The following is a 72,089-nucleotide window of genomic DNA, read 5'->3' on the forward strand; positions in this document are numbered from 1 at the left end:
TCAAATGGATACATCCATCGATATTGAACAGGGCTAGCAATGTGAGCCTCATAGGCTAGGTGCACATGCATATGCGCCATAGAATCAAAAACTTGGGGGGAATATTCTTTGAAGAAGATACTTGACTCTGTGAGAGCTTGACACACATGAACTGGAAGTAATTCTCGAAAAAAAATATTGGGATTAGCATATGCATAAGCACATGACAATCGTGGCTTTTCATTCCGAACATCTTCAATTTGTTAATATCAACACATCTCAACATTTGTGAGGCATAACCATCATGAAACTTACTTCAAATCTTTGAGCCAATTATACGTTGATCCGTGTCACGAATAGAGATCCATTGAATAGTAGATCTATTATTTGTAATGTATGATAAATTGTTTATTTTTTATTTTTGAAAAAAAGTACTTCTAAATACCAAAAATTTCACTAATTTTCGAGTAAAATAAAATATAAAAAATTTGAGGCACTTTATTTAAAATAAAAATAAAAGAAATTTGAGGCACTTTATTTTTAAATGATTATTACCACGTTTTCTTCTAACAATGGATCATAGATTCTACAAAGAACATACGTTTGGGTTTGGCATCTCAAAAAATTCCAAAACTCCAATGGAATCAAGTAATAATTATTGATTTAGCAAAAAAAATAAGTGATTAGGAAGATGAACACGTGTCGGAGAAGCCACCTGATCCATTATCTATCGAAACAAGAAAAAAAATGCAATAAATTTGGGAGCTGTGTGTGGCGCAGCACAATCCGACAACTTTCGATTTTCTCCCCGTCCGGTTCCGTTTCTCGTTCTCGAATTGAGAAATTCGATCCGATTTCTTCACGCCCATCAAAATTTGTCGCCAAATGTTATATATTTCATCGTAGGCCGCCACACTGTGTGGCCATGTTTTGTGCACCAACTTCTCCCTGTGTCATGTGATTCTTGGCAATTTTTTCATCACATACACATACAGTGATCGCGTAGTGTGTTTTAATTTTTTATGTCTGATAAAGATCGATCAAAGGATGATGATGGAAACGACGGAGGAGGCGGAGGAATTGGGGGAGGCGGCGGTGGCGACGATGAGGATGGTGAGGAAAGGAAAATTTCCAAAGGGTGTAGGAGGGGCAAAAGGGTCACTTTGTTTCGGCTGAGAAAGGGCAAGAAGATCATGGGAGAGAGGAGGAAGGAGGGTGTTTATGTAAATTCGGGATGTTGGTGGAGGAGGAGGAGGAGGAGGAGGAGCAAGATCCCCGGGTGTTTCTCGTGCTTGAAGGAACCAGGGACACTGGATTCCTCAAGTGAGTCACCTACCAGTGATCCTAACAGTTCCGAGTTTACATTTGATTTGTTGAGGGATCTTATTGAGAAGAATGACTTTTACTCTAAAGAATGCAATACCCATTTGGATTGAGGTGTTTATATGAAAGAAAGTTTTGAGGAATATGTAAACAGAGTGATCAATTTTGGTTCTTGGCCGGACGCAATTGAGTGGAACTATCTCTTTTTCTTTTAATCTAATGTTTCTCCTCTCGTGATTTGTTATCGGTAGAGAAATCAAGTGTGTATACGAAGTTTACAAGAATCTAGATTGTTTTATTGACATTTCGGATAAAGAAATCAAGATTAGAGGATCAAACCCTTCATCTTATTCTTTATCGAATTCGATATATTTTTTTATGATTATATACAACTTCATTGTGTTTGATGGAATTGGAAAGGATATTTTAATTTCATATGGTATGATGGATTCTTAGTTATCTCGATGGTATATGTTACTGAATTTGAAACATTTTATGCTCCCTCGTTGGTATCACAAAGAATTGTGGAATGATCAATATTTTCGGGAAGTTGTTCCTTGAAGTATATCAACATTTTATATTTGGGCTTTGCTCTTTGGCCTTATAAACTAAAACAATGGTGGAGGGGTTAGAGCTTATTCTAGGAATATATATATATATATATATATATATACAGTGAAGAGGCAAATTCAGTGTGAAATGAATTGAGGAAATGACATCTTTTATGTCAAGATGAATTGTAAGGCGCCTGCTTTCTTCAGACATTCTTGGAAAATGGTGAAGGAGGCCATACATTGCAATAAAGATTGCTAATGATGCTCTGAGGGCTCGTATGGACCTAATGCTTGGAATTGCATTGACTTGCAAGGTGCCTTGTAATTTCTAGTGCAATGGGAATGTCTACCAAATTTTGACACGACTCCGTGTTATGTGGTGCCATTCGTTGTTTGATTGCAATTTCATGCAGAGTGCTGCTAAAGAATAGCAAATCCCTTGATTGGATTTTGTCAGGTGCAGAATTCACTGTGCTTGGTAAAATTTTCTGCGAATCTTTTCATTTATGATACTGTGTAATTTGTTTTCAATGATAATTCCTCTGATTATCTTTCATTTGTATTAAAGTATGCTCTGTCGAAGAAATGTCGGGATTCAAGGGAATTAGCTTATTGACATTTGATGTCATTTGTTGAATTTTATCCATCAATCATTAATCTACTGACCGCTGTGTCTCAAAACTCTCCGTGACCTAGCAAGCGCATCTTTATCACAGTGAGTGGTGAGTAGATGGTTAATCTGATTTCGCAGAAATGTTTTCAGCTGCTCAGAGCCTTAGATGAACTGTTCCATCTAACCATGGCGAGAACAATTCTTCTTCTCGGCTACACAATGGCTCATTTTATTGGCCAAAATCACTAGCAGGGTCAGACCTATGGATTCGGGAGCGGGAGGCGGGGGAGGAAAAGTCCGGGTATCTCAAGTACTTTGGAGGGAGTCAAAACTAGAAACTTCAGAAAATCACACACCGTTCTTCACTCCTCCCACTGGGCTTATACCTCTCTCGAGAGTATTGTTGAAAGTTACACAATCTTTGTTGTCATTTACGTCAAAGATTAGGGATTGAAGGTCGAGAAGTCCCAGATTCTGAAGCTTTTCGTTATTTAGGATCTATTATCCAAAAGATTAGGTATATTAAAGAGGATATAGACTATAAGACTAAAGGAGGATGACATCAAAAGTCTCGTGCGATAGAAGGATGTCTGCGAGATTGAAAGAAAATTATTATAAGACTATTGTTCAACAAACTATGCTTTATGGCTTGAAGTGTTGGGCCATTATAGGACTACTTTGGGCCATTAGAGGACTACTTAGGCATAAGATGGTGGTAATAGAAATGCGTATGCTAAGATTGATGTATGACAAAATGTGCAAAAATAAAATTAGGAATGAAAAGATTATTAGCTATTTAGGTGTAGTTCTAGTAGATGATAAGATTAGGGAGAGACCGTCTAACATGATTTGGTCATGTGAAGAAGAGACCAAACACGACCTCAATCCGAAATACCTTAGATTGACTTACTGATAGAAGGAACAGAAGAAGGGGCATGTCATTGAAAACTTGCATAAAGATAGTTAAGGATGATGTGTTAGATTTTGGTTGAATAGATGACTTATGAGAAAATCGCTCAGTTTGGTAAACTAATATTCATGTATCTGACCTCACAACTAGCGAGAATGTGATGATAATGATGATGTATTAATAAACGTAAATTATTAAAATCGATAAATAACTAGAATACATAAATTTAATTAAATAACATAATATAAATACAACGTCAAACATTTTAATAACTATATTCATCTTACAAATGATCAATTAAAACATTTCGTGGAGCAAAGTGAGTTTTTTTGTCTTTTTGTTTTTTTATATAGAGTAAGAAATTCTTGAAATCTGATATTCTCATCGATAACCGTTTTTTCATCTGGAGTTGGCACTTATCTCGTATCTTAAATGGGTGCATTGAGGCCATGTTCATCTTCGATAATTTTTGTGAAGTATAATAAATGTTTCATTATATCATGTAAATGATGTTTCTTCAAAGCACAGGGGATGCCACAATCACATATCGTAATTGAAGAACGTCAAATACACGCTCCACGTCTTTTCTTTAGGACTCTTATTTTGTTACAAAATATTTCTTTTCCGAACCGCGTGAATCATGGATAGTTTGCACAATAGTTGCCCATTTTGGATAAATAACATCACCCGATTAATATCCCATATTATATTATTTTCTCAAATTGTTTGATGAGAGTTAGGATCAATACCTTTTGCAAGGTTGGAAAAGATATTGGACCCCTCCAAAACATTTATATCATTGTTGGATCCGGGCATACCAAAATATGCATGTCATATCCAAATATCGTAATCAGCCACCGTTCTAAAATGATTGTTGGAGAATATAAAATATGTGTGAGAGAAATTAGGATAATTCGACCATATTATATAATGGTTATCTATATTATGACTGTTGGATGAATTATATTCATATTTACATTATGACTCTTGGATTAGATTGTCTTATTTAGATTTTGACATTTGGATGTATTATATTTCAATCTACTTTATGACTATTGGATTAAATTTCATTATCTACATTATGATAGTTGAAGGAATTATATTTTGATCTACCTTATGACACATGGATTATATTGTCTTATCTCGATTATGACTGTTGGACTATCGGATGAGGTTATAATCTTATCTAGAAATTGACCGTTTAGATGATATTACATATAATCTAGATCGTTGGATGAGATTACAATCTTATCTATTTTCGGCTATAAACAAACTATCTTCCGCTGATAATAATCATATCACCTAAAATCTTCAATTCGGTAATCTCTCTAGCTCCAAGCAAGTCAAGGGAGTGTAATGTTAGAAGTGCATCTTTCCATGTTGAAGAAGGTAGACTCGTGACATATGTATCTCAGCATATCAAAAATTCCTATCATAGGTATCAACCAATCCGATGATCAGTTTGGAATCTTGTCGAAGAAGCTTACAACGCCACCAAATCAAATACCATACAAGTACGCTGAAACGTCCACTATTCGTTTTTCTTTAAAAATATACTAGATATTTTTTTCTATAAATTTCTTCTATTCGGCCGAAACTACCCATATATATGTATAAATATATTTTAAAATACTTTGCACCATTTAAAATAAATCAACCGTTTATTATTTAAAAATTAAAAAGAAAGTAATTCAAATATAAAGTCGTAAAACGTCAACCAAACTTAAATTTAACAATTTCAGAAATAACTTAACTCTAACATTCTCTTAAAAACCTCTCAAATCATCATAAATCTTAAAAGTACGTAAATCTTTAGCATAAGTCATAAACTTAAGTTAGTTGCGGAAAACTAGCTTTGGTCCTCGGATTGTGTGCACCTTCAGTCTAACAAGATCAACCATCAAGTCCCTCATTAACATCATCATCATGCTCACCTGCATCGATCACACCTAGTGAGTCTATTGACTCAACAAACCTTAACCATGATAACAAGTAATACATATACAATCACATGCAACCGTTAAAATACTTTTACTTAAAATAGCTTTTCATGAACATGCATAAACTTAAACATTTATCCTTTCATCATATACATTTTTCATTTTCATCATACATATATACGTTTTCTTTTATTGAATTCGAATCGTTAATTGTGACTTTTTATCAGCTGAAGGTCGATGGATCCATCTACGTGTAACCACAAGTACTAGGCGGTGGGGACATCAGCGACACTCTCACCCGTCAACTGGAGCCTTGACCTATCGTATCATCATATCATGTCGATGGAAATACGATCGTCGGGTTCTCTCTAGGGTCTTCTCCCGTAAACGAGCTATCTCTGATGCCTTTTCCCTCAAGATATCTTCAATCATATCATCGTATCATCGTATTAGTCACAATCGCTTCACCTCCTTCAACGTTTCATATTTTCATCACTTATAAAAATTCATGTATATATATAAATCATTTTTCTTTTAAACCAACCATTTCATCATATAGTTTCATAAACATATAAAATAAACATTTTAGCATGTATTACAACATTCAGGCATTGCCAGGACGTCTAACATTTTTCAGGTGTAAAATGATCATTTTAACCCTAGACTTAGAATTTCTCGGTTTTGACTTTTCCTTACTTTCATTAAATTTAGACCATAACAAATAATTATTTAAGCTTAAATTAAATTTCTAACATTTTTATTTAGCTTAAATTCGAGGCTTTCGATTTAATTTCCTATTTATTAATTCGTAAAGCATTTAATTCTCAAATTAATTCAAACTTTAATATTTTAATCCCAAAATTTTATCATGAACTTTTCATACCTAAACTACCCTCGTTAACCATGATCGATCGTAGTGGACTATGGTTAGAATCCTTAACCATTTAACTCAAAAACTGAACCCTAGTTTATTTCCCCTCGAGCCATCTCGCGATTTCTTCGTACAACACCCAAGCCACCTCAAGCCAACCCCTGACCTGACCACCTAGGGACCCTATGAACCATCCCTGAGCCACTTAACCTGCCCCTAGCCCATGCTGCAGCCTCCCGCCTGAGACGAGAGCCACACGATTCCTTCCTTGTGCGCCTAGGACTCTACACTCGACGAGGACCCTTCCACCCTCACCCTCACCCTCCTAACCCTCACTGGACAACCCTCAGACCTAGCCTGGACCCCCTGTCCAATGCCGTGATCCCCATCGCACAGCTGATTCTCTCGGCTTGCATGGGAAGAGTCCCATCATGCATGGACTCTTCCTTAGCCGCTGTGCATGAGTCCTAGCATGGCTAGGACCCTTCCTCAAACCTAACCACGTCCAGCCTGAGCCCTGGTCAAGCCATGTTCGAGCCGCACGCTTGCTTTCCCCCTAACCGAAACCCTTATGCACAATTCTTGTAAATTTCGTTCAAGCTTGGCTCGCATACGTCCAGCCCTTGTGCAGCCTCGCCTATGCCCTTAAACCCTTTGAAGTTCATCCCTTTTTTATTTTCCTAGGATGGCAGCCCTTTTTTGCATCATATACATGAGTTTTATATCATCAAAGCATTAGTTATATGCATGTATGTCCATAAAAACGAAATTAAATCTTGTGCCACATATTTTTCATGCAAATACAATCAAATATACATAATATGGTGTGAAAGATGTTGAAAGAAAGTTAAGGCATGCCCTTGCGTTATTACGCATGAAAACAATTTGGCGATGCGAAGAATGGCGACGTAGAAACCCTAGGCTGAATTCCTTTAAAAAACCGTGGCTTTTCTTGTACAAATCCTCGTGTGTGCGCGTCTGTGATGAAGGAGGAGTCCTTGTGTGTGGTGTGATGTGTGCATGTGTTTGTGGGGTTTTGGTTTATATAAAATTCCTAGTATAAGCTTAGGCCCGTTAACATGGCATATTAGGTCCATTAAGCTCATTAAGTAATTTTTTAAATATTTTATCTAGGAAAGTTCGTGAAAATATTAGCCGAGTTCTCAAACATTTCATATTTTCGTTTAAATTCGAATACCGTTTAAAAATACGACTCGACGTATAAAAAAATCTCAAAACACCCTATTTTCGAAAATATTATATAGCATATACCTTATTTAAATAATTAAAAATAAGTTTTTTATAAAAATATTTTTCTTTTTTCAGCCTTTGGTATCCGTTCTTCGATCGCGTCTCGAATAAGTTTTAGAACATAGTTGCATGCATTCGTGTCGAAATGTGCATTTTAAACATGTAAGCATGCACCTTATATTTAATTCATGCAATTAAAATCCTTTAATTAAATATTTTCTATTTTTCTTAGATTCGCATGTAGTTAGATTACGTTATCGCATTTTGAACCTTACATATGCAATAAAAGATCAGTGCAGTGTCGCATGAGATCTATACTTAAAGAAGTTGGAAGATTAAGGAGATGCATTCACCAAATCGAAACTCTCAAAGCGATTGGCACATCTGAAGAAGTTATTGTAAGTATTTCTTATTCAAAAATTATTGATGTTACAAGACTAAGTTTTTATATGATTTGTGTATTTTCACGCATTTGAATCAAGCAAAGGATCTTTTCGTGCAATATCCTAATTTTAGTAAATGATTCAAATTTGATCATGTAAGAATGTTATGAAAGATATTGAGAAATTCTTGGGCGAAAACAATCCATCGAGCGGTATATGAAAAACATGTCACAAATTTAGATTTCATCACAGTCAGATACTAAGATATCGGAAAATCCAATAAATAAACATTAATGTGTTTGAAGAAGAGCCACATAGTCACACAAATTAGGGCAGATTGTGAATTTCTCTGCCTAGCATAGACACATGAACTTATCTCATTGTGGTGGTACTTCCATTTCCGCCATCCCTACCAAGTAGATATGTCTCTATTACAGAAAGCTACGAAGTTCCAGCAAAACCGAATAGACCGAAAAAACCGAAATTTCATTAAATTAATAATTTATATTTATATAATATACTTTTTGATATGATATTTAGTGAATGAAGAATCGTTTTGAATAACTTTTAGTTGATTGTTGTTTATTTGATTCATTTAGATTTTATATTTAAATATTTTACTAAGAAATTATTAATTAAATAATTGTAACAAAATCGAATTAACCGATCGAAATAACTGAACCGTTTTGGTAGAAAACGAATTGAATCGAATCGAAAAAAATTATTCAAATATTAGATTATATATTCCTAAATCAAATCGAACCAACCGAGTTATGTTTTGGAGTAATGGGCTTATAAAATGAATTTTAACAATAGTATATTCCTCAAGGGATCAGGTCGATTTTCCTATCCGCCTTGAGGCTAGGGATGACGACCTATATATAAAAAAAATCACTCTATTCTATTACTACTATAAATATATGAATTTGAATTGTGAATTTACATCTATGTTCTTAAGTTCATTAAATAATATTTATTAATGCATGTCACTTTGTTTTTTTTCATCTCTTAATTAATAGAATTGAAACTAAATTGAAAAAAAAATAAATTTTAACTTATATTTTTTGTGATGAAATTTGAATTCCATTTATTAAAAAAACATATATATTTAATGAAATTTAAAATGATAATAATAAATATAAGTTTTTTGTTGTTTTTTTCCTAACTATTAATGACTTCTAAAATAAATCGAAAAAAAAAAAGAAATTTAGTAATCATTTTTTATAATGAAAATTTTAGCTACCATTTTTTAGAGAGAAATTTAAATTTATCTTCTATTTTTTGGAATGAAATTTTTACTATATATTTTTTATTAACTAATGGAATCTAAACTAACTAACTAAACTGAAGAAAAACAAAATTTAGCCTCTATTTTTTGTGATGAAATTTTAACTCCATTTTTTTAAAAAACCTATAACTTTAACGAAATTCAAAATGATTTATATAGAAAAACTGTCGCCAAACTGTCGCCAAACTTTGCGACAGATGTTATTAAAACCGTCGCTAATAGCGACGGTTATCTTTCTAACTGTCGCTAAATGTCTATATAATCGACCGACCACTTCTTGCTCATTTCTTCACTAAGATTTCTTGTCTCGCTTCTATATTGCCGTGTTTGTTGTCTTCTCCGACGACCCGTCTTCTCGTTTTTGAGGTATCAAACTCGAGATTTCGTATTTATAATCTTATTATATATCTTGTTCAGATTACTATTTTTTATATCTCGATGTCAATTAATGATAGTTTTTATATATCTTGTTCAGATTACTATTTTGTCAACTATTATTCTTATTATTGTTTGAATTATATGAATGTGTTTAAATGTTAACTAGATTCTGCTGAATTTGCAAACGCTTCTTCGGAAGAAGAATAAGCGGACTGTAGAAGGTAAAGCAAGCGTCAGATGAGCTGATTTCTTTCTGTCAGTTATTTTGTGTCCACTAAATGCTCGATGAAGTGCCTCAGATAATGATCTCCTTCCATAATTGAATTGAACCCATCACTATTAATGGGTGCTTAACGTTGAACCTTTCCTGTTTCCTATGATTTTGCAGGGTGGTGTTTCAGGAGCAGAGTGGCGAGCCAGAATGAAGTTCAAAGTTGTCTGCAGGAAAGTTTTCGATTATGTTCGATATGATCTCAAGGAAATAGCATATCCTTCCTCTTTACCCGATCCACCTCACCTTCAAGAAACGTCCTGAACTGACATGGAAAGAGCGATACCTCGTTAGTTTCCTCGTCAAATATTCTTCGTAATTTATGCCTTCTTGGACATCTTGGTGTGCTTCTAGTAATCTTTATTTTATGACCTATTCTGTTTAATATGTTAAACAGAAATCATGACATGATTATTCGTGCATGAAAAGGTAACTTATTCCATATTCAATTGCTGAAATAGGTGCTGAAGGAAGCATCACGACTATATGCGGCAAGTTGGGTCAGGGATATTGGTCCAGAACTCAGACCAAATGATTACAAAACAAAAGAAAAGGACGGAGAGACGTTCAATGGTGAAAAGGGTGCTCCAAAAGAGAGAGAACCATCAACTTTGGAGGATCTTGGTAAGGAACAGTCCAACTCATTGATTGTTTATGAAATGTAAAGATTAGATGCTTTGAGGTCTCATCAGTTCATGATGGAAAACTTGACGCACACCACTAACATGATGAATAACTTTTAAATATAAATTTGCACTTTAGGGTACGAATCAGATAGCTCATCTCTTTTAGCACTATCAGAGCAATATGTGTCTAGACATTTGAGAATCATACTAGTTTAGACAGGGGACATGCAATTTTTCATGTCTATAATCCTTGCTTCATTGGCTTGTCGAGACTCGATATGAATTTTAACGATGTTTTTGTACCAAACTATCATTATTTGTCCTTATGTAACTAGAGAAAATCTAAAACCTTCCCTAAAACATATATTTTACGTTAAATAGAGATTACTAGGTTTATCACTTGACAAAATATTTAGAAAATCAACGCGCGTAACAAGTGGCGAATCCCAAATATAATCCAAAATCTTCAATCCGAGTCATAGAAACAATGAAGGCGGCAGCCCGTTACTCTCACAGTGTCAGAAAACAAGCCATGGTGCATTGTTCCTCGAACAGGGATGCGGTAGTGCCTTGGATTCTAAGGATTGATCGTTCACAACAGTAACTCAAATTCTCTATTTGACAAGTGGAAATCTCTAAGAACATTTAGGGCGAGGTTATTCAACAAATTTAGCCTAGGAGCACCTCTTTATGTATGCAGATGCTTAAATATATGTAAATGAAATTCAGCAACAACACATCACAAATCCGGGGAGTTTAGGTTGATATTTTATTTTCATACCACTCATTGACGAACATTTTAAGATGCTACAATCATAAAGTATGTAAAATCACATTCGCATGGACTATAGAAATCTTTAGATATTTATTTATGTACGTGCATGAGTATCAAGAAACACTTTTTCCATTGAAACCACATATATTCAAAATAAGACATGTTCAAATTTTTTAACATTATCAGTCAATAGTTGGCTTGGTAGACATCTCCTCAGACAAATACATATGCTTTCGGAAGAAGGGATACTTATCAAGATTCATTCTAGTGGCGAATACACGAGTTGAAGTTTCAGCAAACTCTTCTACCAACTGAATTGTTTTGGTGTATCTCGAAGATGTACATTTTTTTGTCTTCCCATTTTTCCCATTACAAGTTCGTACATTTAACACATAACTGTTATTTTAGTTACAAGTAATGTGATGATGGTCTCCTTTTTTATGGACATCAAGTATTAACATGTTTACTGTAATTACAACCTACAGCTGTGGCTGCCAGGGGAGGAATGGAGACATTAAAGCCAGCATTGCAGCGGGTTTACATGACAAGAGCTTCTGCTTATAGAGATGCTCTTAGAAGTTTTATTGAAGGTTATCAAGAAGGTATACAACAAGTTATGGAGAAAAAGGAAGAGGGTAAATCTCAACAAGTAGAAGATGCTCCAAAAACACCAACCTGACACCCTTTAACAATCGATGCATGTTACCAAGCTCTTTTCTTCAGATCAAATAAACACACAGGGGCGTAGCTTCACTAGGGGCTAGGGTGGGCTTTACCCCAACCTAGTCTCAGGATTAATATGTATATATATTTATATATTTTAGGAATTTTAGTCACTGACCAAAATTTTTATACATGGATTTCTATGAGCTTTAAATAATCTAGTATTGGAACTTATTCGGTATCTACGTGGTTATCTTAATTTATATATTTACTCATTCTAATTCTACATTATATATATATATATATATATATATATATATATTTGTGTTGTTCTGATTATAAATATGTATTTATATTAATATATTAAATAAACTAAAAATATATAAATACTAAATAATATAAAATTAAGTGATAATTATTAGAGTATAAAATTGTATAACTAAATTATTTGAATAACTAATGTCATATGTACATACAATTTTTTATTTACTTTACTATGAATTTATTTTAAAAGTTCATTATTATAAATGATATTTATCATGTATCTTGATATATTAAATTCTTACTATGATTTTAAAAATTTATCTAGTTCATATTATACAAAATATAACAAAAAAATTTAAAAAATACATTAAATAATATTTACATTTTCAATGTCCATCTCACCATATTTTAAAATCTTAGCTACGCCCCTGTAAACACAAAAATTCGTGGATCTTTAATGTTCTTCGTTTATTAATAAATATTTTAGTTGTTGCTTGAGGTGAGTCTAATGAGTTTTGATTCTTGCCTGAACGAACCACCATCCAAGTGGTCTAAACCATATCACCTACCGAAAAAAGTATAACCAGATGAACAATGTTGCTTAATTTACACTTCATGGTCCAGAAAAAATCTAGCTAAACCTCATTGACATTAGAAATTTTAAGTTTTGCATTCGGAAGACAAATAAGTTTGTTATGAAGAAATTTACAGATTTTCTTTTCCAGATTTATGTCTATATTGGTTTTATCTCTACCAGATAATGTGCTGATCAATACTTAAGATCCACCTTAGACAACTATGTTTCGCTTAGGACATCTCCAACGTTGGCGCAACGTTCCCTTCTCTAACAGAGCACTATATTTTGCACTAAAATAGTGCCCCCTTATCTGGTGCAATCATTTTATTTTATTTTTCAAATACAATTTTTTTTAATAATTGTAAATAATGTGTAGATAATGATTTAATACTTATTTTATTTGTTTAATAATTAAATATTTAAACATAAAAAATTAATTATAATTAGTCATTTAATTTTATAAATAAATGTTAAATTATTGATTTTATTTTAATATTTATTTATATTAATTATAAATAATTAAAGAATGCTTTGAATTATTGATTTATAAATAATATAACAGTCTAATACAAATGCAAATAATTAATATAACAATACAATTCATAACTAAATTGAAACACATAATTGAAATACAAATGTAAATTGAAACATATAATTCAAATAAAAATACAACAATTGAAAAGAAATCATATTTAGAAGATAAACAAACTAGATCATCAATAATCTAGTAAATTAGATACATATCCTCCAAAATCACCCAATTATTTTCCAAATGGTCAACATCTTGTTGTCTTTTGCTTTTTTATGTAATTTTTGCTCGTTCAATTCAAACTATTTCATGCATTTCTGGATCATCATTAATTTCAAATCTATGTACAAACCTATATTATCCTCTTGAAGTGCAGCCAATAAAACTTCTTGTTGTAGAGTTTCAATTTTGTTTTGCTGATTTTTTGTGTCAGCATTTTAATATCATAATTTTGTCGAAGTTCAGTGGATCTCTTTTTTAGTATATTCATAAGATCGTGATGTCACCTGTATTTTTATCACTGCTTAAATTAATTGAAAAGGAATGTAATCCAGAAGAGCCTGATATTGGTCTGAGTTTCTGAACTTGACGAATCCAAGTTTGTGATATGGATTTTAGGCATCGGGCTTGATGGATTGATGTCACTAGTTTTTTTATTTAAAAAAATTAATTATATTTTTCACAACAAATTTGATATATGAATGAATTTTTATTATTACAAGCGCAGCTTCTAGAAATCAAAAAATAAACACCCCAGAATTTCATTAACGGATTATTATATCCAAATGTAAAACTACTTTTATTTTCTAAAAACCTGTTAAGAAGTATAGCTTCATAGAATATTTTACAAATGAGGATTAAGCTTAAGATTAAGATATAATTATTATATTAATTTTTAAAAGATACAAGCTACAGTCTTTTTCAGCTTTGATTGTTAGTTAATCGGCAGTTAACGACACAGTAATTGTTCGGGGCTTCCCTAACTGTAAATTTACTGTTAATGGAAATGTATTTTTCTGACACTGTTAAAAAGGTAACTCTATTATATATATATATGTGTGTGTGTGTGTGTGTGTGTGTGTGTGTTGTGTGTGTATCCCGTAACTGGTACATTTACACGAGTTCTCCTTCGTGCAGTGTGTTTGGTGATATATTTACTTCTACTTTTAGAAGTAGAAGTATTTTTTTGAAAGTAGAAGTATTTTTTTTGTCGTAAGTAAGCTTTATCTCAACTTTAGATTCGGTATGATATATAATTTCTTCTTTCCTAGCTTTTAAGCAATCTGGGCTTATTTTTGGCCATCAGGTGAGGAGGCGTCGATCAAGATTTCGAAAGGCGGAATTTTGAGGGATTTGAGCTCAGATACTACACTTTATTGGGATTGAATTTAAGTGGGCGCAATGGGGTTTTTGGGATTTTCAATTCGGGGGGCTTGAATTTGTTTTGGGCTTCACCGTTTTTTGATTTCTTCTTATAGCTTGAGCTTTGTTTCTTGGCATCTGCGAGCTTCGGATAAAGTTGTACGTTTCTGATTCGAATTATTTATTGCATAATTCTATGTTTAGTAACTTTGATGAATATTTATTGTTATCTGCTTTTTTAATTGATGTTCTGTTCTAGCTTTTCAGAATATTTATTGTCTCTCGCCTTTTGAATCGTGGAATTCTTATTAATTTAACCAGCACATGGAAGGTAAGTGTCTAATAAGCAGGCAGAACCAGTATAATTTACTCAAGAAATTCAAGATACTAGGCTTGAAGTTCGAATATATTTTCGGTTGAAAGTGAAATCCTTCTCCGGGCATGTATTTCCTGTAGTTTGGTCTTAAATTTATATTTTAATGATAGTGACGACTGTGATTTTAATGAATAAGGGTAAAAAGACTGTTATGTCGTAGTTTGAACTGTGTAGTGAAGCTGGGACGGATCCGGAAATTCGGAACAGGATGTAACACCCAACAAGAGAATGGGTGGTAATTATATAGATTTTTGGAACGAAACTTATAATTCTGGAAATAAAATTTCCAAAAAAAGATATGTTAGAGGGTTCTGCTCCTATTGGATTGGCCCTTGTGGTGAAAACTGCTCCAACTGGTAATCCTGGAAAAAGAAAGTCTCAGTGGTTCGCCCTCTGCAGTGGTGTAGTAATAACTAATTAGATAGCTTGTTCTTTTTCCTTGATTATCATATTATTGTAATGGTATTTTATATTTTGTACTAATGGATACTAGAACTCCCTCAATCATCTGTTATTTGATGGAGGTTTTTGGAAAATGCAACCTTTATGGTTTTTCTTAGAACGGTATCGTAGAAAACTCTATTGGGGACCTGATCTAAATGCAGCATACCCTGCTGTTGTTTTTGACGCAAAATATTAATCGTGTGTTTTTTGCATCAAAGACACAATTTGATTAGTCTTCTCACGATTTTTTCGCACTTTATTAGATTTGAGATAGAATGTCATCTTCAAAACATGGCCAATCTTCAATAAATTCTGCACGACCAAGGGATGGTGCAAGGATAATTGCACAGACATCTATAGATGCAAAGCTCCAAGCAAACTTTGAGGAATCTGGCAGTTCATTTGACTACTCGAGTTCTGTGCTTGTTAAAAATTCTGGCAATGAAGAGCAAACGTCTAAGTCTGACAAAGTGACTACCGCTTATCTCCATCAAATACAGAAAAGTAAGCGAATCCAGCCGGTTGGATGTCTATTGGCCTTGGATGAGAAAACGTTCCAAGTGATTGCCTATAGTGAGAATGCTCCCGAAATGCTAACAATGGGCAGCCATGCAGTTCCAAATGTCGGTGATCACCCGGTTCTTGAAATGGGGATTGATATCAGAACAATTTTTACAGGTCCTAGTGCTTCGGCCTTGCAGAAGGCATTAGGATTTGGAGAGGTTTCTTTATTAAACCCAGTCTTGGTTCATTGTAAAACATCGGGAAAGCCTTTTTATGCCATAATCCATAGAGTTACAGGTAGTTTAGTTATCGACTTTGAGCCTGTGAAGCCTCATGACGTTCCTATGACTGCCGCTGGAGCTTTACAATCGTATAAGCTTGCAGCCAAAGCCATTACTCGCTTGCAGTCCTTACCGAGTGGGAGCTTGGATAGGCTATGCGATACCATGGCACAAGAAGTATTTGAACTCACTGGTTATGACAGGGTAATGATATATAAGTTTCATGATGATGATCATGGAGAAGTGATCACTGAGGTAAAAAACCCGGGCCTTGAACCATATCTCGGCTTGCATTATCCGGCAACTGATATCCCACAAGCTGCCCGTTTCTTGTTCATGAAGAACAAGATGAGAATGATCTGCGATTGTCGAGCAAATAATGTAAATGTGATTCAAGATGAGAAACTTTCTTTTGATCTTACTTTGTGCGGCTCGACCCTTAGAGCCCCTCACGGTTGCCATTCACAATACATGGAAAACATGAACTCCATTGCATCCCTAGTAATGTCGGTTGTAGTACACGAGGGAGATGAAGAAGGCCCAGATTCTTCTTTGCCGCAAAAGAGAAAAAGGCTTTGGGGATTGGTGGTTTGCCACAATACTACTCCAAGGTTTGTTCCCTTCCCTCTCCGATACGCATGTGAATTTCTCGCTCAGGTCTTTGCTATACATGTTAACAAGGAATTAGAATTGGAAAATCAAATGGTCGAGAAGAATATTTTGAGGACTCAGACGCTATTGTGTGACATGCTGTTGCGAGATGCGCCCTTAGGTATTGTGTCCCAAAGTCCTAATGTAATGGATCTTGTGAAATGTGATGGGGCCGTGTTACTATACAAGGATAAGAATCATAAATTAGGATCGACTCCAACTGACTTTCAGCTTCAAGATATAGTTTCATGGCTCGAAGAATACCACAGGGACTCAACAGGTTTGAGTATGGATAGCTTGTATGATGCTGGTTTTGCTAGAGCTCTAGCTCTTGGGAACGCTATCTGTGGAATGGCAGCTGTAAAGTTAAATGACAAGGATTGGCTTTTCTGGTTCAGAGCGCACACTGCTGCCGAAATTCGGTGGGGTGGAGCGAAGCACGAATCTGGTGACAAAGACGATGGGTCAAAGTTGCATCCTAGGTCGTCATTTAATGCGTTCTTGGAAGTTATGAAGATGCGGAGTTTACCTTGGAAAGACTATGAGATGGATGCAATCCACTCGTTGCAGCTTATTATAAGAAATTCGTGTAAAGATTCCGAGGCAATTGATACAGACTCAAAGGCAATTCATACAAGGCTCACTGACCTGAGAATCGATGGAATACAGGAGCTTGAAGCAGTGACTTCTGAGATGGTACGCCTGATTGAAACTGCCTCCGTTCCTATCTTGGCGGTTAATATAGATGGGCAGGTGACTGGATGGAATAGGAAAATTGCCGATTTAACTCGTCTACCTGTCGATAAAGCAATTGGTCGGCATTTGCTCGAACTTGTTGAAGAAGGTTCTGCAGATACAGTGAGTAAGATGTTGGGATTGGCACTTGAAGGTATGAATTCAAGAAACTGATACATGATTCTTTCCATATGATATGTAAACACACGATAAATCATAATAAATGCCGGCTTTGTCATATTTTTTCTCCATCTTTCCCTGATATAGACCCTTTTATGTGTGTCAAATTGGTAACTGGTAAAATTTAAACTATTTTCCTTTTCTACCAGGAAGAGAAGAACGTAACGTGCAATTCGAGATTAAGTCATATGGATCAAATAGTGAATCCTACTCAATCACCTTAGTTGTCAATGCTTGCTCGAGCAGGGATGTCCGGGAGAATGTCGTGGGAGTGTGTTTTATTGCTCATGATATAACCGCACAGAAGGATATAACAGACAAGTTTACAAGAATAGAAGGAGATTATAGATCCATCGTGCAAAACCCGAATCCATTGATCCCGCCAATATTTGGTACTGACGAATTTGGGTGGTGTTCGGAATGGAATCCTGCTATGGTAAAAGTATCGGGATGGACTAGAGACGATGTGATCAATAAAATGCTCATGGGAGAGGTCTTCGGGACACAAAACTCTTGTTGCCGTGTCAAGAATCAAGAAACCTATGTAAATCTGGGTATTGTACTCAACAGTGCTGTGAGTGGTCAAGAAATTGAAAAATTACCGTTTGGTTTTTTCTCTAGGAGTGGAAAGTACGTGGATTGCCTTTTATGTGTGAGCAAAAAGTTGGATCGAGAGGGTGCCGTTACCGGAGTGTTTTGCTTCCTGCAGCTTGCTAGTCAAGAGCTCCAACAAGCGCTTCATGTTCAACGGTTATCAGAGCGAACTGCATTGAAAAGATCGAGAGTCTTGGCTTATATTCGAAGAGAGGCGAAAAATCCACTTTCTGGGATTATATTTTCACAGAAGTTGATGGAAGGAACCGAACTAGATGAAGAGCAGAAAAAACTTTTGCAGACAAGTGTTTTCTGTCAAAGTCAGCTTGACAAAGTTCTTGACGACACAGATCTTGATCAGATGATTGGAGGGTAAATTAAAATAATTATTTAATCTTCATATGCGTTGTTTTACTTGGGGGATTCCTTGTTCGATAGACGCATTTCACGGAGTTTTTTTCCATCACTTGTTAGGTACTTGGATCTTGAAATGGTGGAGTTTAAGCTACACGAGGTCTTGATCACTTCTATAAGTCAAGTTATGTTAAAGAGCCACGAAAAGGGCGTCACAATTGTCGATAATTTGACTCCAGATATCTCGAATGAAACACTATTTGGGGACAGTGTAAGGCTTCAACAAATCTTGACTTCTTTCTTGCTGACATCTATTACTTTTACACCGAGCCATGGCCAGCTTGGCGTTGCCGCCACTTTGTCAAAAGATTCTATCGGAGAATCTGTACAGCTCGGCCATTTGGAATTCAGGTATATGCTCACAACAAGCTAGAATCTTATAATGAAAGTCAAAACTTTTGTTTCTCAGACTCATTGTGATGATTTGCCTTTGCCTCATTGAATGATAAGACTACATGTTGGGATTGACCTTGTGGTGTAGGATAACGCATAGTGGCGAAGGAGTGCCTCAAGAATTACTGAGCCAAATGTTCGGTGACGATGCAGATGCAACTGAAGAGGGGATTAGCCTTTTTAGCAGTAGAAAACTGTTGAAGCTTATGAATGGGGATGTTCAGTATCTTAGGGAGGCGCGGCGAGCCACTTTCATCGTCTCTGTTGAGCTTGCAATCTCGAATACATCTCGCTTCTGACGAAACTTAGTTATCCTTTGACGTTGTAGAGTGAAATCTAATCGCGCTGTTTTTAAAAAATTTATTCAAACCTATGTTGTAAATATGTAACATACGTTTGAAGCCACCCTGCTGACTCTTCGTTTTTTAAAGTAGATGAGAAGTGCTGGTTTATTTTTCTGCTGTTCTAACCTTAAAACATTTAGGTAAATAATTTTGCTCTCTTTATCAATATAATTATTTTATATTGAGGTAAAGGTAATATTACAATTTTGATTTTTTTTTTGTTTTTTTTACTATTTTGATTGTCTATGTTGTCAAATTTAATTTTTGACAATTTTAATAAGTTAATCAACATCATATTAGTGCTACATCATCGTCATATCATAAAAAAAACTAAAATCAAAAGAAAAGATAAGCAAACAAATTAAGATAGTCAGGTAAAGAATCTGATAGACTTAAATTAATTGTGGCAATGAAAATCAAAACATCAGATCTTTCGATTAAAAACAGCAGACAAATGAAAAGCAGAACTTAGCATTTTGATAAACTAGAAGCAGTACTCAGTTTTAACTGAATAGAAAATCAGAAGAAGTACTAAGTTTATCAAACGGATATAGAATCAGAAGCAGATAGGACTTAACGGGACTTAACGTCTTAACGAAATCAGCCTTAAATATTACCGTTACTTTACCTAGTACAAGTATTAATTGTAGCATTAATTACTGCACGAAGTCATTTAATACGCTTTACCGATTTTAGTATAAAACAGGACTGATTGTTCTGTTGCTTTTCTGCAGTAACCCATTTCGGTAATAAAGCTGATTATATCATAAGACAGGAGACAATCTCTGATTATAGACGTTGGACTCAAGTTACCTATATATATGGAACAAACTCATACAGAAGAAAGAGAGCTGAATCATTTTCAATCCTATCTATCCAACGTTTTCGAGCAAATCGCGAATCGTTAAATATCTTCTAGCTCAACTATTAGAAAAGCAGCAGACGCTTCATAGTATATATCCAATCTGATTGAGGTTATCTTGTGCTACTGTTTCTTACACTCTCTAAAATCACTCAAATATTTATATCTTATTGAGAAGAGTTTGTAATCTGGAAAAGAGTCTTTTCCAGAACATCACTGTATCGTATTTCAATTGTGTTGAGAAGCTAAGAGTTTCAGTAGGCAAAAGGTAAGCCCTGCTGAAGTGAGTGTGTACAAGTGTTGTACTGTAATATCCAAAGTCTTTTAGTGATACCTTCTGGAAACAGAAGAAGGAGAGATGTAGAAGATTTTATCTTCGAACATCCATAAACAACTACTGTCTACTGCCTCCTGTTATTTACTGTTTTCACTTACTCCATCGGATTGTTTCTGCACTCATTATTGTAATCTGCTGGAAGTATACACAACAAGACAAGCCATTATCTCTAGCAGGATTTTTGCATCTCCTTTACGTAAAAAAAGGGTTAGAGAAAAAGGAGTTGAGTTTATTCACCCCCCCTCTAAACTCTACATCGATCCCCAACAATTGGTATCAGAGCAGGTTAGTCTTGTTCGAGAAAATCTACAACAGATGGCACACTTCAGCAAGGTCCCTATGTTCTCTAAAGAAGACTTTGACGATTGGAAGATTAGAATGCAAGCTCACCTTGCAGCGCAGGATGATGACATGTGGTATGTCATCACAGATGGTCCACTGAAGATATTAAAGCCTAACACAGCTGTTGCTGTTACCGATGGTGCACCACAGATGGTTGAAAAACCAAGAAGAGAATGGACTAGCGAAGATAAGAAGAAGGCCAATCTTGATAATGTTGCAAAGGAAATACTGTATAAAACTCTTGATAAGAACACCTTTAGCAAGATCAAAATGTGTTCTACTGCAAAAGAAATCTGGGAGAAGCTCATTCAGATATGTGAAGGAAATGAGCAGACAAAAGAAAATAAACTGTCTGTAGCAATGCAGAAGTTTGAGAATTTAAAAATGAAAGCTGGTGAAACTCTAAATGAGTTTGATGAACGTTTCAGCAGCTTGGTCAATGAGCTGGCTGCTCTGGGTAAAGAGCATAGCAACAGAGAAATAGCACTCAAGGTGATGAGAGCTTTACCCAGAGAATGGGATGTGAAGACTATGGCCATGAGAGTCTCTAAAGACTTGAACAAGTTGGAGTTACACGACTTGTTTGCTGATTTAAAGGCCTATGAGTTTGAACTAGAAGTGAGAAGCGGAGAAGAGTCCTCATTAAATCAACCTACCAAGGCTCTTGCTGCTACAGTTACTGCTGCTACTCCTACTGCAGTTATTCCAAGTGCATCACCTACTATTGCTGTTGAAAGTACCTCTGACAGAACTGCTGAACAACTTAGCAACGATGCAATGCTTTTATTTGTGAAGAAATTCTCAAGATTCATGAAGAAGAATCACAGAGCCTACCAGAATCCTAATCGGAATTTTAGAAAGGAATCATCATCTGGTGATATGGCGTGCTTTAACTGCGGAAAGATTGGGCACTTCATTGCTGATTGTCCGAAGCCCAAGAAAGATGATCAAAAGAAGAAGGACCACAAGCGAAATGATAAGAAGTCCAGAAGAGATCGTAAAGCTATGGTCGCTGAGGAAAGCAAGTCCAAGTGGGCGGAATCTAGCTCTGAATCTTCTAAAACAGAAAGTCAATCCAGTGACAGCGATGCAGAAGAGACTAAATGTCTCATGGCAGATACTAAATCAACCTCGACATCTGGAGAGGTATTTGACTTTGACTCTAATGAATTCACACGAACTGATTTGGTTAATGCACTGCATGATATGGTGGAAGAGTACTCGAGACTTTCTCGATCATTCAAGGAAGTTAAGACTGAAAATCAAAACTTAAAAGATCAGATCAGCAAGTTTACTTGCTTGCAAGAAAACAGCTGTAATGATCTAAAAGTTGAGATAAATAAGTTGAAAACCAAGAATGATAGAGTAAATGCAGAATACAGACTATGAGATCTGAGAATCAAAAGCTTTCACTACCTGGTAAATGCATGGAACAAGTCTTCTATTTCTTTGGAGAAGATGCATGAGTTACAAAGACTATCTGGAGACAAGAGTGGTCTCGGTTTCAGTAATAATGAATGCACTTCTGAAATGAGTACTAAGCCAGAACTGGATAAAGGCAAAGGAAAATTCATTCACTTTGTTAAGTCCAGTGTGGTATATGAACCAGAAGTACCAACTATTAGAGTTGAAAAGCCTGTAAATCAGACGAACAGAAGGAACCATTATGGTCTGGGCTATGTCAAACCTAATAGCAGAATTCACCAGAGTGCTGGATCCAGTAGAGGATTCAACTCAGGAGAACAACCCTCTATGAAGGTTAGAAACTACCAGCACTATAATTGTAGACCTGTTCAGAACAGATACAGACCAGACAACAAAAACAGAAGGGAAGAACAACATTCTAAAATGCATACTGTTAGAAATAATAGACCTCCTATTGCACACACCCCTGAGGATACTCGAAGTACAAAATCTCCAAAGATTGTACAAGTGTGGATTCCTAAGGGACTGATAAGGCTTGGACCCAAATAGACTGGGTACCAATTACTAAAATTTGTGTTTACATGAAGATAAGAAGAAAACCAAGATCAGCAGCTCCATATGATATCTGGACAGTGGATGTGCCAGACATATGACTGGACAGAAGAATCTACTATCAGAAATAATGAGTTGTAGTGGACCAAAAATAACCTTTGGGGACAACTCAAAAGGTAAAACCTTGGGTAAGGGTAAGATTATCCATGGTAACATTATCATAAATGATGTGCTCTTAGTTGAAAATCTTTGTTATAACCTTATCAGTATCAGTCAACTGTGTGACAATGGTTATTTAGTAGCTTTTCAGAAGCACACTTGCACAGTTAAAGATGCTAATGACTCTATGGTATTAACTGGGAAGAAGGAAGGCAACACCTACAGAGTATCATGGAATATAAATCATGTTAATGTTCCCACATGTTTAGTTGCATCTCTGAGTGATAAACAATGGTTATGGCACAAAAGATTAAATTATCTAAATTTCAAGTCGATTAGTAATCTCAAGAAACAGAATTTAGTTAATGGTTTACCTGACATTAGCTTTGTTAAGAATCATGTTTGCACTGCATGTCAACTTGGTAAACAAGTAAGATCTAGCTTCAAGAATAAAGGTAGTAAATCAACTTCAAGATGTTTGGAATTATTGCATATGGATTTATTCGGTCCAATCCATATCATGAGCTTAGGGGAATGAAGTATACTCTTGTTGTTGTTGATGAATTTTCTAGATTTTTTTGGGTAATATTTCTTGCAGGAAAAGATCAAACCAGTAGCCTTCTGATCAAGCTTCTGAAAAAGATTCAAAATGAAAAATCAGTTTCCATCATCAAAATCAGAAGTGATCGGGGTACTGAGTTTACTAACAAAGTTCTTGAGTCATACTTGGATGAACAGGGAATACATCATGAATATTCAGCTGCCAGAACGCCTCAACAAAATGGAGTCGCTGAGATGAGAAACAGAACACTTAAAGAAGCAGCTAGAACAATGCTAGCAGATGCAGACATCTCTCAGCGCTTCTGGGCAGAAGCAATCAATGCAGCTTGCTATACTCAAAATAGGACTATGATCAACAAAAGACATAATCAGACTCCATATGAAATATGGAAAGGGAGTAAGCCTGATGTATCTTATTTTCATGTATTTGATTGCAGATGCTTTGTGCACAATAATGGTAAAAATTACTTGTCCGCATTTGATTCAAAATCAGATGCTGGACTATTTCTTGGATATTCAGTAGTAAGCAAAGCATTTAGGATTTTCAATAACAAAACTCTCAATGTTGAAGAATCTATTCATGTTATATTCGATGAAGATAGTAGTGCTCCTGAAATTTCTAACACATCAAATCTGAGCAACAGATTAGACAGGATTCATCTGGAATTGGACAGTGAAGATGACACAGAACCAAGAGTTAAGGATACTCAAAATCCAGAATCAGACATCCCTGTGGTGGAACCAGTAGAACAGACACAGGATGTGCCAGAACCAGTAAGTTGATATTTCAGAACCTATTACTGCTTTGACTGAACATGATCCAAACTCTTTAAATCAGGAAGAAATTTTTTTAAACCCTTTTATTTGGAGAAAATCTCACCCTCCATCCTTGGTTATTGGAAATCCAGCAGCCCCATTGAGAACTAGAAGACAAATGCTTAATGAATATATGCATGATGCTTTCATTTCTCAGGATAAACCAAAGAAAATTGAAGAAGCTCTTCTGGATCCCAGCTGGATTGAAGCAATGCAAGAAGAGCTAAATCAATTTAAAAGAAATGAAGTATGGTTTCTTGTACCTAGGCCAACTCATCAAGCAGTCATTGGTACTCGATGGGTATTCAAAAACAAACTAAATGAAGAAGGCAATGTAGTCAGAAATAAAGCAAGACTGGTGGCTCAGGGTTTCAGACAAGAAGAATGAATAGATTATGATGAGACCTTTGCACCAGTAGCACGGCTTGAAGCTATCAGAATATTTTTAGCTTTTGCTGCCTTCAAAAATATTAAAGTCTATCAGATAGATGTGAAGAGTGCTTTTCTAAACGGACTACTGCAAGAAGAGGTTTACGTCGAACAGCCACCAGGTTTTATCGATCACTTCTCACCTCACCATGTCTTTAAATTACATAAAGCACTATATGGTTTGAAACAGGCACCTAGAGCATGGTATGACACTCTTTCGCAATTTCTAGTTAATCATGACTTTACCATCGGTACGGTTGATAAAACTTTATTCACATTCACCAAAAATAAGCATATTCTCTTAGTTCAGATTTATGTTGATGATATCATCTTTGGGTCAACTAACCCCAAACTGTGTGAAAAGTTTGCTAAGATAATGCAAGATCAGTTCGAAATGAGCATGATGGGAGAATTAACATTCTTCCTAGGATTGCAGATCAAGCAACTGGAAGCAGGAATCTTTATAAATCAGGCTAAGTACACTAAAGAACTACTGAAGAAGTATGCCATGGAAACATGCTCTGCTGCTTCTACTCCAATGAGCTAATCTACTAAACTTGGTAAAGATGAAAGTGGAATTTCAGTAGAGGTAACTCAGTATCGTGGTCTTATTGGCTCATTGTTATATCTTACTGCCAACAGACTAGATATTATGTTTGCTGTCTGTGTTTGTGCAAGATTTCAGACTAACCCTAAGCAATCACACTATATTGTTGCGAAACGTATTCTGAAATATTTAAAAGGTACTTAAAATGTCGGCTTATGGTATCCTAAGGACTCATATTTCAATCTTATTGGATATTCAGATGCTGACTATGCAGGTTGTAAACTGGACAGAAAAAGCACCATTGGTCTTTGTCAATTTCTTGATGATAGGTTTATCTCCTGGTTTAGTAAAAAGCAGACTTCCATAGCTACGTCTACTGCAGAAGCAGAATACCTGGCTGCTGGAAGCTGCTGTTCTCAATTGCTTTGGATACAGCAACAACTAAAGGACTATGGAGTTCAAGCTTCTGAATCACCCATATTCTGTGATAATACCAGTGCTATAGTTATCACGCATAATCCAGTACTACATTCCAAAACGAAGCACATAGATATCAGACATCATTTTATCAGAGACTATGTGCAGAAGAAGAACATTCGTCTGAAATATGTCCCTACTGATCAGCAAGCAGCAGATATCTTTACTAAACATCTGCCTAAGAATAAGTTTTCTTACTTTCGAAATATATTGGGATTAATTGATTTAACTTGATCTTATTAATGTTATTATCTGGTTAATTTTTTATCGACTTTGTGTTAAATCTGTTCTTTTTGCAGAAGAATAAAAAGACAACTTGCATTAACTACTGATATTTCATTAATCGAAACCATGTTAAATTGGACAGTTTACCATCTACAGAATTCTGCCACTCAGAAATCCGGTTATTCAACTCATGACTCCTTATCTTTTTCAAGGACTCTGTGCTGGAAATTTTCTCAAGCAGATGCCACTCCTTCCAAAGCATCATCTGGAGCAGAACTCTGTCAGTAGTAAGCTCAGAGACGTGATCAACTTCAAACTCCCGTTTGTACTTTCTTGCTCTTGCCCTTTGAGCAGTAGTAGAAGTCAAACCATTCTGATACACACTCTGTATCTCCTGCACTTCGAACCATACTGACATAACTTTTATCCAGACATATTCTTCTATGGTTCTCTTCAAAGCTTCCAGATGTGGAAATGACTCTTGTGTTACCAAGACATGAGTGCTGCTACAGGCATCTAAATTACTTGAGTCCGACATATCGAATTACTGCTTTCTTAACACTTGTTGTCATATTATTTATAGGCAGGTTGCATTTAATGATGAATAAGCTGAAGAGACGGCGATTTGACTACACGATTACCAAGATTGATCTATTTTCTCAGAAATCGTATCATTGCATTTATTTATTGCATGAATTTAGGGGGGAACTTTATTGTGACTATGATTAATTTTCTGATTATGTGTAAGAAGCAGAAAGGATGTTTGTCTTTTTCGTAAAACAAGTGTCTACTGGTTTTTGTATCAATCTGCTGAAAATATTTCAGCATCTTATGACTTTCAGTAGATATTATCATAAAACGACAAACCCTCTCCTGGTCTTTTTCAGTAACCATCTGGACAGCCCGCTCTTTTACTTTTTCAAATTTTGAAATAATTAGTGTCTCTCTGACACGCTCTGCATAACTTTTCAAATACTCAACCGTAAAAATATTGACACGTGTCCTTGTGTTTACCTTGACGGCTGTACATTGTTGAAAACTTACCTATTCTTATTTTATCTTTACCTTTACTATTCCAGACTACTTGCAATCTCGCTACTGCTTTCTCTCGTACTTCTCTCTACTGCAGCATCTACCTAATTGTCTCGACTTACAGAAATGCCCGAAGCATATACCCTCAACGCCTATCAAGTTAACTTTACTTCAGTTCTCAATATCAAAGATGAGAATCTCGTCAAAATGTTCCAAACCATTGACAAATCAGGACTCAGGAAATTTCTGGAAGCACCTGCTGTAATTTACAAAACTGCACTTCTAGACTTCTACGCCAAGGCAATTGTTCACGAAGGAAAAATCATTCTCAAGGAAATGCATCTATCTCCATTGACGCCGCACTATTGGGATCAACCTTTTTCCTTCTATGGCTCAAGTATCTCTGAACTTTCTGATGTTTCTAAGCAGGAGATGTCAACTGCTCTCAGCATTTTCTCAGCTTCCGGAGAGGAACTTTCTCCATCTTGCTTCAAGAAACTTCTGAAAATGGAATATCAAGTGATTGATGATATTGTCGCAAAGGCACTGTTGGTCAAGGCCGGTACGTTTGATAAGCTGACCAAGGAGAAAGTTCAACTGATGGTTGCTATCACTTCAGGAATTAAGATGGATTGGAGTCGATTTCTGTTTCGAATGATGAAGGAGATTATCACAAGGAAGAGTTCTGGATTTGCGGTTCAGATCAGCACAATGCTTAGAGATGCTGGTTTTGCGTTTACAACTGAAAAGGATGTTGTTTATGTAACAATGATTGATGCTGACAACGTACTCACGTTAAGACCAAAGCCAACTGTGGCTGAATTTGTTGCATTGAAAAGGAAATTGGGGATGCTGAGGTTAAAGGACCTCTTACGAAGCTTAAGAGGAAGAGAGTGGTTATTATAACTGATTCTGATAAAACTGATTCTGAGGAGTTTGATGCTCCTGTTTTAGAATCTCTACCTGCTACTCCTGGCAAGAAGAAGAAGCCTCGCACTGTTCTCCGCATCAAGAGAACAGCTGATATTGCTGACGTGGACGCTGTCCCATTGCGACAAGTGTTTCTAGAAGCCACTTCATCTGTACCAGAAGTTGTCGATCAACCAGCAACAACTTCTACCGCTACAAAATCCATCACTGCACCAACATTTAGACCCACTTCTGGGGTTGTTATTCGAGAATATGCTTCAGGATCTTCTGCTTTCCGACCGATATTGCCTATTTCATCCTCTGATAAGGGCAAAGGGAAGCTGATTGAAGAACCAAAATTTCATGGAGCCAAGTCATCCGTTTTGACTGGTATTGATCTTCACATGTCAGAGATCGAAGATTTTGCTAAGAGAGCCATAAAATTCTTTGATGAATGGCATAAAGTTTGAGTTTTTCATCTGTTCTCCTACTTCAAGACGTTAGGTTCTTTGACGAAGCTACATCTTTGAGCAACTGAAATGTCAAAAGCTGGAATTGGTTTTGAAAAATCTCGAATCAAATTTTGATCCAATGATCCCCACTGCTGCTCAAGACAGACAGGTTATCTACACTTTGACTGAGCGATTGAGACAGATGAGTGAGCAAATTCTTGCTCAAGAACAGGATTTTGGAGAGCCAACTCAATATCATGAAGGTTTTGTTCCCGATTTTTCTCAAAATCAGACAGTTGAGGATCGGACCCCAGCTTCACCAGAAGCTCAAGTTCCTAGTATTCCTGCAACGACGAAGAAGCCTACTTCATCCTTATCTCTTCTATCGGTTCATGAACTGGCTTCAGTGGAAGAAGTCATTCAATCAATTGTTCCTACATCTTCTGCTGCACCAGCAGCAGATCAAGATGTTGATTTGGTTCAGGCGCCTTCTCCTCCAGCAGATCAAACAATGACAGAATCAGATGCTGCTCCATCTCAATTATTGCCAAATCTGGAGAACTTTTCTGCTGAATACCAAGCAGAAATGGAAGCTCTTTTGAACCAGCAATCTGAACATGTTTCTGAACAGCCACTGGAAACCTCTGAAGATGTTCAACCTGAAGGGAACACAGTCCCTGATCCTACTAATGCTAAAGAGACTGTTCCTTCTGGTACTAAGAACACCACTGTAGAACAACACATTCCTACTGCTCCAGAAGTAAGCATTGCTGAACCTGGCCCCTTTGCTGATCCAACAGATGTTATCCCTTCTTCTGCTCAGCCCGCAGTTCCAACCTCTACTGCATTGGTATTATCTACTCATGAACAAACTGCTCGTGATGATCGTCTTGCTGAGATAAGGCACCGTATGCTTGAAAGGACTCCGTCACCAGAACTAGAACCATTCAATATCGAAAGTGAGATAGATATTCTACAGAAGAATCTCAACAATCTCTCTGATATAGTCAGGGAACTATCTCGTGAACATGCCGCAGAAGTCAGTGGTTCTAAGTTCTTTCGAGAACGTATAACAAAGGAAATATTCAACACGGCAGAATCTGTGAGCAAGATGCACGCTGAGACTATTGTTTTCAGACAAACCATTTCCAAAGGTTACGGTACCATCGTGCTCGGTAACACTAATATTCTTCAACGACTCACTGATCATGATGCACTTTTAAATTTGTGCTCCTTAATTATCTTAATCTAATCGTTATCTGTTTTATATTGCTTTTCTGATATTGTCTAGGTTTTGGCATCACCACAAAGGGGAAAATTAATAGACCTAAATTAATTGTGGCGATGAAAATCAAACCAGCAGATCTTTCGATTAAAAACATCAGACAAATGAAAAGCAGAACTTAGCATTTTGATAAACCAGAAGCAGTACTCAATTTTAACTGAATAGAAAATCAGAAGAAGTACTAAGTTTATCAAACGGGTATAGAATCAGAAGCAGAAGATAGGACTTAACGGGACTTAACGTCTTAACGAAATCAGCCTTAAATATTACCGTTACTTTACCTAGTACAAGTATTAATTGTAGCATTAATTACTGTACGAAGTCATTTAATACGCTTTACCGATTTTAGTATAAAACAGGACTGATTGTTCTGTTGCTTTTCTGCAGGAACCCATTCCGGTAATAAAGCTGATTATATCAGAAGACAGGAGACAATCTCTGATTACAGACGTTGGACTCAAGTTACCTATATATATGGAACAAACTCATATAGAAGAAAGAGAGCTGAATCATTTTCAATCCTATCTATCCATCGTTTTCGAGCAAATCGCGAATCGTTAAATATCTTCTAGCTCAACTATTAGAAAAGCAGCACACGCTTCATAGTATATATCCAATCTGATTGAGATTATCTTGTGCTACTGTTTCTTACACTCTCTAAAATCACTCAAATATTTATATCTTGTTTAGAAGAGTTTGTAATCTGGAAAAGAGTCTTTTCCAGAACATCATTATATCGTATTTCAATTGTGTTGAGAAGCTAAGAGTTTCAGTAGGCAAAAGGTAAGCCCTGCTGAAGTGAGTGTGTACAAGTGTTGTACTGTAATATCCAAAGTCTTTTAGTGATACCTTCTAGAAACAGAAGAAGGAGAGACGTAGAAGATTTTATCTTCGAACATCCATAAACAACTACTGTCTACTGCCTCCTGTTATTTACTGTTTTCACTTACTCCATCGGATTGTTTCTGCACTCATTATTGTAATCTGCTGAAAGTATACACAACAAGACAAGCCATTATCTCTAGCAGGATTTTAGCATCTCCTTTACGTAAAAAAAGGGTTAGAGAAAAAGGAGTTGAGTTTATTCACCCCCCTCTAAACTCTACATCGATCCCCAACAGAATCATATTGGTGTGTCCTATTTTGCATCTCTCGACGTTTTTAATGATGTTTGTGACAAAGCTGACAACTCGCAAAACTTGAAGTCGGTCAAACGATAAACATGACATTATTTTAGCGAAAACTTGAGGGCACATTTTGCATGCAAAATTAGAAGAATATAGTAAAGTCGATATGATTTTTGTTGGAGGAAGGGATGAGTGAGCTACAAACAAAGAAAATACACAGAAACTCGATATCATATCACGAATTAATTTAATGAGATGGATCTTAAATTCGAACCGACACATGAAAAATATTATTTTTATGTTAAAAATATTACTTTTCGTTTTAGATATAGATTGAATTAACTCATCTTATGTGTCATGCCCTGATCCCGGGCCTGCGTCTGCGTAACGCACAATAGGCTCCTATAGCAACTACTTCATATTCGTTCTCGCTTAACGAAAATGATTAACTCAAGTTACTATAGAAGTCTTTTGTAGCGCATTATAAACTCATTTTAAATCTTTAATTTTTACCATGTGGAACAAGATATATCACAATCACCACTCCATCAGAACGCGACGTCCTCGTCGCGATCTAACCCCTCGATCCACCAGTGCCGAGAATCTATATGTGTCTCCTACATGTTCAAGAGATGGCTCTCGTCATGTAGCACTTTGTCCTGCAGGTTCAAGAGGTGGCCCTCATGCACGTAGCACTTTCCTCCGCATATCACTTATTTCCATGTGGACCTAAAACGAGTTGTAACAACCAGTAGAATTATGGTCATTTAACCTCATTGGAGGACAATGATAGCCATTAAAATCGAGTGATTTAATCAGCATTTTGACCACCTTTGCAAACGATGGAATTATGATTATTTAACCACATTGAAGGACAATGATGGCCATTAAAGCTAGCTAACTCGTAAGCCTCAATCATGCCTATAAATATATTAGCATATGGCATTCAGAAATAACACTACAAATCACTCCAAGTTGCTGCCAATTTCCGAACCAATACTTGTCCAAATTCGAAGCCTTGCAGGCAACCAAATTCGAAGCCTTGTAGTAGCTGTTTTCGAAGCAATAATCGAGCAGCCTTCTTTCTCGCAGTCTCGATCAAAATTCGGTTCCAACTCGAGTAACCTTCCTCCTCGCAGTCCTAAAGATTAATACACTGTAAGTGGGCTTATATATGTGTTTTAAAATAATAATGTTTCTGCTTTTGAAAACTCGATCGTACACTACTCGTTTCATGTCTTTTGATTTCATATATGTTAGTTCCGCATGATTTCTCTATTATTCCATGAAATTTTGAAAATGCACTGTTATGATTCGAATTAAAAGTGGTAAGGAAATTTTCGAAACATGATAAGATAAGATAGGATAAGACCATGATGCGGTGTGTTACAATAACCGATATATGGCCTCGTCTCTTAAAGGAGTAACAATTAAGGACTGATCAGTATATCATTAATATAAAGATGAAAAACAGTACCTTGTTTTGATATGTTTTGATGCCTTGTTTCGACTTTTGTTTGTCTCGTGTCTAGATTCATGTTGCGATATGTTCTGCGACATTACACCTTTGAACTCATATTATATGTATATTTCGATATTTTGGTGTACGGTTGGTCCTCACATGCTGAGTGTTTCCCCAAACACTCACCCCCTTATTTTCCTCCTCGGATAAGAATGAAAAGGAACTCAAAGAGGAAGAACATACATAATCTTGGACGGATGAAAAAGGAGACATTTAGAAGTGCTACTATTGTTTGATTTTGTAGTCCATATGATGATAAGTTTTAGCTTATGTTGTATTTGATTATGATTTGTACTTTGGGATATAAGAACAATTTTCGCCATGAAATAATATACTGATTTTTGGTTAAATTATGTACTATGTGGCTTGTTACTTTTGAATTTTATTCGAAAACAACACCAATGCCGCACTCCCAGATTCGGGACGTGACATTATGGATATTTATATACAAGATCGTTTTATAAAAGACCTACTCAAAAAATTAAATTATAACAAAAATATAGTAGCCATAAAAAAACAACACAAATAATTTATCGAGATTCGAATATTAAATAATTTTATATTCTCTTTTCTGCAGCCATAGCAGTGCCAGCTAGAGAATCCTATACCTGCCAAATGACTTTAATGGGTGAGAGCACAAGGACTGGATAAACATTCAACATTGGTCCTCGTATAAAAATTTATACGTATATTATAATATATTAATTAGTTATTTAAATATATATTTTTTTTGAAGGAAAAAGACTTTTATATTTAAAATATATCGAATTGACGCATGAACTTCAACTAAAATAAATCCCGCTGAGTCCATACAGGGAGAAGCGGGTATGATATTTTGGTTTATCATTTCTTTGGGCATGTAATAAAATGCTTCTTCTCGTGCTCAACTAGGATTTGCATTGTCTATGAGATATTTGTTTATACAGTCGTTTTTTTTCTCTCAGTATTTATATATCGATCTCGTGCGACCTTAATTATTATTTTTAAAATTGTTAGTTGTCTCACATCGGTTGGATAATACACCTATGAGTTATATATATGGACTTGGGTATCCTTCCTCTTTGAGCTAGTTTTTGGGGTTGAGTTAGTTAAGAGTTCTCATCTTAACATGGTATCAGAGCTCGGATTCCACCGTTATGTGTTGCACTGCCTATAGTTGGACCATACGTTCTTCTCATAATTAGGTCATTTGTAAACTTCACGTTCCAAATGTTCATTTCTAGGCGTGAGGGGGTCGGTTGTATAATATACATGAGAGTTGTATATATAGACTTGGATAATCCTCCTCTTTTATGCTAATTTTTGGGGTTGAGTTAAGTTCAAATTTCATTATTAACAAAATTTAAATAACCATATTAGATACATTATATATAGAATGAAATTTATATCTCATGAAATTTTTTTATATATTACACAATTCTTATATGGGTTAATTGGGATTCAGTACATGAAATGAATAAAGTTTGGTTTTAGTACCTGGAGAGAGAAAATTTATTTAAAAATATCAAGAATACCCTCATGCCTCATTTGATTTTAATTGATCTCCGCGCTTTCACAAAATGGTATCAGAGTTTGGTTAATTTATTTCAAACACATGATTTATTTTTACAAGAGAAACTAAAATGTTTGAGAAGGAGAATTTCGAAAAATTATGAATCCGAACTTATGTTCGAAGGAAATAATTGACAAGATTTATTCCAAGATTTTGGAATATACACAAGTTTATCTAACTATTGTTAGATATCAGAAACAGAATGGGAAGCATCTGCACCCTCAGGTAAACTATCAGGTAAACTTATGATTAAGGCAAATAAGTTTCTGGAGATAGTACCAGACTCCTCTAAACTTTCTTTAGATCTTAGAGAAATCCAGAAAACAGTACAAAATTATGGTAACATGCTATATTTTGTACCTCAACGAGTTGAAGAAATCCTTAAAAACCAGGAAGAAATTCTTGGAATATTAAAGGATATTCAAACAAGAATTCAGAAACTAGAACAATAACCAAGTTCTAGTAAAAGAACTTCAGGAGGATGGTTACCACCATCATTTGGTACTGAACCCTTGTTACACCAACAAGGAAAGGCCAGAGTGATGTCAAAACCATTGACTGAAGAAGAAAAGATGATCAATCTAATTAAATCTGTCTCAGAAAAGAAATATATCTGATGACAACTTTGGAAAGGATTGGTCTGGAGGATCTACAAGAGCATGTGGAATCTTTCGCAAATCTCAAAGTTGTAGATCTGAAAATGAACACAGCATGAGGTGAAATACCTGCTATAACCTGGTCATTTTCTCAGGAACCACCAAGGGAAAGTGTGGGATCTCAGAATGTAAACATGAGAGAATCTCAATCTGATTTCCATACTGGTGGAGGTTCACACCCAGCGGGAACAAGGTCAAGGAGAAATCAAATTCTCTTGCACCAAACACCCTATGGGAAGACTGTTTTAGATCCTATACATCCTTACGGGGCATGCTTAACCTTGATATATTAGATTTCAAAAACAGAGAAGATCTCATAGATGATTGGACATCTGCTATGAGAATTGCAGCAGGAACACTTGATCTCAACAAAGAAGGATTCATTAAACTTCTAGAAATGAGTCTTATGGGATCAGAGAAAATTGCTTGGGACATGACTTCATTAGAAATGAAGGAATCAGTCCTGGCCGGAGAATCTCTAAGCGAGATAGCCGGAAAAATGGCTACCCTATTTAAAGCACAATTTATAGGGTTAGACTATTTTAATAGTCAAGATACAGAGAAGAGGAAGAAATTTACTCAGGCTCTGTATAGTCTTGAATTACACGATATATGTTTAGTGGATGAATACATTATGTTATTCACTAAATATCGATGGAATTCAGGAGTCGAAAAAGATATAGCCATGCAGCTTTTCTTCGCAAAAATGCCAAGTCCCTGGAGAGAAATGCTCATAAGGAAATACGTACCTGGCGATCCAGATACGTTGGCAAGAAGAGCCTCTTTCCTCAAAGGAAAGTTGGCAGAATGGTGCCATATGGCAGCATTACAAAAGAATTACAAACGCTTAAGGTGTATCAACAAAAGAACTCCTTTGTGTTGTAAAGAAAATGATCTTCCAACGATTATTGGAAGCAAACCACAGAAGCATAAGAGGAAAAGTTTTAGGACTCATCCTTATGTACGAAGTGGAAGAAGTTCTTGGAAACCAAGAACTATATGGTCTAGACAGAAAGCCATATCTTATAAATCTGGACAAAGAAGCGGACCATCAAGGAGTAGGATATCATCCCAAGCATCGAATACATCTCGAAGCACATGAAGAACACCTTTGAAGAAAACTTTTAGAAGAGCTCATACTAGAGCTAATGAAAGTTTCAAGGATTGTAATTGCTGGACATGTGGAGCAAGAGGTCATATCTCAACCAATTGTCCAGAGAATGAAAAAAGAGGTATTAAACGTTTCGATCCAACCCCGGATATTGAAGAAGCAGTTTATTACCAAGATCTTATTCAGGTATACAGATTCGAGAACATTGCCTCGGATGAAAGTATATATGAAGAAGAAGATGTCTTAAGTCAGGGAGAATCTGATGGAACAGAATCGGAATCTGACTGAGGACGAGGTGTTTCGACACGAAACACATGAAGATTTGTCTGGGTTTTTCAGCCAGACAACAATCTCTCACAATATGGTCCAAAGGATCATGAGAGAAAATTCTAGCTTACAGAGATATCAAGGATTCTCTGCAGGACAAGTAGAAAAGTTCTTAGGAAGTATTGGCCTAAGAAACAGAAAGCATCATCTCATCTATAAAGTTTCCAGAAGGGAAATGACAATCCCAATGGAACTTACGGGAAATAGAATGGAGATGCAGTTAATACATTCTGAAGAAGGAATTACAAAAACTCAAGATAGAAGTAGCAAGAACTATGTCCTGGATTCATATTGGAGTAATCCAGATTATGATAAAGGCTACTTTCAAATAAGGGATAGATTCGCCTATTGATATCGCTATATGCGACAAAAGAATGGGGAATCTTCAAGATTCAGTACTGGGTACAATCTCAGGAAATCTCTGTGCAGGAAAGATTGTAGGAGTAATCTATCCAAGGATAGCCTACAACCTGGCAGATCGAGATTTCAGCCGAGCCTTGACATTACTTCAGAATTTCAAGGAAAAAAGGCTGATGAAAGAAGGTAATAGACCGTATTCTATTACTTACCATATTTCATATGCTCTATCTAATACACATCATTCTGAGTTGTTCATTAGAAACGAGTTCATTGAAATACCCGAGATATTCGAAAAATTTGCTCAGGTAATTTATCCAGAGCGAGTTGAGTTTCCTTTAATACAGGAAACAGTTATCCAAATACAAGACAAACCGATTCTACAAAGGAATCAAAGTCTTAAATTGGAATCAAGAAAACTATCTTTTCAGGGAGATAGGATTACAAGTTACAGGTGGGAAAAAATATCTGTTATAGAAACCCAACAGGAGCCGAAAAGTTTTTCTACAATAGGAAAACTTAGATGCCCAGAAGGGTGGAAGAAAATAGAAATAGTATTTTATATTACAAAGCAAAGGAATCAATTTCCTTATATTCAATATACTATTTGGAACAACCTGTGATAGGAACTTACCAAGGACTGATTAATATCGGAGAATTGGAAGTTCATATTCAAGGAATTCCAGGGAAAGAATCAGATCGACTGATTCTTGGACTAGAGTTTCTCGAGGAACACAAATCTTGGAAACGTCTAGAGTATGGAATGGAGTTTATGGCAGATGATAAAATGTGGAAAATACAATGACCACAAGCCCATTCTCCATATACATTCCAATTGGAATGTTGTATGAACAATATAAGGCAGAATCTTTTGCTGCTTATATTGATTCAGGTGCTGGAATCTGTACAGCAAAACGAGGAGTTTTTCCAAATAATTTGAAAGAAGAATTACCCAAGATTGCTGGAAGAGATTTTTCCATAAGAATCTTAATCTTATGTAAAGGAATTAAGATGACTGAAATCATGATTGGCGGTGCTGGGCAAACACCTTGGTACAAGGTGAAAACACCACCAATTTATTTTCATGATACAGGATTTGACATATTGTTAAGAAATAATTTCCTACAAATGTTCAAGTCTTATACTCAAGAAAATGAGACTAGACGATTAGTGTTCACAACACCCTGTGATCACAAAATCATAGTCCAGAGACTAGACGATTAGTGTTCATAACACCCTGTGATCACAAAATCATAGTCCAGAGACTACGAGAGGCATTTTACAGAAAATTGCCGATCCAGTTTCGCAACAAGCGTGGTGATTCAGGACAACTTCTGAACCCAAAAATAAAGGATTCTAGACGGTTTGGAGAAACAATGCTTCAGTTAAGAGCAGATCAAGTACTCCAACCAGAAGATATAGAATGTCTTAAGATAACTCTACAAATGAATGAAGTAGAGTTCGAATCTAAGGTATCATTGGAAGATGTCAAGAAAAGGATCAAAGAAAATTACAATGTAGATCCCTTGGCATGGTGGGACAGAAATCAACTCAAAGCTTGCCTTAAAATTAAGGAAGACAAAGAGTATGAATGTGTCCGTTGTAAGCCTATCCCAATGAATATTATTGATCAAAGGGATATGCAGATTATAATCAAGGAACATCTGGACCTTGGTTTAATCAAAGCAGGTATGTCACCATATAGCAGTCCAGGATTCCTGGTAAGAAATCATGGTGAGATAAAACGAGGAAAACCCAGATTGGTTATTAATTATCAAGAAATTAATAAGATTCTGGTGTTTGATGGGTATTTTATACATAGTAGAGAACACTTGATTAGTTGCATTCGCAATGCCAAGATATTCTCTAAGTTTGACTGTAAGTCCGGATTCTATCAAATTCGGATGCAGGAAGAAAGCAAGAAATTCACATCTTTCTCCACATCTCAAGGACATTATATTTGGGAAGTATTACCAATGAGATTGGCTAATTCACCCCAGATATTTCAAAGAAAAATGGATAATATTTTTAAAGATTATTTTAAATTTATGTTTGTTTATATTGACGATGTTTTAATAGCATCTAGAAATATGGATGAACATGTCAAACACTTGGAGATTTTCTCTAATATTTGTAAAAAAGAAGGACTGGTTTTATCCGAAAAGAAAGCAGTCATTGCAGCAAGTAAGATTGAATTCCTCGAAATTGAAATCAATGAGTTAGGAATAATTCTGCAAGACCACATAGTCGAAAAGGTGCAGAATTTTCCAGAAAGTCTCAAAGATAAGAAACAACTTCAAAGTTTTTTAGGAGTTTTTAATTTTGCTGGGATGTTTATAAAAAATCTAGCAAAACACAGAATGGTGTTCAGTCCACTATTGAAAAAAGATGCAAGATTTATATGGACAAAAGAACACACAGAAGAACTTGTCTATTTAAAGGAGATTTGTAAGAATCTTCCAAAAATGGCTATTCCTCAAGACGAAGATTATCTGGTATTATATACTGATGCCAGTGATCATTGGTGGGCTTCAGTTCTTACTAAGCTCACACCAGATGGAGAACAATCATGCAGATATTGTAGTGGGTTATTCTCAGATGCAGAAGCCATCAGATGGCATATTAACGAAAAGGAATTTTATGCAGTAAAAAGGGCTTTTGAGAAATGGCCATTATTTTTACTTGCAAAGAAATTTACTTTGAAAGTTGATAATACACAGGTAAAAGCTTTCTTAAGAAATAGAATTGAATCTAAACCGGAGAAGGCTAGATTATTAAGATGGCAGGCACTATGTCAGAATTATATTTTTGATATTGTGATAATAAAATCTCATGAAAATATTCTTGCAGATTTTTTAACAGGAGATGGACAGCGGTGATATCGATGCCATCATCAAGATGCAGATGCATTTGAGAGAACACCTTGAAATGCTTCAAAACGAGTTTAACAAGCTAGTCGTAAATGCAGAAGTTGCGGGAAGACTACAACAAGCCGATAAGAGAGTTGTCTCTGATCGAATTACAGGATGTTTACAGGCTTATAGTCAGTTATGGTCTGTGACACAAAGGCCTATCCTCCAAGGCATTGAGAAGCCATTGGTTTCCCAAATGGAGAGTTTTCGAGTACAGAACTCTATACCTGGAGCAGGGGATTCAAATACCCCTAGCACAAGTGTTAAGTCGGGATCATCTCCAGATGAGTCGGCTGAAACAAAAATTGAGACTCCTGATCCTTATCTTGAGTCATCAAGTCAACCCTTCACCTCGGAGATTGAAGAGGGAGAGATCAACCTTAGGCCTCGAACTAACAAAGGCAAATCTAAGGTTGGTAGTAATGAAGTTACAATTTCTCCATTTCAGGTTTACCAGCAAAACTGGGAGAAATTAAAAATAAGAGTTGGCATTAACCCAGCTACCAATAGGGTTGATGTTTCAGGGAAATATCCTAGGGTATGGATGAAACCTAATTCATATCCCAAGGAGGTCAAAGCCTGGTATGAATTCGGGGCCCTTACCTTAGTTTATACCACATCACCCAGCTTTCCGGAAATCTCAGGATTACCTAAATGAATCCAGGAAGCTGTTCATGAAACTTGGGCGAATAACGATTATTTGTCCAGAGGAGATGTTTTGGAGCTATACATTTTCAGTGCAGCACCAGAACTAGCAGGGAAAGGTTCACACGAAGCCTTTCATTTCATCAAGTTAAGGAGGCCAGATATAAATATTCAAAAATTTATTAAGGATCCTCCAACAGAAGAAACACCCCTGGTTGCTTCAATTACTGAAGACGATATTTCAACCAGAAGAGCATGGGTTTTATGGGTCTGTCTCACTGAGATGAACAAAGTCAAGTTTCCATTCAAATTTTATCAAAATTATTTGAATGGGTCGTTCCTGTTAAATACAATGACAGGAAAAACCACAAGTTTTGCAGAAGAAATATTTGAAAAGAAAAGAAATCTTCTGTGGAACAGCAAGTTGCCGGCAAGTAAAGAGACTCGTCGGAAATTCTGCAATATGGCACATATAGGAAGATGGTCAAAAAACATCTGTTCTGAATGCCAGAATCAAAAGGAACCGGAGTTCGGTAAAAGTTTCAAACCAAGATCTGATCAGAAACATTTTACCGAAACAAGGACAAGCAGGGAAGGACCACCAGCACATTTTCCTCGAGGATACAAAAAGCCAAAGATTCCTCGACAAAATTGAAAGTGGGCATGTGATCATCCCACCAAGAAAAGAAGAACCACCATGTGAACAAACCATGTGAGTGGAATTCAAGGACCATCAATAATCGGTGGAAAAAGAACAAGGACCACCAATAATAGGTGAAAAATGACAAAAGACATTGGATTCCTTATCTTCAAAGATAATGGAAATCTAATAACAAGACAGGAAACTGGACCCAATTAAATCTATAAATAAGACCAAACGGGAACCAGTGAATCACACTAGACTTAAACTAAACTGGAAACAAAATGTATTTTTCATGCCTCAGAGTTTCCAGAAAAAGGATTAAGAAACAAGAAAAGAGCTGAAAAATTTTAAAGAATTTCAGAAAATGCTCGAAGAAACAGGAAGAGAGATGCAAGCTGATCTGATCCAGGTGCATATAAACTATTTATGCTGACAGATAAAGATTCAAGAAATGACTGTTTCTAGATTAATGATCTAGAAGAAGACAAATCGAGAAAAGATGGAGGGACCATCTTAAAAGGACCACACAACCACTACATGATCCTTATGCAAGCTGTAAAGGCTTATCAAGATTTGGAATCCGAATTTCAAATCTGAAGAAGCCTTCTATAAATAAGGAAGGAAGGAAGAAGTGAAGATCATCGAACATTTTTCTCATTTCTTTCAAGAATAAATTGTAATATTTTCTTTCTAGTTTATGAGTATTTCAAGTTCGGCTACTATTAGTAGCTAAACAAGTTTCTCCTCCTCTACAGGAGGTTTCAATGTATTAATAAATGTTTGTGTTTGAATAAAGAGATATTTGCTCTTAGCCCCTCTCATGTATTATTTTCAAAATTTTGTCTTATACTGTACACCCTAAGGTAGGAAACGAATTAGGGTTGTGCGAAGTGCTGCTGAAGGAATCTACGTCGGTAACCATCGGTTGCGATCGCATGGTTGGACTGTGAGGAGCAGTTCGTAAAATACGGTGGATATAACCCGGTGGTACTCCGGTCAAAGAGGTATAAAATTAAATTTATTTTACGGAAGCATGATGGACCATTATTTAAAAAGAAAAATCAATTATTTAAAAATAGGTTGAGGGTTATTTTGGAATACTGGCTATTGGAAACAAAGTTTTGAAGATTTGAGTATTGATACGTAAGTTACCCTTCTTATATTATATATATGATCCAATCATGAGACATCAACAAAAGCTGGCATGTCTTCGTCCTTTTGCATTATAATTGCTTCATATACAAGTAACTTTTTTATCCTTTACTATTCAAATATTATTATTGCCTTTCCACTTTGTCAACTAATTTGCCAATAAATCAGTGTTAGCCAACATGTTCCCACTTTTAAATAAAAATGCACCATTGTCTCCCTTTGAAATGCGTCACTCACTCAGCTAGTTTTTTCTCTATTAACAACATATACACAAACATCCATTGTTGAACTTTATTATCTAAACAATAATTCATATAGTTCGACAATAAGTCCGAAAATTTCGAGCCAAACTCGAGCCAAAAAATTAAGAAAAGTTTGAGCTTCGAATCGAGCTCGAACTCGAATATATTGAATTTGAGCTGAAGTCGAACCTCAAATTTTTACTAATTTTCGATTTGATTTAATTCATTCAATTTACACACCAATGTCTATTTATAGATATTAGACATAAGCGCACGTACATACGAAGTACTATCCTTAAATCGTCATCATTTTCCACTACTAGTCCACAAAATTTTTTTTTTTTAAAAGAAAAACTACACGGAGTTATAATTGTTCAATAAAAGCATATCGAAAACTCTTGTTTTTTTTTTCCCATTTTATAAACCATTAATATTAATTTTTTTAATCAAAAGAAAAATAAATTCAGAATGTACTCGTGGAAAATAAATTTTATACGTGACCGACGTAAATTGAAGTATCATACTATTTAATTTATAATTTTTGTATTTATTTTAATTTATATAAAAAAATATAAGTGCTTGATATTTAAATCTTACAAAAAAAAGTAAATTCTGAGGATGCAATTTTCAAGTTATCACATTGATTTTGGCTTCTTCTTCTTCTTTTTTTTTTTTTGGTTATTTTTAAAAAATAACTACTTCAAATAAATTAAGACACTTTAAATAACTTACAGAAATTCAAACTTCATCGTACACTTTTATTGAACATGCCAAGTGAAATAAAATTCTTACATCTAAATATTTCAATCAACTAATTGCGCAAAAAGATTTAATTAATCTCTTATTAATTAATTAATCATTTCTTGGGTGCCAATCTGGATTTGATCTTCTTAATCTGCTTCGTCCCAACCTGGAACGTCTTAGTCAGAACATTATCCGGCACCGGCGGAGACGCGGCAAACAGTGTGGCGACGATGGACTGAGTCCCGGGGAGCTGGCTGTTGAACGCCGCGATTGCCGCCGCAGCAACCTTGCGATTGTTCTTCTGAAAGTGAACCAGGCCTCTGGGGAAGACAAAGACCTCCCCTTTCTTGATGGTCTTGGAGATGAGGACATTGGCGGTGGTGATGAAGCCCACATCGATTTCACCTTCGAGAACGAACACGATCTCGGTGGCGCGTGGGTGCGTGTGGGGCGGATTGAGGCCACCCGGTGCATAGTCGACGCGTGAGAGTGACACGCCGAGTGTGTTGAGGCCCGGAATCATCAGCACATTGGCGGCGTTGACCAGCGAACCCACGGAGTTGTTGACGACTCCGGGATTAGCCAAACCGGCGAAGAAGAAGTCATCCGCCGTCACGTCTGACTTACAGGCAAATCCGTTCAATCTTACATCTGTCAGATTTTCCTTTTCGTTAATAAACACACAAACCCCACACCAATATATGGAAGAGAATTCTAGCTGAAATCTAACACGATTTAAACTAAATACCAGAAGTGAGATCAGCAACACAAATATCTTGAAGCAAATCTGGATCAGCAGAAACTTTGCTGGTTAACATGAGTACAGCCATGATTACAAGCATCCCTCTGCACATAACAGCAGAAGCAGCCATAGCTAGCTAGCTTTGTAAAAAGTAAGCAAGGAGAAAGAAAAGAATTTTGGGAAGAAATTGAATGAATGGATTTTTATTTTAATTTTGTGAATTAAAGAATAAATAATATAGAAGAATCGAGGTTTGAAGGTGAAGTGGCGTGAACATTCGTAAACTCAAAGTCACTTAAAAAGATTAGATTTTACCATAGAATTTGAACTTTAATTAATTAATTAACATAACTCGCATCTTACGCTGATCCCACACCATTTACATCCGACTAGTTTATTCAAATTAATGAAATCTTTGTGGGAATTATATGTTTCGACTGATGTTATTATTTATAATTAATAATTAAAATTAATAAGTACAAATATCTGAATAAATAATTAAATATAAATAAACTAAATCGATTATATATCATATAATTAGGAAAAAAATATTACAAATTTTGAAAATATAAAAATTTTGGTGAGACTGTAACATAGATTAATTTTGTGAGATATGTCTATTATTCAACCTAACCCACAAAAAATAGTAATACTTTTGACTCTATATATTGATCGGGCTGATTTGTGAGTAGGGATGGTAATAGTACGGGGCGGGGGTAGGGCGGGTTTGCCATCCCTATCCCTGTCCCCGAATTTCATTCTCACCCTCATACCCACCCCGATCAGGTTTTTTCGGGTTCGGAGAATCCCCAAACCCGAAATTTCGGGGATCAACTTCCCATCCCTGTTTCAAAAATATTAATATGACAAGACGATGACGGATTCTGAAATTTTCTCCAATCAAAACTTATTATTATATATTATTATTAGTGATAATATTAATATTAATTTCAATATTAATAATAATATTATTATATTATTAATATTATTATTTTATTATTGATATTATTTTTGGGGCAGGTTCGGGGATGGGGATAATAATCTCATACCCGCCCCGAACTATATCGGGGATTTAAAAAAATCCCCAAACCCGACCCCGAACCCAAAAAAATCGGGGATCCCCATCCCTGTTTTGAGTTTTTTCCGTGGGAAAAATTGTCATCCCTATCAGTTCGCCTCACAAAAGTGTCACTATCTTTTTGAAGAATTTTTTTAAATACAACATTTGTTGTTATCGATATCACATATCAAAATTTTTAGAACTCTAGGATACTGTTGGTTGCAATAATTGTCACTGCTTGGTATAGTGATCGAACTGTGATGTTGAACTGCTGTGCGGTTTAAAAGATTTGAGTTGCACCATTACCATTAGCTATAGCTTCTTGTAAAACGACAAGCGCTCGGTTTTTTGGTATTAGAGCCAAGGTCATGAGTTCGATTCTCATTGATTGCAATGAGTGCAATTATTGATAGGGATGTTGTTGGGTGCAATGATTGTCCCTACTTGGTACAGCGATCGAATTGTGGTGTTTGAGATGCTGTGCGTTTTAAAAGATTTGAGTTGCACCATTACCACCAGTTATAGCTTTTGGTAAAGCGGCAAGCGCTCGGTCCTATAGATACGTAACTATGGATACAACGAGATACAACTGATCATAACTGAAAATGAGACTGAAAATGAGACTCTTTGAAAGAAACTCCATATGAGACAATAATTGACCCCGACTTTTGTTGATTATTATTGTATATGAATATATGATACAATCAATTGATATTATTTTCGTTGGAATTTAAATATTTCCATATTAGATATAACAAGAATAATAATTGATACTTAAATGTAGTTTTATTTAATAAGTAATGTTTATTTATATTCTAGCCCATTAATATTATACAAATAGACAATTAGCATACCATGAAGTCGTCAAAGCAATCTAGGCATAAATTCCAAAAACTCACAGCCCAGCTATACCCACTACACGACCCTTGTATCGCCTCAACAGTAAGTGCCTCGATCCATAACAACTGCCCGGACGACATTGACCGCGTCGTTCTCTAATGCCATTGTAGTCGAAGTGATGTTCAAACCCCTTCACGCACACTAATTAATTCCGCCATATATGGAGAAAACATACCGGCGCATCTCGACAGACAACCCCAACTCCGAAGTATTCCTTTGACGGAAATACTGCTGCAGTCCATCTACGAGACGTCGTGATGGAACGCGATGAGAAATTGTTGGCTAAGAAAAGCTCCCCACAGATGAAAATTATTGATGATTGATACTCACGGGAAATTTAGGGTCCGATTCCAGTAAGAGTCACTAGTCCAGACGCAGGTTTTGAAATTACCCTGAACCTGAAATCACAAATAAGATCGTTAGGAGGGGGCCAGGAGGGTGTCTGTCGTAGCCCCTCCGACGCTCAAGTCAGAGACTGAGGATATATGGGGGGAGCAGCTAAGAGTGCTGCTGAAAACAATATATTGAATGAATTATCATAACCTCAAACCTGGTATTTATAGAAGAATACATGGGCCCTTGATGGACCTGTCTTTCATTTGGGCTAGAGATGGACCAGGAGTAATGGGCTCATCCATGGGGTATCAATGATGATTATATATGATCGCCAACATTTCACATCCTGCATATGATTGGATTATCAAGCAGCCTTGCTTGAGTTCGAGCACCGTCGTCATGAGTCAAACTCGGACTTTGATGTCTTAGGCTCCGGTTATTAAATTCGAGAATATTTGTTTGTTGTTTTTATAATATTCATTAAATTCTTGTTTCAATACTAATTTTATCATATCCTCGATTGTATGAAGTAGCATTATTTAAATGAAAATTTTAAAAGCGTTTTTTGTATGTATAATTTAAACCAAAGCTCAAGCTCCGGTGATGATTCCAAATTAATCAAGTAAGTTCGCAAAGCCTTACTTGTATCCCATCATCAAGAAATGGAATCAATTGTTCGATCAACTGTTGTCAAATAATTTGACATAATTAAAATAATTATTGAATTATTAAATTTAAATGATTATTTATAACAAATAAATTTAAAAAATTATGAAAAATATTTCTGATTGAATATCGATGAATTTAAACAGTAATAAATATTCGAATTAAAATAATATAAAATATTGAAAATACGAAAAATAGGGTCAATAAAATATAATTATTGTATTTAATAATTTTTATACGATATATACATACATACTTTTTTTTCCCAAAAAAAAAAACCCCAAATATGAAAGCCATCTCCCATTCCCGTCACCCATTTTTGTTCCACTTTTGGCCGCCGCGTTCGCCACCCACAACCGCAGATTGCCGAAATTAATTGAGGGTTTGGAAGCCCATGGTCTAAGCTTCAATTCAAGCCAATAATCGAGATTTTTGGAGGCGTGAGTCTCGCGCTTGAACCCCCTCTTCGAGCCCTGTTTCTGCGAGAGCTGATTTCCTCGTGATTGTCTGGCCATCTCGTCGCTGGAAATGGATGTTTCAGGCCGTTTATAATCTGTACTCACACCCTAGGAAAATTTCGAGACAAGTCCAGCCATTTAGCAGCTCGTTCCTTGAGTTTTCCGGCGCGATTTCAGCATCTCTGCTGCGCGACCCCTACGAGCTGCCACTGTTCCGATCAGCTGGTTTTAGCTTCGACTTTGGGACATTTTCGAGCTCGATTTCCATCTTTTCTCGAGTTATACTTACAGGCTGCCCGAGTAAGGATTTTAGTCAGCTTCGATTGAATTCTTTTCGTTGATTTTATCGCAACATTATTGATTAATATTCAGATTACTGGTTGTAGGTATGGTGACCGTGTATCTAGAATTGATATTGATAGCATGTGTTCAACACTTAAAAATAAAAGATATCATACTATTGAACCCTCATATGTGAAGTAAATTAGTGAGGTTGCAATTCACTCTGTCTTTTGGAAATTATGATTGATTTATATTATTTAGGCCATAATTTAGCAATTGGATCATACGTGGAAAAAAAATGGTGAAAATGTCAAAAGAGTACGATGTAATTCATAAAAGCAAAGTCTATATTTATGTCTTATAAAATATTTTAAAATAATCGGCAATGATCATTTGTGATCATATTCAATATGTCCATGATTTCTTAACGCAATTCACTATCCCTAATACTCGATCAAAACAAAGTTAACTGGACCTAATTATCATGATTGACTTAAGAATTGAAAGGTTGTTCTGATATCGGAAATAAATCAAATAGAAACAGGGCAAGCTATCTATTACGTAAATCTTCGTTATTTTTAACCGTGTATTGTTGTTCATTGTTGCTCAGCACTGTTAGTTATCTCAGGTTCATGGTGCGGCTGATAGGCTTTTTATTGATACATTTGAGAATGTAGATACGATTGAGAATTCTCAAATGTAGCCATTCGAAGTGAACGCTTAAATTGTGTCATTTAGTTCTATTCAGCTTGTGTCATTCCATAGTACCATTGACAGTTGTATGGAGGTCGAGCCATGAGTGTTTGTTTTAGCACAAGATGACATACCTCACATGCTTAGATCAATGCGGTTTAGCTGCATGAGCGTGATGATGTGGCACCTCTGTGTTAGCTCGAGCATTATTTATGTTGTTATCGTATCGTTTATTTACTCATGTTTATTTGAGCTCAATTACATATATTGCATATTTCATTCATAAATACGTTTATGCATAATTTATGTGTATCTTCATTGTTGTTTAACTGATTTATGCTGGATTATGACCCTTTTTCTTAGGGGTTTGCCATGGCGGCTTTGTGGCGCCATGACAGGCCATTCAGGTGCTTCTGATCCAGATGTAGATGTTCTGCAAGTGGAAGCCAACGAGTGACAGTTTGTCATTTTTTCATCAGAATCAGAGTATCCTAGATATTATATATTATGCCAGTTTTATACTTTTACGGGGAAGATGTCACCGACTATTTGTATGGTGTTTTAGAGTTTATTTGTACTTATTCGAACTTGTTTTCGGTGTGATTGAGCATGTGCGCTTTGCATATGATTTTTTATCTGTTAATTCTAGCCAGTGAGACTATAGACTGGTTTTGAGTTGTGGAATTATTATATTTAGTATTTTTCTAAATCATAAAACTAATGTGTGCTTTTTTAATACGTCCAACTTACGGAGTAAGTAATGCAAAAATATTTCTAAACCCAGAGTCTGTTTTAAACCATTTTTCCGCTACTATAACTGACAAATATTTCATTGTATTTTAATTAAATGGATTAAAGTAACAAGGCCTCACAGACATGCTGAACAAATAGTACAGATTAAATCAATATCTATGATTAAATGTTAAAAATATGTATCGTAGTAAATGAACATTCTTCTTCTTATTGGTATTCATTACTTGAAAAAAGAATAGAAAAGGAAAGTAGCAGATGATTTAGTATGTATGATACAGAACACCTGTTCGAGGCCCGACTTGTAAAAATACCTACCTTGGCTTCGAGCCCATAAGGTTCTATAAATGGTTGTAAAGTACCATACTACAATATAAATAAATCAAAGAGACAGATGTAAGTGGGAAGTGAATAACAATGGAGGCGCGGACATGTATGATAAATGGGCCAAACAATATGATTTTAAAACCAACTGAGATCAATGAAAGAATAGGTCTCTTGTGAGACGGTCTCACGAATTTTTATCTGTGAGACGGGTCAACACTACTGATATTCACTATAAAAAGTAATACTCTTAGCATAAAAAGTAATACATTTTCATGGATGATCCAAATATGAGATCTGTCTCACAAAAAATGACTTGTGAGACTGGCTCACATAAGTTTTTGACATCACATCATGTTGGGGGCGTGAAAAAATGAGTAGGATATATGTTATGCGTGGGAATGTAAAAAAAGTTGGAAGCAAAAAAGATGTAATTCTTTTTGATTTCCAAACTGATAAAAAAAGGGGAATATGGAAAGAAAAAAAGATCACATTTATAAAGAAGTTGGAAAAACAAATTAGAACATGGGTCGTCATCAATTAATGTATGTGCATTTAATTTATCGGCAAAATAAGACCCGCGGAGAATTTGTCTCTGTGGTTTGCTCAATCCACTCATTGCATCTGAAATATCCAAACATCCCATACAGCTTTATCGTACCTACCAAATTTGTTGACTTTTGCCTTTCATCCAGCTTTATTACACCAACTTCATTTGTCCAATTGGCCCCTTCCCACTTCAAAATTATTATTATTTCACTTCCCAATTCAAAATTATTATTATTATCATAGCAGTGAAAATGTAATTTTTATCTTCTAGACCGTACAACAATCAAACGACATTTGTTGATCGCTTATTTTTACATATGAATTTTCGAAGATATTACTTTTCATTCAAGATAAATTAAATTTGAGCTTAAAAAATATATTTAAAATTGTAAAATTAATTTACCTATGCGTGCCGACTAAAAGATTAACGATGAACAATAATTGTTATTTAATAATGGAACTACCCAATTAATTAGTATCCTATCACAAGACTATGGAAAGAGATATAGCACACATATTTATCAAGGAATAATTGTTGGTGGCACCACATGATCTAACCATATATCTTCATAATACAACACATCACTTCAAATGCCCCAATCATAATTAAATTTACACATTCTTTGAATTGATAAATCTCTCAGAAAGATTCTCTCAAATCAAATAATATTCACACACACACACATAAATATAATTTTTAAATGGGAAAATTGGATTTTTATAATTAAATTTACACATTCTTTGATTTGACGTGATGTTATGGAAAACGTCGGCAACGTTATTTTTCGATGTCGTGTCAATAATTTTACGAAAAATGACAAAAATAAAAAAATGAAAATTATTGTATTAAAACCATAAATTAACCGAAAACATGACCAAAAATATAATTTTAGTTTCACTTGTGTGCTTGTCGAAATTCATAATATAAGGTTTTCAAACTTTGAAAAGTTCAACTTTGTGTGCAGCAATATATTCTATAAGGATTAGACAAAAACTTGTGTAAGACGGTCTCACAGATCGTATTTTGTGAGACGGGTCTCTTATTTGAGTCATCCATGAAAAAGTATTTCTTTTTATGCTAAGAGTATTACTTTTTATTATGAATATCGATAGAGTTGACACGTCTCACAGATAAAGATTCGTGAGACCGTCTCACAAGAAATCTACTCATAACATTAAATGACCTCTCCTTAAACTTAAATGGCATTAGAGATTGAAAGCGACTAATATATGATGATATCTATATGTGGTTCTGTTTTCTGTTCTCTCAATAATTTGTACATTGGCAGCTGACATCCAATATTTTTCTTTACAATATTCACTCTGCATGGCATATAATATAATTAATGTAAAGTTATAATTGGAATAATATAATATTGGCCAAAATAAAACTAGCTAGTACAATTCCTCTTAATTTAATCAAACATTTAATTTGATTTGTGGCTCTATTATTGAGAAATAATGATGCCCATGAGTTGATATTCCTCCCAATTCAGTTGGAATTATGTGAAGTTTCCGGATTGATTTGACAATAGTTAGTATGAGTATTAGTTTAAGCATTGAATTTAGCTAGTGGGCTTAATTCTTGTTAGGAAAAGAACAAATCAATAATATAATATAAGGTTACTTTGATTAATCATGCAACTGTTTTCATTATGTATGGTCATATCATTCTCTATATACAAAATTTAGAATATATACGTTTTATGAGTATGTCTCTTGTGAGACGATCTCGAAATTTATATTTTTGATAAGGGTAGATCAAATCCATATTTATCATGAAAATTAATATTTTTGCATCAAAGATAATAATTTTTCATAGGTCGAAGACTCGTATCACAAAATTGATACGTGAGATTGTGTCAGAAGAGTTTTTGTGATGTTTTATATGCAAAATAAATTATATAAAAAAATTAATACATGTATGAACAATGAGAAATATTAATCTGATAATTAATAAATTTATTTAGGAAATTTAAGTTAAATCATTTGCATGTAACAAATGAGAAAGCAAACATAACTGCTTGCGCATTTCGTGAGGGGTTTCAATGAATTAGGCAGATAGGAGGACTTAAGGCTCACTTTTACTTCGCCTAATTTTTAATTCTTTTAGCATAATTCAATTGACATAATACTAGTTTGCTTTAGGTTTGAGTTTCGTTTATGTTTGTTTACATCTAATTTACTGATTAGTAGGCGGTCGAAATTATGATAATTCGATCGTATTATCGAATTATTTGTGATGGATTGTATTATAATGATTGATTGTTGGGAGACTTGTCATTCAGTCCCTGTTGGAAGCTCCCCTTCTTCCCAAAATACCCCTCAACCTTTTCAAATTAATTGATTTTCTTTTTAAATAATGACCCATCATGCTTTCGTAAATAAATTAAATCTTTTATCTCTTTGACCGGAGTACCACCGGGTTATATCCACCGTATTTTACAGACTGCTCCTCACAGCCAACCACGCGATCGCAACCGATGGTTACCGATGCAGATTCCTTCAGCAATACTTGGCACAACCCTAATCCGTTTCCTACCTTAGGGTGTACAATAAAAGATTAAATTTTGAAAATAATACATGAAAGGGGCTAAGAGCAAATATCTCTTTATTCAAACACAAACATTTATTTATTCCATAGTAACCTCCTGTAGAGGAGGAGAAACTTGTTTAGTTACTAATCGTAGCTGAACTCAGTACACACATAAACTTGAAAAATATTACAATTGATTTGTTGAAGGAAATGAAGAAAATGTTCGATGATCTTTACTTCCTTCTTCCTGTCTTATTTATAGAAGGCTCCTTCGGATTTGAAACTCGGACTTCATATCTTGATAAGCCTTTACAGCTTGCATATGGACCATGTAGTGGTTGAGTGGTCCCTCCATCTTTTTGAGAAGTCTTTTTCTAGATGATTAGTCTAGAAATCAACTTTTCATCTTCTTTTATTTATCTGATATACCAGTAGAAATGTGTCTGTAAGATATCGGATGTAATCTCATCATCTTTTTCTTTGAACATTTGGACTAATGATCTGAGAGCTTCTAGCTGAGTTCTTTTATACTTGATTCTTTTTTCAAAACTTTCAGATATAGACGATACATCTTTAAGTTTTGATTTTGGTGTGTTTAACTGGTTCCTTTTACCCTTATTTATAGTGTAAAATTTGGGTCCAGTTGTCTTGTTTGCTTTATTGGATTCCTTTTTTAAATAAAGTATCCAATGTTTTTCCGTCCTTTACCACTCATTATTAGTGGTTCTTGTGTCCTTTTCCACCTTTTATTGGTGGTCTTTTATCTCCACTCACATGGCGGGTTTTCCTTTTGTTAGTGGGCTAGTCACATGTCCACAATTAACTTTGTCGAAGAATCTTTGGCTTTCGGTGTCCTCGACGAAAACGTGAATGTGGTCCATCCCCACTTGTGCTTGTGTCGGTAAAGTGTTTCCGATCAGATCTCGGTTTGAATCCTTTACCGAATTCAGGTTCCTTCTGGTTTTGGCATTCTGGACAGATGTTTTCAGACCATCTTCCTACATGTGCCATGTTACAGAATTTCCGACGAGTTTCTTTACTTGCCGGCAGCTTGATGTTCCACAAAAGATTTCTCTTTTTCTCGAATAAATCTTCTGCAAAACTTGTTGTTTTTCCTGTCATAGTGTTTAACAGGAATGATCCGTTCACTGAATGATTATAAAATTTGAACGGAAACTTGACTTTGTCCATCTCAGTGAGACAGACCCATAAACCCCATGCTCTTCTGGTTGAAATATCGTCTTCAGTTATTGAAGCAACCAGGGGTGTTTCTTCTGTTGGAGGGTCCTAGATAAATTTCTGGATATTTATATCTGGCCTCCTTAACTTGATAAAATGAAAGGCTTCATGTGAACCTTTCCCTGCTAGTTCTGGTGCTGCACTGAAAAAGTATAGCTCCAAAACATCTCCTCTGGACAAATAATCGTTATTCGCCCAAGTTTCATGAACAGCTTCCTGGATCTATTTAGGTAGTCCTGAAATTTCCGGAAAGCTGGGTGATGTAGTATAAACTGAGGCAAGAGCCCCGAATTCATAACAGGCTTTGACTTTCTTGGGATATGAATTAGGTTTCATCCATACCCTAGATATTTCCCTGAAACATCAACCCTATTGGTAGCTGGGTTAATGCCAACTCTTGTTTTTAATTTCTCCCAGTTTTGTTGGTAAACCTGAAATGGAGAAATTGTAACTTCATTAGTACCAACCTTAGATTTGCCTTTGTCAATACGAGGCCTAAGGTTGATCTCTCCATCTTCAATCCCCGAGGTGAAGGATTGACTTGATGACTCAAGATAAGGATCAGGAGTCTCAATTTTTGTTTCAGCCGACTCATCTGGAGATGATCCCGACTTAACACTTGTGCTAGGGGTATTTGAATCCCCTGCTCCAGGTATAGAGTCCTGTACTCGAAAACTCTCCATTTGGGGAACCAATGGCTTCTCAATGCCTTGGAGGATAGGCCTTTGGGTCACAGACCATAACTGAGTATAAGCCTGTAAACATCCTGTAATTCGATCAGAGACAACTCTCTTATCGGCTTGTTGTAGTCTTCCCGCAACTTCTGCGTTTACGACTAGTTTGTTAAACTCGTTTTGAAGCATTTCAAGGTGTTCCCTTAAATGCCTCTGCATCTTGATGATGGCATCGATATCACCGCTGTCCATGTCTTGTTAAAAAATCTGCAAGAATATTTTTATGAGATTTTATTATCACAATATCAAAAATATAATTCTGACATAGTGCCTGCCATCTTAATAATCTAGCCTTCTCCGGTTTAGATTCAATTCTATTTCTTAAGAAAGCATTTACCTGTGTATTATCAACTTTCAAAGTAAATTTCTTTGCAAGTAAAAATAATGGCCATTTCTCAAAAGCCCTTTTTACTGCATAAAATTCCTTTCTCGTTAATATGTCCATCTGATGGCTTCTGCATCTGAGAATAACCCACTACAATATCTGCATGATTGTTCTCCATCTGGTGTGAGCTTAGTAAGAACTGAAGCCCACCAATGATCACTGGCATCAGTATATAATACCAGATAATCTTCGTCTTGAGGAATAGCCATTTTTGGAAGATTCTTACAAATCTCCTTTAAATAGACAAGTTCTTCTGTGTGTTCTTTTGTCCATATAAATCTTGCATCTTTTTTCAATAGTGGACTGAACACCATTCTGTGTTTTGCTAGATTTTTTATAAACATCCCAGCAAAATTAAAAACTCCTAAAAAACTTTGAAGTTGTTTCTTATCTTTGAGACTTTCTGGAAAATTCTGCACCTTTTCGACTATGTGGTCTTGCAGAATTATTCCTGACTCATCGATTTCAATTCCGAGGAATTCAATCTTACTTGTTGCAATGACTGCTTTCTTTTCAGATAAAACAACTCCTTCTTTTTTACAAACCTTAGAGAAAAACTCCAAATGTTTGACATGTTCATCCATATTTCTAGATGCTATTAAAACATCGTCAATATAAACAAACATAAATTTAAAATAATCTTTAAAAAGATTATCCATTTTCCTTTGAAATATCTGGGGTGAATTAGTCAATCTCATTGGTAATACTTCCCAAATATAATGTCCTTGAGGTGTGGAGAAAGCTGTGAATTTCTTGCTTCCTTCCTCCATCCGAATCTGATAAAATTCGGACTTACAATCAAATTTAGAGAATATCTTTGCATTGCGTATGCAACTGATTAGATGTTCTCTGCTTGGTATAAAATACCCATCAAACTCCAGAATTTTATTAATTTCTTGATAATTAATAACCAATCTGAGTTTTCCTCGTTTTATCTCACCATGGTTTCTTACCAGGAAACCTGGACGGCTATATGGTGACATACCTGCTTTGATTAAACCAAGATCCAAATGTTCCTTGATTATAATCTGCATATCCCTTTGATCAATGATATTCATTGGGATAGGCTTGCAACGGACAAAATCATATTCTTTGCCTTCCTTAATCTTGAGGCAAGCTTTGAGTTGATTTCTGTCCCACCACGCCAAAGGATCTTCATTGTAATTTTCTTTGATCCTTTTCTTGACATCTTCCAATGATACCTTAGATTCGAACTCTACTTCATTTGTTTGTAAAGTTATTTTAAGGCATTCTATATCTTCTGGTTAGAGTACTTGATCTGCTCTTAACTGGAGCATTGTTTCTCCAAACTGTCTAGAATCCTTCATTTTTGGGTTCAGAAGTTGTCCTGAATCACCAGGCTTGCTGCGAAACTGGATCGGCAATTTTCTGTAAAATGCCCCTCGTAGTCTCTGGACTATGATTTTGTGATCACAGGGTGTTGTGAACACTAATCATCTAGTCTCATTTTCTTGAGTATAGGACTTGAACATTTGTAGGAAATTATTTTCTAATAAAATATCAGCTCCTGTATCATGAAAATAAATTGTGGGTGTTTTTACCTTGTACCATGGTGTTTGCCCAGCACCGCCAATCATGATTTCAGTCATCTTAATCATTTTACATAAGATTAAGATTTTTCTGGAAAAATCTCTTCCAGCAATCTTGGGTAATTCTTCTTCCAAATTATTTGGAAAAACTCCTCGTTTTGCTGTACATATTCCAGCACCTGAATCAATATAAGCAGCAAAATATTATGCCTTATATTGTTCATACAACATTCCTACTGGAATATATATGGAGAATGGACTTGTGGTCATTGGATTTTCCACATCTTATCATTTGCCATAAACTCCATTCCATACTCTAGATGTTTCCAAAGTTTGTGTTTCTCGAGAAACTCTAATCCAAGAATCAGTCGATCTGATTCTTTTCCTGGAATTCCTTGAATATGAACCTCCAATTCTCCGATATTAATCAGTTCTTGGTAAGTTTATATCATCGGTTGTTCCAAATAGTATATTGAATTACAAGGAAATTGATTTCTTTGCTTTGTAATATCAAATACTATTTCTATTTCCTTCCACCCTTCTGGGCATCTAAGTTTTCCCATTGTAGGAAAACTTTTCGGCTTCTGTTGGGTTTCTATGACAGGTGTTTTTCCCCACCTGTTACTCGTTATTCTATCTCCCTGAAAAGGTAGTCTTCTTGATTCCAATCTAAGACTTTGATTCCTTTGTAGAATCAGTTTGTCTTGTATTTGGATATCTGTTTCCTGTATTAAAGGAAACTCAACTCGTTCTGGATAAATTGCTTGAGCAACTTTTCCGAATATCTCAGGGATTTCAATGAACCCGTTTCTAATAAACAACTCAGAATGATGTGTATTAGATAGAGCATATGAAATCTGATAAGTAATAGAGTATGGTCTATTACCTTCTTTCATTAGCCTTTTTTCCTTGAAAGTCTGATGTAATATCAAGGCTCGGCTGAAATCTCGATCTGCCAGGTTGTAGGCTATCCTTGGATAGATTACTCCTACAATCCTTCCTGCACAGAAATTTCCTGAGATTGTACCCAGTACTGAATCTTGTAGATTCCCCATTCTTTTATCGCATATAGCAATATCAATAGGCGAATCTATTCCTTCTTTGAAAGTAGCCTTTATCATAATCTGGATTACTCCAATATGAATCTAGGACATAGTCCTTGCTACTTCTATCTTGAGTTTTTTGTATTTCCTCCTTAATTTCTTCGGAAGGAATTAACTGCATCTCCATTCTATTTCCTGTAAGTTCCATTGGGATTGCCGTTTCCCTTCTGGAGACTTTATAGATTAGATGATGCTTTCTGTTTTTTTAGGCCAAGACTTCCTAAGAACTTTTCTACATGTCCTGCAGAGAATCCTTGATATCTCTGTAAGCTAGGATTTTCTCTCATGATCCTTTGGACCATGTTATTCGATATCAGTTGTCTGGCTAAAGAATCCAGACAGATCTTCATGTGTTTTGTGTCGAAACACCTCGTCCTCAGTCAGATTCCGATTCAGATCCATCGGATTCTCCTTGACTTAGAACTTCTTCTTCTTCATATATACTCTCATCTGAGGCAATGTCCTCAAATCGGTATACTTGAATAAGATCTTGGTAATAAACTGATTCTTCAATATCCGGGGTTGGATCGAAGCGTTTAATACCTCTTTTTTCATTTTCTGGACAGTTGGTCGAAATATGACCTCTTGCTTCACATGTCCAGCAATTGCAATCCTTGAAACTTTCATTGGCTCGTGTATGAGCTCTTCTAAAAGTTTTCTTTGTAAGTGTTCTTCATGTGCTCCGAGATGTACTCGATGCTTGGGATTATATCGTACTTCTTGATGGTCCGCTTCTCTGTCCAGATTTATAAGATCCGTCTTTCTGTCTAGACCATACAGTTCTTGGCTTCCAAGAACTTCTTCCACTTCTAGCATAAGGATGAGTTCTAAAACTTTTCCTCTTATGCTTATGTGGTTTGCTTGCAATAATTGTTGGAAGATCATTTTCCTTACAACATAAAGGAGTTCTTTTGTTGATACCCCTTAAGGAAAGAGGCTCTTCTTGCCAACGTATCTGGAATACCAGGTACGTATTCTCTTATGAGCATTTCTCTCCAAGGGCTTGGCATTTTTGCGAAAAAAAGCTGCATAGCTATATCTTCTTTGACTCTTTAATTCCATCGATATTTAGTGAATAACATAATGTATTCATCTACCAAACATATATCGTGTAATTCAAGACTATACAGAGCTTGAGTATATTTCTTCCTCTTCTCTGTATCTTGACTGTTAAAATAGTTTACCCCTATAAATTGTGCTTTAAATAGGGTAGCCATTTTTCCGTCTATCTCGCTCAGAGATTCTCCGGCCAGGACTGATTCCTTCATTTCTAATGTAGTCATGTCCCAAGCAATTTTCACTGATCCCATAAGACTCATTTCTAAGAGTTTAATGAATCCTTCTTTGTTGAGATCAAGTGTACCTGCTGCGATTCTCATAGCAGACGTCCAATCATCTATGAGATCTTCTCTGTTTTTAAAATCTAATACATCAAGATTAAGGATAACCCCATAAGGATGTCGGATCTAAAACAGTCTTCCCATAGAGTGTTTGGTGCAAGGGAATTTGACTTCTCCTTGTCCTTGTACCCGCTGGGTGTGATCCTCCACCAGTATGGAAATCAGAATGGGATTCTCTCATGTTAACATTCTGAGATCCCACACTTTCCCTTGGTGGCTCCTGAGTAGATGACCAGGTTATAGCAGGTATTTCACCTCCTGCTATGTTCATCTTTAGATCTACAACTTTGAGATTTGCGAAAGATTCCGCAAGCTCTTGTAGATCCTACAGACCAATCTTTTCTAAAGTTGTCATCAGATAAATTTCTTTTCTGAAACAGATTTAATCAGATTGATCATCTTTTCTTCTTCAGTCAATGGTTTTGACACCACTCTGGCCTTCCTTTGTTGATGTAACAAAGGTTCGGTACCAAATGATGGTGGTAACCATCCTCCTGAAGTTCTTTTACTAGAACCTGATTGTTGTTCTAGTTTTTTAATTCTTATTTGAATATCCTTTAATATTTCAAGAATTTCTTCCTGGTTTTTAAGGATTTCTTCAACTCGTTGAGGTATAAAGTATAGCATATTGCCATAATTTTGTACTGTCTTCTGGATTTCTCTAAGATCTAAAGAGAGCTTAGAGGAGTCTGGTACTATCTCCAGAAACTTATTTGCTTGAATCATAAGTTTACCTGAAATTTTACCTGAGGGTACCGTAGCATCCCTTTCTGCTTCTGATATCTAACAATAGTTAGATAAACTTGTGTATATTCAAAGTATTGGAATAGGTCTTGTAAATTATTTTTTCTCGAACCTAAGTTCGGATTCATGATTTTTTCAAAATTCTCCTTCTCATACAATTAGTTACTATTAATAATAAAATTTGTGTTTGAAATAAATCAACCTTTCGCTCTGATACCATTTTCGGAAAGCGCGAGGATCAATTACAATTTTAAAGAATAAAGGGTATTTTTGGTAGTTTTAAATTATCTTTCTTTCTCCATGGAATTGGGGCAAAGATTCCTTTGGTTTGGGGACTGAATCATAATTTACCCTTGATTGTACTCTATTGGACGATGATAAATGTAACAATTAAAAGGAAAAAAATTGGGGATATGTTCGGGGAAACTTAATCATTGAATTAGGCCGAGTTATATTTTGAACGATATAGGTCAGATTTGTATTTCTCTACTGACAATAATAGACTTCTCTCTATTTTTTTTAGACTCGTTGTTATTTCTTTATAAATGTGAAGATTGTTTTGGTGGATTATGATTGTACTGATTTTACTTCTAACATCGGAGCTTTCCACCTCAAATAATTTCAAAAACAATAAGAATTTTTTTTTTAAAAAAAAAACCTGGATAATAGAGCTTAATAAAAATAATGATGATGATAATATATTCTAAGAGTATGTCTCTCATGAGACGGTCTCACGAATCTTTATCTGTGAGACGAATCAACATTACCGATATTCACAATAAAAAGTAATAATCTTAGCATAAAAAATAATATTTTTTCATGAATGACCCAAATAAGAGATCCGTCTCACATAATACGATCCGTGAGACCATCTCACACAAATTTTTGTCATATTCCAATAACAATAATTAGTTGCATATTTAAGTACATATTTTAGGAAAATGGGTTTAGTCAAGGAGTAGATTATTTGTGAGACGGTTTCATGGATGTTTACTCGTGAGACGCATCAACTCTGTCTATATTTACGATAAAACGTAATATTTTTTCATGGGTGACCCAATAGAATATTTGTCTCACAAAATTGACCTATGAAACCGTCTCACATATTTTTTTAAAAATAATTTAAATTCAACATTGTAATGTTCTTATATTTTATTTGCCACTATAAATGGTATCAAATTCTTTTGGGTGTGAACCCAAAACAAGGACTGTCCCGTCCCGTCCCGCCTGAGATGCATAAGCAGGAAAAATGGGTTCGATATTTTTTTTAATATTATTTATTTCGCGACTTGTAGATTTGGGATTTTGAAATTGAAAAGGAATATCATTATTTTTTCTCAAACTTGTAATCAATCGTAAGTATATAAAGATAAAGAATGTCATTAATTTAAAGTTGTCATTAATTAATCCAATAAATAAAATTCTAAAAATAGTTTTTTTGATTATTCCAACATTTATTTTATTAATTTAGCACATATTCCAAGGATAATATCTATATCTGTCTCTTTTTTCCCACTCTTTTCTACATGACAACCGGAAAATTTATAGAACTTAATTTTGTCATCCAAGCGATCTTTAAAATCGATAAATTTATGGACATTAGTATTTTTTTTTACGAAAAATTTGTTAAATTATATGTTGAATGAATTTTTTGTCGTCAAGATGATTGGGCTAGAAAGTTGGATTTAAGTCATTTTATATTTTTAATTATTCACTTAATCACATGCCCGATTCGTTAAAGTGTTTAATGAAGCATCGGGAATAGGGCTGTAAACGAATCGAATCGAATCGAATCGAATCGAATTTTATGAAATTTTCAGTATTCGAGCTCGAGCTCGATTCGATTCGTTTACAGCCCTATTTCCAATGCTTCATTAAACACTTTAACGAATCGGGCATGTGATTAAGTGAATAATTAAAAATATAAAATGACTTAAATCCAACTTTCTAGCTAAAGTTCGCGAACAGTTCGCGAACAATCGAACAATATAATTTAAGCTCGAATTCGATTCGAAAAATATTCGAGCATGTTCGAGTTCGGTTCGAATTCGAACCAAATATTATTCGAACCGGCTCGAAAAGTTCGTGAACGTTATCGGTTCGTTTACACCCCTAATTGGGAACGTTGAAATGTATCATTGACTCGCACATATTGTGGGGACCCGGACGCTAATCAAGTCTTAATCGTCATCAGGATCAATTTACAAATCAAGTAATTAGGGTCATAAAATTTTTTTCTTTTTAATGCGGAAAATAATGAGATCAAACTAATATACAACTCAATATAAAATAAAGTACAAGTCATGTACCGTCTACAAATCAGTAAAGACTAAGGTTCAACATCTAATTATCAAGTGCCAAAACCCTATATACATCAAAGTCCGAAGTCTCCACTCTATCACGATCTCTCCTCATCTCCTGGACCCTGATCCTGTCCCACATGTTGTCATGTATACATACAAACAAGACAACATCCGGATAATTTCGGTGAGAATATAACCCCAGTATAAATCAACGAAACATGCAATCATATGCTAAACATAAAAGCATGGATAGATAACAGCAATATATATCAAAAGCTGAAACAAAATCAATATCAAACTGTCGACAATGCTCGTAACTCCACGACTTAGACTAGACTCAATCCTAGTCTAGGGATCCCGGTTTCCAGATGTGGGTATTCCTATATCGACCAACAGTAATAGAAAAGACTCTAGTTCTATCCACGTCGATATAACCAAACATCCAGTGTCATGACCTAACCATCATGGACTGTGGCCCTATCGCCAATATCCTATCTTGTGACATCGTGCAATGTGCCCGTGGCGATCCCGCCACTATCAGGCACATCTGTCCCAAGATTTCTATACTATCTTGTGACATCGTGCAATATGCCCGTGGCGATCCCACCACTATCAGGCACTTCTGTCACAAGATTACTCGTCTAATACCTGCTATCTATAATTCAAGAGAACAAGTACATCAATCAAATCAATGTAAATATCAATGCAATAAAGTAAAGTATGTGATTTAGGGAAACTCAAGTCTAACCCAACTCAAGTTGATCTCCCAATACCACATTGACTTATACTTTTCGTTTATAGTCTCGGTCTGAAGCAATATCAGTTCTGAACTCAAGACTGTCTCTGTAAATCTGAAACGACATATTGAGAATCATAATATCAATATTCCATTCCCAATTCAACACTGAATCTGATTACTCTGGATTTAATTCAAATCATCGGCATAACAGTACAATCCCGATATCCCGGTTAATACAACATCACCAGATAATAATTCCCTCAACCAATAATCACTACTGATAAAATCTGATATCATATCTCAGTCTATTAACTTCAGAAAAATCATAACAATTCCATAATCAGTCCGTTTCTTAATCTGACTTCGATTCTATGATGTCTAACATGTCAAGAACATCATATATGAATTCCATTCAATTCTGACAACATCATAATTTCAAAACATATCAAAACGTAGTAAAACTTACGTCCAGTTGTAGCCTACGTTGATAGGAACATAGTACTGTGTCCAGATTCAAATTCTGATAACCCGATATTGTACAATCACAAATTAAAATCCCACGAGGCTTGAGGGAGTTGCTGAGGAGCTTCTCGGTTTCTTCTCCTGGAATGAAGTGAAGATTCATATTTATATATTGCATGCACTTCATACGTGGCTTCCTCTGAATTTTCGCCAAAAGCCTCTCGCGCATATGCGCGTACCTTCCTCGCGCATATGCGCGAGACTTAATCCTCAGCGCGTACATGCACAGCACCTCGCGCATATGCGCGCCCCTACTCGGCGCATATGCGCGAGGCCATTGTTCAATTTACCCAACTCTCGGGTACCCTCGCGCATATGCGCGAGTCTAAGTCGCGCATGTGCGCCCAACTCTCTGGACCTCTCGCGCATGTGCGCGTATTGAGGTCGCGCATGTGCGCCCAATGCTCGGTCTCTCATTATGGCTTCCGCACAGCTCGCGCATATGCGCGCCTACTCTTCGCGCATATGCGCGAGACCTTCGGTCCTCGCACCAACAATTCCCACATAAAATCTCCTTTTGTGTCTCGGTTAGCCCCTCTCATAATCGTCTCGATTAAAATCAATAATCGTAATTTAACACGATATTAAATCTCGGACATTACACATATTTTTCTTGTGTGTGTATATATAATTTTTATTTATAATTTGCATTAGAAGTTTTGTAAATTGGGATTAACTCAATATGTTGATTTTGAGTGTGCAAAATTTTACGTAATATGTACAATTTTTTCCCTTTTTAGAAAATATATTGTAGGTGAACGAAGAAGTGTTGTTTTTTTAATTCCCTCGAGGTGAACGAAGAAGTGGTGCGTCACAATAATTGTTCATGCTGGTAGAACAATGAAAATGTGGCATTTGAGCTGTTATATAGTTAAAATATTTGAATTACATTGTTACCGTCAACTATAACTTTTGGTAAAATGACAAATATTATGTCCTATAATGCGAGGAGCAGGATAAGAAATTATAAGTTAACATAAGTTGCTCAACACCGTCGATTCATATAATATTTGACTCAAATTTTATAAATAATTAAAATTATAAATTATTATGTTATCCATAGTATATCGATTTATTATCCCACGAACGAAACATCAAAAAATTATTTGACAGGGGACAGACGGAGAGATGATGCTTTCACTCTATTCACTCACTATCATGACTATTAGCATTTTCATTTACATACACAAATAATGCATTTTTAGAATAAAAAGTAGACATTTTAATTAACCAATCAAAAAATTAGGAAATATCATGTGAAAGAATCTTCTGCGATATGAAAATGATTGCAATTTATTTAATCCGTACATCCAAAATAATTTCAATTTAAATGTAATATTTATACAACTTTAAAAAATTGGATAAATAAAAATTGCACAAAGTTTTAGGTTTAATAATTGGAACAGAGAAATCCCCCACCTCAGTGTAAATTATCACATGGCTTGCAACCTAAATAAAGATCCCACTCACCTTTCTCATGACCATGAAAAGTAGCTTTCTTCATTTATAATTCCCATAATTCTTTTCTTACATATTTAATTATTAATATTAACTAAAAATATTTCAAATTAAATTCAATGCAAGTATATTATTTTGAAATGACTTTTGGAATTATTACTTAAAATGACAGAGACATTTGATTACAAATTCTTATGATTGGTAAGAAGAAGAGTAAGAAGAAGAGCTGAATAAACAATCACAGTTGTTTGAAAGAAATTCGATTGAGTTAATAACTTTGAATTTTTTAATTCTCGCTAAGTTAATGTCAGTTGGCTAATTATATAAGTTATGTGCGGAAGGAAGACAGACTGACATATTGAATACTTAAAAATGGCTAAGTAAGAAAAATAGTTGGGTTGTCAAGAGTATACTGAATGAAATGTAAATAAAACAAAGATATTTCTAGATGTTCGGAGAATTGAATAACTCATACATCACTCATTCTTCCTTGTGGGAAAGATGTTCACTAGAAGATTTTATTACTGACTAACTTAAACTCCTAGTTCAGCTTACTTAAAGTACACTGAACATTACACTAACTTTCAGTTTACAAGTATTTCAAAATGAAAATTATTAATCACAAATTGATTCTTAATGATTTGATGTAATACCTAAGCGTGTTATAAGAACTCTTGAAATCAGTTGTGCTATTGAAAGGTTGGATATTTGAAATTATGGGATGATTCCAGAGAACTTAACAGATTTACAAGTTCCTCTATTTATAGACTTAGATCTAACAGTCAGTAAAATAAAAATTTATATCCGTTCCAAATAGGATAGCCATTAATCCTGTTTTTTTCACGTCACAGTCTCTTCTGACAATTCGTACACTTGTAGTTAGTGCTCACGGATTTCTGAAAATTCAGAGACTGTTTGTACGGAAGATTTTATCCAATAATTCAGCTTTATAACTTTAAGTAGCCCAACTGGTTCTTCTGATAATGTTTTTCAATTTAGCTCTACTATCTTTAGTCCAATTGGTCTTCAACTATGAGTTTGATAGACTTAGATATTAATTAATCTTCAAACAAATTTGTCTTACAAAACTTTATGTTTAGATCATATTCAGTTTGACTCATTATCAATTCATCTTATTATCATCCAGTTTGACTCAATTTGTTAAATCATCAAAACTTAATTGATCAAACACAAATGATTCGTATGCATTGCCTAAAATTAACTAAACAAGTGAGACAATTTACATCTATTTAGAAGTCTAGGAAATGTCATACATTATATGATGCTTTTAAATATATATATTCAACATGTGAGGGTAGGAGAAAGTTTTGGAAAGAATATGAGTAAAATTTTATGGTACTACGGCGAAGAATATTGCATGTCGTGTCCGTGATCCATATCGATTTAAGCTTGACTGCGTAATGATTAATTCAAATTGTTACATATCGTTTCAAAATATCTAATTTAAACCTATACGAAGAGTGGTACAACATTGAAGTGTTTTACTTTCTTTATTACTACTTACTATTTTTTAAATGCAAGCTTAATAGCAAAGTGTGAAACGGTCCAAAGAATTAGGTGTAACAAATGTGGAATTATTAATATTTTGGACAAAAACTTGTATGAGACGGTCTCACGGATCGTATTTTGTGAGACGAATATCTTATTTGGGTCATCCATAAAAAAATATTATTTTTTATGCTAAAAGTATTATTTTTTATTGTGAATATCGGTAGGGTTGATCCGTCTCACAGATAAAAATTCGTGAGACAGTCTCATAAGAGACCTACTCAATATTTGGATTGTACATACTGTTTGCTCTAATCCTACACTCACTCGTCCGACAAACAGTGCGCAAACGGCAGTGACATTTTGTTGCCAATTTTTTTTTTAAAATATTATTTATATACTAGATATATTAAATGTGTGGAATAACTAATATTTCGATTGTATAAAGAAAAATCAAAGACTCTATTTCAGTCGCAGTTGTGAATCTTTGACCCAAACAAGCAATACAAGTGCATGAATTTAAATTAGATGGGGTCCTTAATAAAGATTATTTTTTACTTAAAACTTCAATTGGAAGTTAGAACATATCCAAATGAAAAGAACTGATAAAACAGTAACGAAAATCTAGATTCGACGTTTAAAAGACAAAACGAGTGTGAGTACAAGGGGAAAAAAAGATATATATGGGGGATTTTCACTTGTCACTGACATTCAAATCCCTCTTGGCCGCATGGCTTTACATGGGCCAACGTCGATTGTGCTGGGATCAATTTAAAGATTGAACACAATCTTTTGGAAGCCAAAATCAACTTTAAAAAGTTTGTATTTTTTTTTAAAGTGTAAGAAATCTACTCAATTGTATTTTTTTTTTTAAAAAAGTGTAAGAAATCTTCTCATAATCCTATTCAATCAATATTTGTGAAAGGGCTGTTGCTTATAAACGTACATGAAATTAGTTAAAATATTATAATGTGTGTATCAGAAGTTAGTGTTGTGCTCTGGTGTTGTCAACACGAGTGCACAACATACAACGGAAATTTATTAACACACACGTAAACTTTAATGAATAAACACCAGATTTAAATTATGCACAAGTATCCTCATGGCAAAAATTTCACTAGAAAAATATGTAAATCGTTTACACCAAAACAATACTAGTGAAAATAACAAAATTAAATTTCTTGACACTCTAAGAAATTAAAACATGCATCAAAAGCACAAATCAAATCTAGATGTATAAAACAAACACGTATTGCTTAAAATCAAACGAAACGACTATTCGATCAGCACTCTGCGTCAGTGTTCTTCTTCGAGTGTTGGCAACATCAATCAGGAACACGGTATAACAGTGAACCAATCACACAAAATCTTCATAGGAAAATCTTCAACTCTGAACTATGAGAGTATTCAGAGACAAACTCCAGTAGCTCTCCTGTACTCCAAAGTGATCACCCGACCACATAAAAACTGTAGAACAAATATATGTTGACTCTTGTAATTTATTCTCTGTGAAAAGCTCTCTCGTCAAATTCTCTCTCTACCTAGCTCTCTCTACATTACATCTCACGAAAAGGCACACTTTCTCTCCAACTCTCTCACACAAACTTTTCTCTCTAAAACTCTCTCTCTCTCTCTCCCCAAAACCTCTTCTCTCTCTAAAAGCACATCATACGGCTGTAATGCTATACATCTTTGTATACATGGCTTGATCTAAAAGTTATTTCATAGAAGAGTCCTACAAAATATGGAAACAAGATTTTCATTAGATATAAAACTCTTTTAAACAATAATAAAATATGTTAGAGATAAAAATCATATTAAAAACAAATCATATAATATCTATATATAAATCAATCAAGTTCTATCATCTAAAAATAAATCAAGCAATATCTCATAATCTAGAAATAAGTAAACCAAGATATTATCAATTATAATTAAATTAAGTAAGATTTGATAATCTAGAAAGGTAAAATTTTAAATTGATAATATCAATTTAGCAAAATAATAAAGGAATAAAATATTTCTTTCAATTTGTATGTCAAATAATCCATTGGATCTAATTAAAATTTCGATCCTCGTGATCTAATTTTGAATTCCAATCACATTGGAATCAAGTGTGTATTCGGTAGGTCCAAAATACGATAATGTAATCTAATTGCATTCAAATATAGAAATAATGAAAAATGCCTAACTAAATTATTTTATTTGCACTAATTAAATATGGTAGACATGTTTAAAATATGTTTTTCTATTCGAATGTATAAAACTGTGTTTTAAAGATTACTCGAGACGTGATCGAGGAACGGAGACTGGGGACCGTAAAGGGTAGATATTTTTATTAAATAATTATTTTTAATTATTTAATATATGATATATTTTATATGGTATTTTCGAAAATGATGTCTTTTGAGGTGTTTTTACGCGTCGAGTCGTATTTTAAACCGGCAATCGATTTTTGTAGAAAATAAAGACTTTTTGAAGGCTCGACTAATATTTTCGAAAATTTTCCTAAACGGAATATTTTTCTTACTTTCTAATGGGCCTAATAGACTATATATGATTATTGGGCCTAAATTTGTACCATATATTTTATATTAAAACTTGAGGTTTCAAACCCTAAATCAATTCACATCGCACGCCACCAAGCTTCAAAAGACTCCTAATTTTCTCTCCACCATCACACGGCCACACACCTCATGTTTTCAAGCAATTCACATGAGTTTGAAGAGATTAAACGCAACAAGCTTCCTCTCTCGTCTCTCTGCCAACGTCCATCGCGTCAAAGATTGTTTTTCGTACGTGAAACACGCAAAGGCACGCCTTAATCTTCATTCACTCATCGTTCATATCACATTATGTGTATTTAACATGATTGCATGAAAAACATGATCTCCTCTTATATATTTTCGTTTATATGACTTGTACATGATAAAACTTGAGTTTTCTTGCCTTTAAATTCATGTCTTTGATGCACAAAGAGGTTGCCATGGTAGGGTTACTAAAAGGGACATTTTTCAGTATGTTTAAGGGTCCATTGAAGCATGGCTAAGGGCTGAACAAGTAAAGAAATAAGCTAAACGAAAATTTAGGTTTTAAAAAGCTAGGGTTTCAGTTTTGAGGGCTAGGAAGGAGCAGGCCGTGTGCTGCTGTTTGGTTACGTCCAGGGGTCCTAAGAGGTCTAGTCATGGTCCTAGATGGATTGAGTAAAGCCTGGTGCAAGGAGGAAGGCGGTAGGTTGAAGCTTGGGTCGCATGGGTCTTGTGGAGTGACGGGTTGAGGGCTGTGCTAGCTAGGTTTGTTAGGTTTGGTCCAGTAGCTTGTCAAGGACTCGAGTATAGTCCTAAGAAGGTTGCATATGGTCTGGACATGGTGGTTAGGGTCTAGGCTTGAAGGAACTCATTGTTTTTTCAAGTTAGGCTTTTCGAAAAAGGTACAGAAAAATTCAGTAGGAGGTTAGGCTTTTCCGGGGTTTTAATTGGCTTGATTTGGGTTGCATAATGTATGGTTAAGTGTTAATAAGTTATGGTTCAAGTTTGATAAAGTTTGACTAAGTTTCGAGTTGATTCGGGTTGAAACCAGGACGTAGATTCAAGTTTCAAAACGAATTGAGAAATTGGTCGAGGAGCTTAACTTTACGCCTAAGAAATATCTATGGGTATATTTTAAGGTGTCATGTTAAGTTTGGATCGATTTGGGTCGTCGTTTTAACGTCCAGGATAAATCGGGAAAGTTAGGGTTTCAAGGACAAAACAATCAGTTTACACTGGAAAAAGGTTAGACGTCATGCAGTGCCCTGAATGCTGTAATGAATGATTAAATATTTATTTTGAAAGTTCATGGGATTTTATGATTAAAAAAAACGTTATATGCCAAAAGACTTATTGCATGCTTGGTTTTAAAAAAAATGATAGCTAGCTAACGATTACGAAAATTACATTTTGTCACAGAAAAAGAGAATGAGATCTCTCCAAAATTTTCCACATAAATCACATAACTCGTGCTCTCATATTCATTATTAATTATGAAAATTGATTTGTCATCAAATTTTTTTCTCAATAATTTTATAATGCTTGTTTTTTATTAAAGATATCCAATGAATGGAGGGAATGATATGGAGAGCACAGAGAAGATAATAATGGAGATAAAGAGAAGACATGCACACGAGCTTGACCATGTCCTTTAGCTTGGATACCTTTGTACCTAAACTAATCACACTCTCTTACTTTAGTTGCCTTGTGGCAATGGACATGCCATGTAGCGTAGGCCAAAAACTTGTCACATCCACTACAAATTATATCGACCCTACGACTCCCTCCCAAAGATAACCCAAGCACTTACTTTTGCAATTTGACTATGATAAAATCATCATATACCAAGCACTTACTTTTGCAATTTGACTATGATAAAATCATCATACACTATATATATATATATATATATATATATATATATATAATTGAGATATAATAATGTGTCTCTGCTACGAGTCTATCAACACGCAACGTTTGAACTATTGTATAATTTAAAAAATTGAAGATACACTATAATCACCAGTTATAATTTTTGATAGAGCGAAATATGTTAAATAATGAAAAATTACTTTTTAATATAATTTTTTTATGCATATAATCAAGGTTGGTCATAATGATGAAGTATAGAAGTTGAATTGATTACAATCAACGCATGAAAAATATGTGGATAAAATGTAAATAAATATTGCTAAATCACACTTTAATAAATAAAATTGGACGAGATCTTATTATTTGAGAAGCTATATATTTATATATAATATATAATTTTATATCATAAACTAAATCGACGTTGACAGGTCAATGGGGTTTTAGTTTGACTATTATTATTTTGAAGAAGCAACTTAAGTTAAATACACATGGATGTATAAAAATATAATAAGAATTCTAGAAAATGAGTGTTGCGAGATTTAAAACGTTTAAATAAATTATATATTAAACTTGAAAATTATTTTAAGAAAATAGTTTCTCTTATCTGCCTTTTGTGCTTCAAAAACTTGTAAAAATTTTAAAAAAAAAATTTAGAAAAAATGGAAATTGATTGCGACCTAGCCTTCATTATTCTCTACACTTCTCTTTCTTCCATGATCCGAAATCGATATCTTCAGAGAAATTTTGAACGAGTAAAATTGAGGAGGAGAAAGTTTCTAGTCTTTTCATCAATTTTTATATATTTTCATGTTTTATAAATTCTTGCAGTTTATTGTGAAGACAAAAAATATGTTTGGAGTTTATTTCTTAAATTCCTAGACTATTTTTTTTAACATTATATTTTCTACTGATGATCAAGTTTGAGATTCATTTTCGTTTGATTTGTAAAAGTTATATTATATTTTTTTTAACATTATATTTTCTACTGATGATCAAGTTTGAGATTCATTTTCGTTTGATTTGTAAAAGTTATATTTTTTACGCTTTAAACAAATTGGTGCACTTGCACGTCTACAAAAAATTGTGCAAACAAGTTGGACTTAGGATTTGAGTTTAATTGTTTAGAATAAGAAATGTAATCTAAATAGTATATCTATACCAAGTTTTGATGTCCCGAATGAACTAAACAATATATATTTACGTTTTAGTGTATTTTCAATTATTTTTAACGTTTAATGTAAAGCTCGAGATTATTAGTCTTCATTGATGTGATATTCGGAAGATATAGTATGAATGACATGTAATGAGAAGCACTAAACGGGATTATGAAGTGGTGCATAAAGACTAGACCGCACCCGCGGTAAGGAAAGGACCGCACCCGCGGTTGAGCTCATGAATTGTGGAAGAATTACAGTAGCATGAGCGCACCCGCGCTACGAACAAGACCGCACCCGCGGTTGATGGATAGAGAGTTGGAGATTAATTACAGAAGTGACACCGCACCCGCGGTGCTAGACAGACCGCACCCGCGGTTCTACTACAGTAGAGGCAGCGCACCCGCGGTGCAAGACAGAGCGCACCCGCGGTCGCTGTTTCTGAAATTTTGGATGATGATCAGTACGCCTAGCGCACCCGCGGTGTGAGAAATACCGCACCCGCGGTGTGAGAAATACCGCACCCGCGGTGAAACGTGCAGTAAGCACATTCAGCCATGTGCCTTACATGCAAGGTGATCTATATATATATATATATACGAAATCTTCATTCTTCCTTAAGCAAGAAACGAGAATTCCCTCAGAAATCTTCCAAGTTTGATGTGGTGCTAGATTGGAGA

General features: G+C 35.1%; 2 protein-coding genes and 1 pseudogene across 4 annotated transcripts; 2 read left to right on the forward strand and 1 right to left on the reverse strand.

The window, feature by feature from the left end:
- The first annotated feature begins 9,751 nt into the window (after positions 1-9,751).
- On the forward strand, positions 9,752-12,066 carry LOC142527991 (uncharacterized; annotated as a pseudogene).
- Positions 12,067-14,307: 2,241 nt separating this feature from the next.
- Positions 14,308-19,585, forward strand: LOC142526337 (phytochrome A-like). 3 transcript variants are annotated; one of them, XM_075630660.1, is made up of 6 exons: positions 14,308-14,407; positions 14,502-14,716; positions 15,641-17,702; positions 17,878-18,694; positions 18,797-19,087; positions 19,218-19,585. In XM_075630660.1, exons 3-6 carry the CDS (start codon positions 15,653-15,655, stop codon positions 19,426-19,428), a joined length of 3,369 nt encoding a protein of 1,122 aa, XP_075486775.1. In that variant the 5' UTR covers positions 14,308-14,407; positions 14,502-14,716; positions 15,641-15,652; the 3' UTR covers positions 19,429-19,585. The 3 variants fall into 3 exon arrangements, with proteins under 3 accessions (XP_075486775.1, XP_075486776.1, XP_075486777.1); XM_075630661.1 differs by having other exon boundaries at positions 14,390-14,411; XM_075630662.1 differs by lacking the exon at positions 14,308-14,407 and having other exon boundaries at positions 14,418-14,713.
- A 23,277-nt stretch (positions 19,586-42,862) lies between these two features.
- On the reverse strand, positions 42,863-43,899 carry LOC142527886 (germin-like protein 5-1). Its single transcript, XM_075632872.1, has 2 exons — positions 43,622-43,899; positions 42,863-43,524 (listed from the first exon to the last, which is right to left on the reverse strand). The coding sequence occupies exons 1-2, from the start codon at positions 43,743-43,745 to the stop codon at positions 42,986-42,988; spliced, it is 663 nt and encodes a 220-aa protein (XP_075488987.1). The 5' UTR covers positions 43,746-43,899; the 3' UTR covers positions 42,863-42,985.
- Between the last annotated feature and the right edge of the window lie 28,190 nt (positions 43,900-72,089).

Source organism: Primulina tabacum, chromosome 15 (genome assembly GCF_025594145.1).
Source record: "Primulina tabacum isolate GXHZ01 chromosome 15, ASM2559414v2, whole genome shotgun sequence".
Classification (NCBI taxonomy): domain Eukaryota; kingdom Viridiplantae; phylum Streptophyta; class Magnoliopsida; order Lamiales; family Gesneriaceae; genus Primulina; species Primulina tabacum.

Coding starts and splice junctions, on each gene's coding strand:
- LOC142526337 (XM_075630660.1), top strand. CDS start 15,653: ATGTCATCTTCAAAACATGGCCAATCTTCAATAAATTCTGCACGACCA. Junction 17,703..17,877: donor GTTGGGATTGGCACTTGAAG/GTATGAATTCAA, acceptor CTTTTCTACCAG/GAAGAGAAGAACGTAACGTG. Junction 18,695..18,796: donor CTTGATCAGATGATTGGAGG/GTAAATTAAAAT, acceptor ATCACTTGTTAG/GTACTTGGATCTTGAAATGG.
- LOC142527886 (XM_075632872.1), bottom strand. CDS start 43,745: ATGGCTGCTTCTGCTGTTATGTGCAGAGGGATGCTTGTAATCATGGCT. Junction 43,525..43,621: donor TGTTGCTGATCTCACTTCTG/GTATTTAGTTTA, acceptor AAAATCTGACAG/ATGTAAGATTGAACGGATTT.